General features: G+C 46.6%; 1 protein-coding gene across 1 annotated transcript; it reads left to right on the forward strand.

Annotated features, from left to right (window-relative positions):
* Window positions 1-9,661: 9,661 nt before the first annotated feature.
* On the forward strand, window positions 9,662-41,361 carry SLC19A2 (solute carrier family 19 member 2). The gene is made up of 6 exons (XM_082244478.1): window positions 9,662-9,874; window positions 25,963-26,559; window positions 27,177-27,402; window positions 31,815-32,007; window positions 39,217-39,358; window positions 41,152-41,361. The coding sequence occupies exons 1-6, from the start codon at window positions 9,701-9,703 to the stop codon at window positions 41,269-41,271; spliced, it is 1,452 nt and encodes a 483-aa protein (XP_082100604.1). The 5' UTR covers window positions 9,662-9,700; the 3' UTR covers window positions 41,272-41,361.
* The last annotated feature ends 30,728 nt before the right edge of the window (window positions 41,362-72,089 follow it).

The raw sequence follows: 72,089 nt of genomic DNA on the forward strand, positions 1-72,089 counted from the left end.
GGAAAGACTCTCCTTTTTTGTTCGCCTAGGCCCTGGTACATCTGGTCATGAAGAGATAAAGACTTATTCTCCTGGATTCGCAAAGTGGTGTGGATAGCTCCCAAACGATCCTCCACCTCTTCCAGGGTTAAATTGTTCCTAGAAGCTCTAGTGGATTCACCATCTACCCCTTCTCCCTATGACTCCCTCGGGGAGCCTGAAGGTATACTATCACGCTCTTCACCCTCTTTTTCAGTGCCCCCCCGGTGTTCCTTCGCTAGTGGAGGGTACCGCCGGTGGGGGTGGAGCAATCTCCTGCTGTGCTGGCTGGAGGGGGTCTGGGACTGATGAAACCGTAAATCCCTAAACGATTGAAAGGTGCTGGAAAGCTCCTTGACAGATGCAGTCAGATCAGTACACTGCTCCACCGATTGTTCCCTAACTAAGCCCTCAACACACTCATTACAAAGTGCCTTGGTCCAGGATTCCCCCTTAGTAGCCTTGCATGACGGGCATCTTCTGTTGGAGCTATGTGGCCATTTAGACTTGTCTGAGGCCTTACCCTGTAACACAAAACAAATGGACAAAGACTAAGCACCCATACTGGGGACCCCAGCACACGCAAGCACAGCATGCCCCCCCCCCCCCCAGGAGTGTACCTAGGACCGACCACCACCAGGGTCCTAGAACCACCACCACAGATCACCCCACCCCCTCCAGACCACCAAGGGGGGGGGGGAACTACACCATGGAGCTAGGGAGGAAAGTAAGGGAACACCACCCCAGCGTTCTCTTTACCTTGGAATGGCTGGCTGGTGCTGGCTTTACTTGGAGCAGTCCTTGTGGCTTGTGCCTCTGACATCTCCAGGAGTGGGGGCAAGCCTGCTGTGCCCCCAGCATTCGGCTCTGACCAGCCTATCGTCTGGCCCACTCTTCAAACTCCCCGTGGCCAGAACCGGAAGCTGCGGGACTTTCGGAAGAAGTGCCCGCCTCCACTGGAAGTGACATCACCGGCCACCCGGAAGCTCCACTGCTGGCCATAAATCAAATGCGGGAGGACCGGCCGCACCTCTGCAGCCCCCCCTGAGGAGAAGCTGAGGTGACGCCAGGCAGCCCAATAGGCAATCCGGGCTCTTTACCCAGACCCTTAGCTGCGCATTGGAGAGACCTTAGCCTTCCCTGACAGGAAACACAGCCTCAGCCTCCCCTGGCTGTTTCAACCCTGGTTCCTGGCGATGTCTCCCCATGGGAGGAAACACCAGAACTGAAGGGTACGCCTGACAGGGGGTTTAAATCGACATGGTTGAGGCGGTTTTTCCTGAGAAGGGAGGAGCCAATGTCTCTCAGGGGTAACTGTCCTGAAAGACGAGGGGGGAAAAAACATTTTTATTTTTTTCTTTTATAAAATTTTTCATATAAAATTATCTTTCCTTATAAACTTAGGCCAAAACGTATGCTGCTACATTTCTTTGGTAAAAATAATCCAAATCAATGTATAATATTTAGTCTGTGTATACGTTATAGAGTCTACAAACTATACTTGAAAATTGATCATTTCTAATGTACTGACGTTCTATCACATTTCTTGAGGCCCTAACAGGAAAGAACATAAACCCCCTAAATTGCCCCTTTTTAAAAAGTAGACCATCCAAGGTATTTACATATATAATAATGGATAGATTGAGGGCAGGTATGACGCAAGTGTCCAGTGTGCCCCCTCAACCAATAACCAACAGTACAAACAAACGGCAACTGCACCAACCTATTACTGGCCTTAATATCAAGAAGCACGTGGAAGGGTGAAGCATGTCATACAAAAACAAAGAAATATTCCCAGCTCAACTTACCAGCTAGCCTGCAACAAACCATATTGTCCTGTCTAACAGTTCATGTTAAAAACAGGGTTTTAGTTTGCACACATTTGCAAATACATGCATAAGCTGTAGAGGCGGCAACAAGGCACCCCAGTATTATCTGCAGCCCTAACTCCAGGTATGCCTGGAGGGAGTCCACATCTCCTTAACCACTTCCCGCCAGGCCTATAGCGGATTGACAGCTGAGCGGTGGCTTTACTGTTCTGACTGGATGCCATATGATGACCTTTACAATGGGCCGCTCCTGTGAGCATTCAGGGGTGCGCAGAGCAGCAATTGGTGGTACGCTGTGTACCTAGGACACAGAGCATCACCAATCATGGTAAAGAGCCTATGGCATAGCCTCTATACTATGTGATCAGCTGTGTCCAATCACAGCTGATCACAGTGTAAATAGGAAATGTCGGTTATCGGCATTCCTTTCCTCACACTGACAGCGTGTGGGTAGGGGAGAGCCGAAATGGTGGCATTCCTTAGTGGGGACATCTGCACTGATAATCAGTGCCCTGATTATCATTGAAGCCCCATCAGTGCTGCTTTTCAGTGCCCACCAGTGATGTCCTTCAGTGCCCATCAGTGATGCCTTTCAGTGTCATCTATCAGTGCCCATTAGTGCCACTTCATCAGTGCAGCCTATCAGTGCCCATCAGTGCAGTCTCATCAGCGCACATCAGTGAAGGAGAAAAATTACTTATTTACACAATTTTATAACAGAAACTAAGAAAAACTTTTTTTTTTCCAAATTTTCAGGCTTTTTTTGTTTGCTTAGCAAAAAATTAAAAAAACCCAGTGGTGATTTACCACTTGCCGACCAGTCGCCGTAGTTTTACTATGGCAGGTCAGCTCTGTCCCATGAAACGACATACGTGTACATAGCTTCGCGGGACCACGCGCACATGCCTATTGGCCACAGGGGGAGCCAATCAGCGGGTCCAGGGGCTGCGATTGCCGCCGAGCACCTGCGATCGCTCCCCGTGGAGACAGAGCAGCGGTCTGCCATTCTGTAAACACGGCAGACCGCTATTCTGTCAGTTATGAACACAGGGATCCTGTGTTCCTCTTATTCAGGAACACAGTTCTCTGTGTTCATGCAGCAAGCCCATCCCCCCTTCACTTAGAAAGCGCCCCCTAGGGACACATTTAACCCTTTGATCACCCCTGGTGTTAACCCCTTCCCTGCCAGTGTCATTAGTACAGCAACTGTGCATATCTTTAGCACTGATTATTTTAGTAATGTCACTGGTCCCCCCAAAAGTGTCAAAAATGTCAGTTAAGTGTCCAATCTGTCTGTCGCAATGTCGCAGTCCTGCTAAAAATCGCTGATCACCGGCATTACTAATAAAAACAAAAAAATTCCAAAACTTTTGTGCAAACCAATTATTATATGCTTTTTTGGATTTTTTTTTACCAAAAATATGTAGCAGAATACAAATTGGCCTAAACTGATAAAAAAAATTTTTTTTTATTTTTTTATTGGGAATGTTTTATAGCAGAAAGAAAAAAATATTGTTTTTTTTTTTTTTTTCAAAATTGTCGCTCTTTTTTTGTTTATAGAGGAAAATCTAAAAACCACAGAGGTGATCAAATACCACCAAAAGAAAGCTCTATTTGTGGAAAAAAAGGACATCAATTGTATTTGGGTACAGCATCGCATGACCGCGCAATTTTTTGTTAAAGTAACGCAGTGCTGAATCGCAAAAAATGGCCTGGTCATTAACGGGGGTAAAACCTTTCGGAGCTGAAGTGGTTAGGAACTGGGCTCCCTCCAGGCATGCGGAGAGAGGAAGGGCGAGTGAACGGCGGCTCCTGCTCGCATGCGCAGGAGTAATGTAATCGCGCCTCCGGCCAATCAGATGGCCGGAGGACGCGATCCAGGAAGCAGGATGGCCGAACATGTCCGCCATCCTGTCGGCACTGCGGCGGCTAAGTTTTTAGGTAAGTACTTCATAAAGAGCTGGTATGCGGTGCATACTAGCTCATTATGCCTTTGTCTTTACAAGTTTTTTTTTTTTCACATTTTTTTTCAGCCAGTTTACTTCCTCTTTAAGGCAGCGCTTTAGTGAGGAGAAGTAGCTTTAAGAAATCAAAAAGACATTTTTATTACAGGAAAGTGGTTTAAAACACTTACAAGAATGTCAAGGGTATTAAGAATATCAATAAGGCAATCCTTGTATGAGAGCTGACCAGCAGATGTCATCATACCAGGAAGAAGCAGGGGAGTGGAGGAGCAAGGAAGCGAGGTGTCGGCCCGGCTTCCAGAACGCGCTGGAACGCACGTGGCCGGTAGTGACGTTGGGCGGAAACGCTTTTCAGAGCATGCGAAGCTCCTTCGTCAGACCAGAAGCTGCACATGCCCTCTGCATTTAGAGGTGCCTTTGTTCTCCCTCCAGGCAAACCTGTCCTCAATCTATCCTTTATTATACAGTATGTGTGCTCCAAATATAGAAGCTCTGAAAATGTATAGAGTTAGGACTGCAGATAATACCGGGATGCCTTGTCGCTGCCTCTGCAGCTTACACGTTTTTGCAAATGTGTGCAAAGGAAACTCCTGTTTTTAATGTGAACTGTTAGACAGGACAATTTGGTTTGTTGCAGGCTGACTGGGTATTCTTCTTTGTTTTTGTTTTTTTTTTACGTTTTTTTGTCACTATTTTTTTTTTGGAAAATGAAGAAATCAATAAACTGTGTGTCTTTTTCACATTTTTTTTTTTTTTTAACATACTGTAACCAGTGCAGTACAGTGTCATTATATGTCTGGTGTGGTGGTGATCGGGGATACTATTAATTTTTTTTAAAATTTTATAAAAAAAAAAAAAAATTACATACTTTCATCAGAGTAGTTCAGGGTCACCATAGTAGTGATAGTGGGGGTTATAAGCTATAACTTTAGCTGTCATTAATGGGTTTCCATTCATGACAGCTTAGTTACTGTTGACATACTGTGATTGGCTACAGCTAACCACATGGAGAAGGTAGCCAGGTACCATGTGATATCTGTGAGCCAAACATAGCATTACAACAGTAATCAAGCTGTCATAAATGGAAACCAATCATGACAGTTCGCTTACATAAATATGGTGATTGCTATGATTGGTCAGAGCAATCACATGATACCCTGACTGCTCATAGTGACCGAGTATCGAGCATCGCAGACAAAGTGGACATGGGAACGTGCTGCTGCATGCTCCAGAGGATGTGCAACATACCAGTGCATTGCCCAGCCTGGCTGTGCCACCCACCGTAAATAAACTGTGAGCGGGCAGCAAGTGGTTAACTATTAATTCTCGTAGTTTCTAATAGAAGATTCACATCTATGCAGTTTGCGATTGGTGTGTTCTACAGTGCATTTTGCTGTGCTAGTTTTTTATGCTTTTTTTTTTTCAGCCAATTCATTGTTAGGCAGATTAAAAAAACTCAAAACACGGCAAACTCATTGTAAATCTCACTACATGCTTTTCTGCAGCTTCTCCATTGAAGTCTATGGAAACAAAAAAAGCACAGTTTTGGGTTTAAAAAATTCCTTGCCCCTTTCCAAAAACCCATTTGCTGGAAAAAAAAGCATAGACGTGAACGCCTCCCATGCGAAACCAGGTTAAATGGACCTTAGTGCGTTTCTGCAAAAAGCACCAAAAAACACATAGGTGTGAAACAAGCCTAAGGGTCCTTTCAAACAGGGTTTTGCTCAGCGGGGGATTGATCCGCTGATCCCCACTGAGCAGGCGGATGACAGGTCCGTCTCCGCTTACTTTGCAGAGACAGACCTGTCAGATCCCCGCTCTCCTCTATGGGAGATCGGATGAAAATGGACCGCCTGTCTATTTTCATCTGATTCTTCAGATGGATGGAAAATAGGGTTTCCATCCATCTGGATTTCACGCACAGGATCGGATCAGGTTGGATAGCAGCAGGTGACAGCAGACATGTCACCGCTGACATCTGCTGCTCCAAAGGGGTGCATGGAGCATCTGATCAGGTCCGCCTGAAAAACTGACAGGCGGACCTGATCGGAAAGCCCGTGTGAAAGGGGCCTAAGAAATTAGCTCTATCAGCAATCATTCAATGTTTTGTTAGGGAAAAAAAAATGACGGGTGGCTGCCAAGCCAGGAAATGGAATTCCATTTTAAGGCTGAGCTTACACTTATGTGAATTAGATGTGGGTTTCCCACATCCAACTCGCATGACAGGAGACTGTGACCGCCTCTCAATGGAGCCGGTGTTCTGCCGAGAACTTCAATCACGACACTTCGGGTGATTGTACATCATGAATAATTGGAGGTTTCGACAACTTGTGGTTTTCACAGAAAAGATGGCAGTGTATACACTCCTGTACACTACGGTGATCAGACATCCCCAGTTTCCAGGGACGGTCCCCAGATTGAGGACACTGTCCCTGGACCAAGTCCGTCCCCGGATTCAGGGCAGGATTAATGTAGACAGGGCATCCCATGCTGGCTGAGAAACAGCCTGGGGGATAAGAGGTGGCTGCAGAGATAATCTGTGAGAGAAGGGTGCAGAGGTGAGTAATGGATGTGGGGGCAGAAGTGTGCTCTGTGCAAAGCAAATCTCTGAACCCTACACTCTATGCCTAACATCCTCCTGTGTATTATGTAGTCTTGTGCCCAGCGCTCTGTGTATTATGCAGTCCTGTGCCCAGCGCTCTGTGTATTATACAGTCCTGTGCCCAGCGCTCGGAATATTATGTAGTCCTGTACCCAGTGCTCTGTGTATTATGTAGTTCTGTGCCCAGCACTCTGTGTATTATTTAGTCCTGTGCCCAGCGCTGTGTGTATTATGCAGTCCTGTGCCCAGCGCTGTGTATTATGTAGTTCTGTGCCCAGTGCTCTGTGTATTATGTAGTCCTGTGCCCAGCGCTCTGTGTATTATGTAGTCCTGTGCCCAGCGCTGTGTATTATGTAGTTCTGTGCCCAGCGCTCTGTATATTATGCAGTCCTGTGCCTAGCGCTCTGTGTATTATGTAGTCCTGTGCCCAGCGCTGTGTATTATGTAGTCCTGTGCCCAGCGCTCTGTGTATTATGTAGTTCTGTGCCCAACGCTCTGTGTATTATATAGTCCTGTGCCCAGTGCTGTGTATTATGTAGGTCTGTACCCAGCACAATGAATATTATGTAGTCCTGTGCCCAGCGCTCTGTGTATTATGTAGGTCTGTGCCCAGTGCTCTGTATATTATGTAGGTCTGTACCCAGCGCTCTGTGTATTATGTAGTCCTGTGCCCAGAGCTCTGTGTATTATGTAGGTCTGTGCCCAGTGCTCTGTGTATTATGTAGGTCTGTACCCAGTGCTCTGTGTTATTGTGTAGTCCTGTGCCCAGCGCTCTGTGTATTATGTAGGTCTGTACCCAGCGCTCTGTGTATTGTGTAGGTCTGTACCCAGTGCTCGGAATATTATGTAGTCCTGTACCCAGCGCTCTGTGTTATTATGTAGTCCTGTGCCCAGCGCTCTGTGTATTATGTAGGTCTGTGCCCAGTGCTCTGTGTATTATGTAAGTCTGTACCCAGCGCTCTGTGTATTATGTAGTCCTGTGCCCAGCGCTCTGTGTATTATGTAGGTCTGTACCCAGCGCTCTGTGTATTATGTAGCCCTGTGCCCAGCGCTCTGTGTATTATGTAGGTCTGTACACAGCGCTGTGTGTATTATGTAGGTCTGTGCCCAGTGCTCTGTGTATTATGTAGCCCTGTGCCCAGCGCTCTATGTATTATGTAGGTCTGTACCCAGCGCTCTGTGTATTATGTAGCCCTGTGCCCAGCGCTCTGTGTATTATGTAGGTCTGTACACAGCGCTGTGTGTATTATGTAGGTCTGTGCCCAGCGCTCTGTGTATTATGTAGCCCTGTGCCCAGCGCTCTGTGTATTATGTAGGTCTGTACACAGCGCTGTGTGTATTATGTAGGTCTGTGCCCAGTGCTCTGTGTATTATGTAGGTCTGTACCCAGTGCTCTGTGTATTATGTAGGTCTGTGCCCAGTGCTCTGTGTATTATGTAGGTCTGTGCCCAGTGCTCTATGTATTATGTAGGTCTGTACCCAGCGCTCTGTGTATTATGCAGTCCTGTACCATTTGCCAATCAAAAAAGAAATAAAAAATAGAACTATGTCTCCGGATTACATTTTAAAAATGTGGTCACCATACTGTACACGCTATGAGTGGAGATTTTTTTTTTTTCTACTCTACTCGCTAGTAACCAAAAACATAGCCGCCTCCAAGGTGGCAACAACAACTAGCAGGCGGAATAACAATGTCCACTCATTGAAGCATGTACCGGAGTGTAAAGGCTGCTGGTGTTCTGTGAAAACACTAATTGGCCATACACACTATACAATTATCTTTAGATTTTTTTCCTTTAGATTTTCCAAAACCATATAATATGAGGTCAAATCTAAACACTTTCAATGTGTATGCAATCAGGCAGGCCCTTGCACTACATAGTTGAAGGTAAAGCCCCGTACACACGTACCGATCGTCGGCCGAACGATCGGCCGTCTTTTGTCCAGGGCTGTTGGTGTCTGTTGAAAACTGCAAAAGACAGCACAAGAATTTTGTCCGCCGACTACAGCCGACTGCAGAAGTGATGTCATGTGATGGCTAACTTTCCCTGTGTTTTTTCTTTTCTGAGCATGCCCAATCTTGCAAATCTGCTGTCTGTCGGCCGAATTCTGTACTGACTGGCAAACAATCGGCTGCTCTGGTGTCGGCCAACAAAAATTTTCATGCTTGCAAGACAGATTCTTTTCGGCCGAAAGTGCGCTGTCGGCTGTCGGAGGCATCATACTAACAAGCCGAAAATCGGCCGATCGTTCGGCGGCCGAACATTTTCGGCCGACAATCGGTACGTGTGTACGGGCCTTAAATCTAAAGGAAATCTAACAACAAAAGTTGTATAGTGTGTATCCAGCTTAAAGCTAAGTTCACATGTAGGCGCTTTGGGGCATTTTTCTGCTCTAGGATCAGCTCAAAAAATGGCCAACAAGACAAATCCTGTTCACATCTGAGCGTTTTGACATTTTTAGCAAAATGCCCAACGCTCAAAAAAGTACATGAGCTTCTTTTTGAGCAGATTACAGGCGTTTTTATTTTTTTCCATTGGTCACTTGTCAACCTAAAAACGCATGAAAAAACGCCTGTAAATAGCAACGCCAAGATGTGAACGTAGACTTAGTGGTCGAAATCCCCAATTATTCCTGGTGTACGCTCACCAGAAGTAACGTCAAAGGAGTTGTTGGCAAGTTGGAGTTTTCGGCAGAACATCAGTTCACATACCTACGAAGCGGCCACGGGCCGCACTGTAAAAAGGTACCGTGCATCTTCTGGCCCATTTCAGGTCCAATTTCAAGCAAAAAGTTGGACCTAATCCGCACCTGAAACAAAGAACAGGGACGCAGCAAGTGTGAACTCAGCCTGAAAGTTTATTGACATTCTAAACCATGAAAAGCATGAAACACCTCCTAGGAACCATGTGCTTATGCTGTACTAACACACGAGTGTCTCAGGTGTTGAAAAGCCATGTGACAGAAATCCGGGGTAGCTGTACACATTTCTCACACTAGTCTCCCGCCCAACGTGCGTCACATCACATGAGGCCACACAAAAGCTGCGCTCTCTTCTGACACTCCCTCTTCCGCCCAACTTACGTTACGTCACACGAAGCCGATCAATGGCAGCGTTGTCTTGTAATACTCCCTCTCCCCGCCCACCAGTTGTACGTACCACATGAGGCTTTCATTGTATGGTGACCTTGCCAGGGTCTGCGGTCCTGATAGACTCGTTTTCTGACACCATGTACCAGCCCCGGAGACTCGGCCTATAACAGACTTCTTTCCTTACTGCGCCTGGCATGGAGCTCAGAGAGGTGGTGAGCTGCAGGAAAGGCACACCCCTACCCCGGGGGAGCTGGCTCTTCCCTACCTGTGTCCTCTGTACCTACGGCTTCTTTGCCAACCTCAGACCATCCGAACCTTTCCTCACCCCTTACCTGCTGGGGCCGGACAAGAACCTCACTGAGACGCAGGTGGGTGTATGGTACTCAGTACAGGATATTCCATTATAGAAGATCATTTACAACATCAGACATACACTAGACACTCTGAGGGCCAGTCCACACCACATGCATGGTTCACACCACATGCATGGTCCACACCTGCAGGCCAGTGCGTTCTTTTTTTTTTTTTCTGCGTCAAAAACGCATGAAGAAAGTAGGCAATACGGTTTTCAGTGGCATCGTTCACACCGGTACGTTCCAGTTCCAGAAAAAAAGTAGACCATGCTGCATTTTCTCTGCACTGAACTGTACTAGAATGTGGTAAAATGCATCAAAACCGCATTGGAACACGTCTTTATTTAAGGTTAAGGGCCAGTGCTGTCCAGTGCGGTTTTTTTTTTTTTTTTTTTCTGTGTCAATAACGCATGGGAAAATGAAATAATACGGTTTTTAGTGGCATAGTTCACACCAGTGCGTTCCAGTTCCAGAAAAAAGGTAGAACATGCTGCGTTTTCTCTGCACTCAACTGTACTGGAACGCATCAAAACCGCATTGGAACACATATGTCCTTAAGGTTAAGGGCCAGTTCACACCACGTGCGGCTCAGTGCGTTTTTTTTTTTTCTGCATCAAAAAGGCATGGAAAGTAGGTAATATGGTTTTCAGTGGCATAGTTCACACCAGTGCGTTCCAGTTCCAGGAAAAAGTAGAATGTGCCGTGTTTTTTCTCTACCCTCAACTGTACTGGTACGTGGTAGAACTCATTGGGTCGTAATTCAAAGCGGAGTCCCACCCAAAAGTGGAATTTCCGCTCTTTTGTCCCCCCCCCCCCCCGGTGCCAAATTTAGCACCTTTTCAGGGGGGAACAGGTACCTGTTTTTGACAGGTACCCTTCTCCACTGACCGGGATACGGTGCCGTGCCATCCCTCGGAAGTTCGGCTCCCTCCTCCGCCGCAAGCCAATAGGAATGCGCAGTAGGGACCCAGCTGTGAAGCCACAAGGCTTCACTGCTGGGTTCCCTTACCGGCAATGGTGGAGGCAGCACCCGGCAGCCGATGGAAACCTCGCAGAAAATAGGTTATATGGTTTTCAGTGACAGTTCACACCAATGCTTCCAGTTCCAGAAAAAAGTAGAACATGCTGCATTTTTCCTGCACTGGAATATTGTAAAATGTATCAAAAATGCACTGGAACACACTTGTCCTTAAGGTTAAAAAAGAGGGGGGGGGGGGGGATGCACTGGACTGCATCAAAAACACGCATGAAAAAAAGCATCTGGGTTTTCTTTCTATGGTGTGAACTGGCCCTTAATAAGGACGTGTTCCATTGCATTTGTGGTGCGTTCTGGTGCATTTGTGATCCGTTTTACTGCGCTCTAGTACAGTTCAGTTCAGTGCAGAAAAGTGCAGCATGCTCAACTTTCTTTTCTGAAACTGACCACACTAGTGTGAACTATGCCACCTAAAACTATGTAACTTACTTTCCATGCGTTTTTGATGCAGAAAAAAAAATGCACTGGACCGAATGTGCCTTATTTAAGGTGAAGAAATAAAGAGCGGGAAAAAATACACCAGAACGCATCAAAAACATGCATGAAAAAAAGCATCTGGAACGTATCTGAACTGCGTTTCTGTGGTGTGAACTGGCCCTAAGAAAAAAGAGGGGGGAAAATGCACTGGAACGCATCAAAAACATGCATGCAGGAAAGCATCCAGACTGCGTTTCTATGGTGTGAACTGGCCCTAATTGTTCAATCTCCTTTTATATATACCAAAAATATTCTGTTGGAAACCACAGGGCCCCATACAGACAACCTGACATGAGGGCCCCATACAGCAATGCTTCAAGTTATGAATAAATGCAATGAGTGATCAGTACTGATCACTCATTGTGGTCATTCAGGAAAGGAAGGGGCTAGTAGATATGACATTACCTAACCCTTCCCCACTCTCAATTTTGCCCTTAACTGGGCACTTTTACCCCCTTCCTACCCAGGCAATTTCAGCTTTCAGTGCGGTTGCGCTTTTGAATTAGTTTTTTTTTAACCACTTGCCGACCGCCGCAAGTACATATACTGCGGCGGTCAGCCCCGTGCAGGCAAAGTGACGTACCAGTACGTCACTAGCCTGTGAGCCAATAGGGGGCGAGCGCGCACCCCCGCTCGTTCACGGACACCTCCGTGCGAGTGACCGGCGGACACGATGTCCGCCTGTCACTCGCGATCGTCAGTTACATAGGGAGAAAGGCAGGAGGCTAATGTAAACAAAGCCACCTGTCATTCTTCCCTGTGTAGAGATCATATGGTCCTGCTATGTAGGACCATAGATCTCTGCTGTTACATGTAAAGCCACATCCCTGCACAGTTAGAAACACGCCCCTAGGGACACACTTAACCCCTCCTTCTCCAATAAAGTTAACCCCTTCCCTGCCAGTGTCATTTTTACAGTAACAGTGCATATGTATAGCACTGATTACTGTAGTAATGTCACTGGTACCCCCAAAAGTGTCAAAAATGTCAGTCAAGGGTCCGATCTGTCCGCCGCAATGTCGCAGTCCCGCAAAAAAAATCGCAGATCGCTGGCATTACTCCTTAAAAAAAAAAAAAAAAAATGACAATCTTTCCCTTAGTTAGTAAACGCAATAACTTTTGCGCAAACCAATCAAAATACGCTTATTGCGATATTTTTTTTTTTTTTTACCAAACATGTAGCAGAAAACAAATTGCCCAAAAATGTAAAATTTTGATTTTTGAATTTTTTTTTTTTTGGGAATTTCATATAAAAAAATGTGACAAATATTGTTATTTTTGCAAAATTGTCGCTCTTTTTTTGTTTATAGCGCATGATAAAAAAATCGCAGAGGTGATCAAATGATGTAACCAAGAAAGTGTTGCGCCAGTCACATGCACAAAAAAATCAAATTCGTGCTCATAAATATCACAATGTCCATATAAATCAAACAAATGGTGAATCCACTCCCGTGTGTGCAAATGAATCTTGTGCAAAACTTAATTGGGTGCTTCTGTGAAAAAGTGCAATCCCACCACCAGGTGAATTGGTCTCTCACCTCCACTATAGACCCAATGCTGGGTCAGTACCAGCGTTGTATATACACAGGGACCTTCAGATCACATAGGCTAAGGATAGCCTGACACCTCCAGAGGGATTATCACAGATGGACATAAAGGGGAATAAAGAAAGAGATCTAGTACTCTCTGTATAGTTTTAGCAAACCGCTTTATTGAGTATAAGAATGGGTACTCACAAAGGTGGCGCTTCCAGAGTGCATATTAATAAGCCAGAACAGTATCCAGGAAGAGACCGCTTCCAGCACGCAGGCTCTGCCCCCTATACGCGCGACGTCGGCGCCCAACCACAGGCGTTGACTTCTTCTTCTTCAGTAGGGGTGATCAAATACCACCAAAAGAAAGCTCTGTTTGTGGGAAAAAAAGAAGTCAAATTCGTTTAGGTACAGCGTCGCACGACCGCGCAATTGTCCGTTAAAGTCACGCAGTGCCGAATCGCAAAATAGGGCCTGGTCAGGAAGGGTGTAAAATCTTCCAGGGCTTGTGGTTAAACAAAAATGTCATTAACCATTTGCCGCGCGCCCTCAAATGACGGCAGAACTGGGGCGACATATGACGGCACCCATTTAGGCTCCTGGGACACGGCGTGACCTCGATCTCTGCAAAGAGCCGCTGCTGTTTACCCATGTTATCGGCTGTGTCCAATCACAGCCGATAACATGTAAACAAAAAAATATTTCCTTTAGATTTACCTTCAACTATGTAGTGCAAGGGCCTTCCTGATTGCATACAAATTGAAAGTGTTTAGGTTTGACCTCCTATTATAGGGTTTTGGTAAATCTAAAAGAAAACATCTAAAGAATATTGTATAGTGTGAATCCAGCTTTACACACAGAGCTGTCAGACTGCAGATTCCTCTGCTCCCCACCTCCCTCATGCACTGAGCTCTCTCTGAGTTTATTGGGGAGAACTGTCAGAGACGCGTCTCTGTTTACACTGTGATTGGACACAGACGTCACATATTCTGGAGGACCAATCACATCCCCTATATCCCAGTCCTGTCTTGGCTGTGTCCTGTGATGCTCTGCGTCCTTGTGGTCGCACGAGGGCACTTGTAAGGGTTACATCACCCACCCACCCCACCATTTATATACAGTGGGCGGGTGGGAAGAGGTTAAAGGATCCTATTGTGTGCTTGCAGCTGCCAGCAGGAGGAAGAGGAGGGAAGCCAGCAGCGCTGTGGGGGTGGAGGGGCACACACAGGGGCCTGGGCCGCAGGGGAAAAGTATGGTGCACAGGGAGGGTGATCAGTGTGGTGGGGTGCAATTACTGGAAATGGATCCCTTGTATGGCTTTCTTGCAGCAACTGAAAGCCAACGGGAGGGAGAGGAGATGAAGCCAGCTTTCAGCTTCTGCATAGAGAGCAATACAGGAGATTGGTTCCAGTAATTGCCCCCCTGCCATACCGATCACTTTCCTCTCTACCCACATTCGATTTGCCCTGCTGCCTGGGCCCCCCTGCTTGCCCTGGCCCCGTACAGGAGGACTGATGGTACCCTCTTATCTACGGCCCTGCCAACAAGTATGTAGTGCAGTGGCCTGCTGCTGTCAGTCAATGAGCCAATGAGGAGAGGCTCCGTGTCTGAATGGACACACAGAGCCTTGGCTTGGGTGTGCCCATAGCAAACGGCTTGCTGTGGAGGCAGGAGGGAGGGGCCAGGAGCGCCGGCAGGGGACCTGAGAAGAAGAGGATCGGGCTGCTCTGTGCAAAACCGCTGCACAGAGCAGGTAAGTAGAACATGTTTGTTTCTTTTGTTTTTTTTTTTAAAGAGACTTTAGTACCACTTTAAGGATGAGTTACGGTTCAGGCTGAACTCAGTTTTGCCCCAACATCGGGAAACTGTCACAAGCTGCTGGCCCACAAAGCCACACGTGGCTAAGGAGTTGGGATGCTGATGACATCTTAAACCTAATATGGCCAAATCTGAACAGTGTCATTTACCAGATATGCCCATTTGGTGATATGTCAATGATGTCACCAGCATCCCTGCCCCTTTTACATTCTCCTTATTTCTGATAAAGCAGAATCCATGTACATGAAATACATATAGAGAGAACTACAGGTCCAACCCCTGTTTAGCAAATCTAATTGCTTGATATTCATATGATTCTTATGCACTAAGAAATCCGATGTGCATAAACAGCTCAAACGTGTTGGATGGGGCTCCATTCACACCTGGGCATATCTTTTTTGGGCGTTTTTTTGCAGGTGTTTGGAGGCAGGCATTGACATCTAACAAAAACGCTTGTAATCTGCCAAAAAAAAGCTCATGTACTTTTTTGAGCTTCAGGCGACAAAACGCTCATATGTCAACAGGGGCCATTGAAATCAATGGAATTTTGCTTGTTGGGCGTTTTGAGACTTCGGAGATGAGCGTTTTACGAGCTGAAAAGCGCTCAGGTGTGATCTGGACCTAATATTGTAAATAAAAACCATGTATTCGCCTAGGTTTATAATATAGCGGGTCTCGAAGCATTTATTCGCTAACCCACAGTCAAAATGGCACCCCCTCGCATCAGAAAATGCAGCTTCTTTTCCAGTGCATAAAACTGCATTGTGCTGCAATTCCATGTGGCTGCGTCTTTTAAAGAAGCATCAGGGACTTTTTCCACATGTTTCCCGCAGGTACAACAGCTCATTAAAATGCATGCGGGGCTTAGATGTGAATGTCCAGCCACAGACCTAATTAATGCTACATGAGAAAGCAGTCTGCAACCCTGTGTGGGCTCTGAGACCATCCAAAATGAAGCTTACCCAGGGTCCGATGAAGTGGTGGGGGGAGTGCTGCCTAAATGAGTGTAAGTGGGTTAGGGAGTCACTTTCAAAGTTGCCATATTCTCCTTTTAGGATTAAACCTCATTCCTCACTATAGGCAGCAGTTGCAATTGTTTTCCCAAAAATCAGTTTGTTGCTGCCCATGCTTTTGTGAGTCATCTCAAAGACATGCCCAATGTAAACTCACACACTTTTATCATTTTATTGACTTATGGGTGTAACATTTTGGCTTTCTTTTCTCTAAATGCCTAAACTGATAAAGAGATGAAGCATACAATAGTTATTCCAGTTGAAGCATTTGTATTCAGCATGGGGATTATTAAATTTTAAAGGATAAGTCCAGGCAAACCCTAACACTAAACCTGCCCTGTGCCACATTCTAAACCTAATCTATCTAACCCTGTAAAGCAAAATCGCTGTACTTACCAATTCTGCACCCGATCTGCTCCGGTCTCCAGCGATGGAAGCTGCGTGCAGGAGCGACCCGACAACGGCTGAAAAGAATGGGGAAGTGATGTCACCCATAGACTTACTATAGGGCTTCCGTTGTCGAGTGCCTCTCCTGCACCCGCCTCCATGCTGAAGCCGCCGCTGACAGCTCAGTGAGGGGTCAAGCCGAATCTGCTGCAGAATAGGCAAGTACAGTGATTTTCACTTTACAGGGTTGGATAGATTAGGTTTAAAAGAAGTCATGCGATTCTTTTTGCGCAATTTTTACCACAATTTGTCGGGCGACGATTGTGGCAAAATCGATTTGCTGTTCTGCCCAGGATCTGGAATGCCAAGATATGAACGGAGCCTTCGCGTTAGGTTTTGACTGGACTTATCCTTGAACAGACTTCATAAAGATACTGTATCATTTAGTTAGCTGATATGACATTTTGTCTGGACGTTTTTTTATTCTATGCAACACTTTATAGGAGTCTAACCAGTCATGGCTGTCTCTTATGTGCCATCTAAGGCCTCATGCACAAATGGGGGGGGGGGTCTAGCAATTTTCTTTTTTTATGCCTCTACACATAGAATACATTTATTCAGGTGTCTACAACAAATTAATCTAGCCAATAGAATCAGTTTACACTGATACACATCTAAATGCAACATGCACATAAAAACGCAGCATTAAAGACATATTTTTCTGGCAGCATATACAGAGCATTTTTTCATGTGGCCTAAATGTACTTTATGGATTTAGATAAGTATATAAGCATTCTTATTGCAGTCAGGCTTTCTGTTAAGGAGTTTGTGACCTTATGTTCACTTTGAGTTTTTTTACCATCATGAATTCTGTTCAAAAGCCATTTGTAACCACTTGCTGACCCATTCACAGTAAATATACTGCAAGCGGGCAGCAGGTGCAGACTGCATGCATCCCCTGCCAATCAGTGCTTTGACCACAGCATGAGTCTATTAGCAAGTTACAGCCAATCATTTTGGCTGTATACCTACTGATCAGTTGTGTGTGGCCAATCACAGAACAGAGTCCAGTAATCTGGCTGTTCTGTGCCACTGAAAAGCAGGGAGAAAAAACTCCTTTCAAGCCAGTGTCATTAGTATAGGGTACAGTATTCCCACCGATCGCTGTATTAGTCACTAGCAACATCAGTGTCAGTTGGTGTCCCTGCCAGCCAGTGTCTGTTAGCGCCAGATTGCCTGCCACACTATCACAGACCCACTATAAGTCGCTAATCACCACCATTACCAGTATTGCCTCATAGCTGCAAACATTACAGTGTGTGTATATATAGACTTATTGTGTTGTGTTTTTGGTATAAAAAAAAAAAAAAAGACATAGCGGAATACATTTTGGCCTAAATTTTATGAAGAAATTCAATTTTCTCTTACGTCCTCCGACAGTCGCCGCCTCTTCATATTCGTCACAATGGGGTATTAGACTTTGCTCCGAAGGAGTAGCTAGGCAACAGAAATGTTAACATTAAAGCTTTTAACACATCCCACCCTCAAGGGGTGGTCCCCTCAGTCAATACCCTCCTACTTCCTGCAACCATATCTCAGTTTCAATGTCTAGCTTGTCAGGAGTAGCTGGTTCTCTCTGTGCTGGGGCTTTGTGCCCCAGCCTCTTTCTTCTTTTTTGATTTTTGTTTGAGTTTTTTCTCTACCTTTACTTAGCTGTTCTTTTTGTCAGCATTTGTTAGTTCTTCTGACGAAGAGGATCATGCGGGCTGGGTCTCGGGCTGATCCCCCTGGTCGCAGGTCGTGGGTCAGTGGCTTCCCAGCCTGCCATCGAGCGTTCAGCCAGGTAACGCTCCTGGCACAGTGAACGACCCATCCCTGTTCGGTGCAGGGATGATTGGTGAGGTGGCTACCTCACTGGACGCTGTGCGGTTTCTTAACCCCCATTTTGTGCGTCTTGTATTCGACTCTCCCTGCCTCATGTGCAGCGGCTTGTTCGCCTGTGCGGGTCCCCCACACCATTGAGAGGTAAGTGTATCTATGTGGGGACCTGTCTGTCTGGGGGGGTGTCAGTCTGGGACTGTGTAACCTGCCTCTGTTCACACTGTTTGTCTCCCTATCACTCTGCTGCATGCTGCGGGCTGCAAGGGGGGGGGGAGCTGTGTGACACTGTCTGTGTCAGCCTTGTTCAGTGTGAGAAGCTGTGTGCTGTGGGGCATGTTTTGTGGCATGTTTGGGCACAATACAGCGATCGCTGCGGCGATCTGCCATGTTTTTTTATATGGAGGGTGTTATGTGCATTACTGTACTGTAGGAGCGGCGGTTTCGGCGCCAAACGGCGCCATTTTGCCTGCACTCGCTCCGGCCGCATGTTCTACATGCATGGCGGCCATTTTCTTGTAGCCTCCCATAGGCTTTAATAGAGCGCCCTGGTCTCATCACTTCCTCTTCTCCTGGGTACACCGATCGAGGCAGCGGCGAGGGTCTCCTCAGGTTTTATCCTTCTGCTCTTGCTATATCCATTGCCTGTGTCAGTTTATTGTCCCTGTGGGGGTCTCATTGTGCTTGTGTGGTGCGGTGGGCTGCGCTCGCCGCGCTTGTTAAAGGGGCAGTTAACCCTTTATTCTCCGGCATATCATATTGGGGCAATGGATTCTCAGGAGGGCAAATTTCCTGCCACCTTGGTGGAAAGCCAGGGGACCGCTGTTTCCCCCCCAGGGGGGGATTTGGCCACTATTGTGGCCGGCCTTGCTGCTCAAGTGCAGATGCTGGTGGCTGCTCAATCTACTAAAAGACCCAGAGTTTCTATTTCCTCTGATTCTGAGGGTGAAGGTGATGGGGCTGTTATGGCGGGGGTCTCCTTATCGGGGTCCCTCTCCTCCCTGGATTTAGTGGGGTCCGAGGTGGAGGCTGAGGTTGAGGGGGTTGATAATTCTCCCCCTGGTTTGCCTGAAGAGCTTGCAATCATGGATGAATTGATTGCTTCCATAAAACAAACGCTGCGTTTGCAGGATGAAGTGTGTCCCCCCGCTGCCTTGGCGGCTTATGGGACGCAGAGAAAACGCAGGACGCCGCAGGTTTTTCCCTGCAATGATGGTTTTCAGCGCGCTGTTAAGGAACAATGGCGCAATTTACGCAAACCTTTTGCTGTGCCAAGTAGGTTCAAGCTGCGTTATCCTTTTTCGCCTTCCACTGATGAACGGTGGTGTGTACCACCCCCGGTGGATCACACAATTGCGATTTTGAACAAATCCACTGCGATTCCTGCAGAGGATTCCCCGGTGTTCCGTGATGCCACGGATAGAAGACTGGAGTCTCTTGCCCGTCATACTTATTCTGTTACGGGTTCTATGCTTAAAGCTCTGTTTGCCTCTCTCATGGCGGCCCAGGCTGTCGCAAGTTGGACGCAGATGCTTAGGCGTGTCCTAGTGGCCGATTCGGCCTCGCCGGCGACCCTGGATATGGTGGATCAAATCCACCAGGGTGTCATGTATCTGTGTGATGCGGACTTGGACTTAGTCCCGTTGGCTACACGTGTACACAGCGTGGCGGTGTTGTCTCGCCGCCTGGTTTGGTTGAAGTGTTGGTCGGTGGACCAATCTTCACGTAAGACCTTAGCCAATCTGCCTTATGATGGGTCTCGCCTTTTTGGGGAGTCCTTGGATGTGTTGATTAAGGGGATCACCGGAGGTAAGAGCACTCTCTTTCCCATTTCCCCAAGGCTAAGGGGGCTTCTGGGAAGAAGCATGCTAATTTTCGGCCCCCTTAGGGGTCCTTTCGTGCCTTTCGGTCGCACTACAAGGGCAAACCGTTCAAGGGACAAGGCTCTCAAAAGAAGCCCTGGTCTGGTAAACAGAAGCCCGGTCAGTCCGGACCCGCTGCCCATAACAGTGCGGCCTGAAGGGGCGCCCTCACCCAGTTTTGGGGTGGGGGGACGCTTGCTCGGTTTTCTTCGACCCTGGTTGGCCCGCGTGTGGGACCGGTGGGTTCAGGAGATCGTTCGATCTGGTTACAAGATCGAGTTTCTCTCTCGGCCGGAGAGCAGATTTTTTCCCTCAAATCTTCAACTGTCTCCAGAGCGTTTACGGGACATGCACCTGGCGGTGCGAGACCTGAGGGCTCAGGGAGTGGTGGTTCCGGTGTCTCATCGGGACAGATTTCGGGGGTTTTATTCCAATCTGTTCACCGTGCCCAGGAAGGAGGGCAAGGTTCGTCCAATTCTGGACTTGAAGACTCTAAACCGCTCTGTGCGGGTTCGCAAGTTCCGCATGGAATCCCTGCGGTCGGTGGTGGCTGCCCTGGTTCCAGGGGAATTCATGGCCTCCATCGATTTGAAGGATGCGTATCTTCACATCCCCATTTTCGAGGGTCACCAAAGGTTCCTTCGATTTGCCATTGCGGAGGATCACTACCAGTTCGTGGCGTTGCCTTTTGGCCTCGCCTCGGCTCCGCGGGTCTTCACCAAGGTGCTTGCACCGGTTCTGGCGTTATTGAGGACCCAGGGCGTTTCTGTCCTGGGGTATCTGGACGACATTCTGGTTCGGTCTGCGACCAGCCAGGGTCTGGAGAAGGACCTGGCTGTCACGATGCAAACTCTGCAGGAGTTTGGTTGGACGATAAATTTTCCAAAGTCGACACTGAGTCCGTCGGTTCGTCTTCCCTACCTGGGAATGATCCTGGACTCGGTTCAGGCGAAGGTCTTCCTGCCGGAAGACAAACTCAGAACTCTTCAGGAGGAAGTCAGGTCCCTCAGGGACTTTCCGCACTCGTCTCTGTGGGCGTGCATGAGATGTCTGGGATTGATGGTCTCGGCCTTCAAGGCGATTCCCTTCGCCCAGTTTCACACGCGGGGTCTCCAAGCGGAGATCCTGTCCAGGTGGGACGGGCGACCTCAATCTCTGGATCTTCAAATCTCGTTGGGCCATCGCACCAGAAGGGACCTTCTGTGGTGGCTCCAGTCCCCGATGGTGTCGGGGGGCAAGTCTTTTCGTCCTATCTCGTGGACGGTGATCACCACGGATGCCAGCCTGTCGGGCTGGGGTGGTGTTCTGGGCGTTCTGTCCGCCCAGGGAACTTGGTCGGAGGGGGAGTCCTCCCTTCCGATCAACACTCTGGAATTGTGTGCGATAAATCTGTCTTCATCTTTGGACGGACCGGCTGCAGGGCTGCCCGGTTCGGGTGCAGACGGACAATGCCACGGCGGTGGCCTACATCAACCACCAAGGGGGCACCAGGAGTGCCCGAGCGGCTCGAGAAGTGGCCGACATTCTGTCCTGGGCCGAGACTCATGTCCCGGCGATAACGGCGGTTCACATTCCGGGGGTGGAGAACTGGCAGGCGGACTATCTGAGTCGCCAGACCCTGGATCAGGGGGAATGGTCTCTCCACCCGGCTGTCTTCCAGATATTGTGCGCGAAGTGGGGTCTTCCAGATGTGGACCTGTTCGCGTCTCGTCTCAACAACAAGGTGAGAAGGTTCGTGGCAAGGACGCGTGACCCTCGGGCAGACGCGTTGGATGCGTTAGTGGCCCCGTGGCATCAGTACAAGCTGATGTACGCGTTTCCACCGATTCAGTTGCTGTCCAGGTTCCTTCGCAGGTTACACTCGGAACGCAGCGCGGTGATTCTTGTGGCGCTGGATTGGTCACGCCGGTCCTGGTACGCAGACCTCGTGAATCTGGCGGTCGACGCCCCGTGGCGTCTGCCTCTTCGAGACGATCTCCTGTCTCAAGGGCCGATATACCATCCTGCTTTACAGTCGCTGGCTTTGACGGCCTGGCTGTTGAGACCGAGGTCCTGAAGGAGAGGGGTCTCTCCCCTGAGGTCGTTCATACCTTGATCAACGCGAGGAAGTCTTCCTCGGGGAAGGTTTACTACCGTACTTGGAAGGCCTATTTTGCCTGGTGTGAGTCCAGGGGGTTTTCACCCCGCACGTACTCGGTTTCCCGAGTGTTGTCCTTCCTTCAAACAGGTGTCGATCAGCGTTTGGCGCTGGCTACGATAAAGGGTCAGGTCTCTGCGCTGGCCGTTCTTTTTCAACGTCCCGTGGCTTCCAACTCCTTGGTTGGCACTTTTGTTCAGGGAGTGCGGCATCTGGTTCCTCCTAGGAGGGATCCTCTGCCCCCTTGGGACTTGAATCTCGTTCTATCTGTGTTACAACGTGCTCCTTTTGAACAGATCAGGGAGATCTCGTTGTCTATGTTGTCCAAAAAGGTCGCCTTTTTGGTTGCGATCACTTCGGCTCGCAGAGTGTCGGAGCTGGCGGCTTTGTCCTGCAAGTCTCCGTATCTGGTTATTCACTTGGATAAGGTGGTCTTGCGACCTAATCCTTCTTTTCTTCCGAAGCGAGTTTCGGAATTCCATCTGAATGAGGATATTGTCTTGCCTTCGCTGTGCGCGAAGCCTAAACATCCGAAAGAGGTGAGACTACATTCTTTGGATGTTGTTCGGGTGATAAGGGTTTACCTTAAATCGACTGAGTCTTTTCGAAAGACGGATTCCTTGTTTGTTCTTCCAGAGGGTCCTCGGAAGGGCATGGCGGCGTCGGCCTCTACCATCGCCAAATGGATCAGGCAGACCATTGAACAGGCCTATGCTTTGCAGGGGAAGGTTCCCCCTGTGCCTGTGAAGGCGCACTCTACTAGATCTCGGAGTACGTCTTGGGCCTGTCGTCATGGGGCTTCTGTAGCCCAGGTGTGTAAGGCGGCGACCTGGTCGACCGTGCACACTTTCACAAAATTCTACAAGGTGGATGTTCAGGCATCGGCGGATGCTTCCTTTGGCCGCAAGGTTCTTAGTGCGGCAGTTCCCTAGGGTCCCTTGTTGGGACCTCTGGCTGTTGGGATAAGTTTTTTATCCCCTGGTTCTTTGTTTTTTCCTGGGTTGTTGCTCCTGTTGAGCAAGTTTTTTTTCCTGTTGCCCAGCTGGTTTCCTTCCTTTGGTGAGGTTCCTTTCCTTGATGCGGAGACTGCGTTGCCTTACGGCGCGGATGCGTTTCCCACCCCTCATGTTTGCACTGCTTTGGGACGTCCCCATTGTGACGAATATGAAGAGGTGGCGACTGTCGGAGGACGTAAGAGAAAACGGAATTTTTGTAAAACCTTACCTGTAAAATTCCTTTCTGAGTCCTCCGACAGTCGCCGCCCCCGCCCCTCTTTTTGGGGTTTGGTTCTATACTCTACTGCTATTCCACTGAAACTGAGATATGGTTGCAGGAAGTAGGAGGGTATTGACTGAGGGGACCACCCCTTGAGGGAGGGATGTGTTAAAAGCTTTAATGTTAACACATTCTGTTGCCTAGCTACTCCTTCGGAGCAAAGTCTAATACCCCATTGTGACGAATATGAAGAGGCGGCGACTGTCGGAGGACTCAGAGAAAGGAATTTTACAGGTAAGATTTTACAAAAATTCCGTTTTTTTTTTTTTTTTTCTCAAACTTCTCAGTCTTTCATTTTATATAATATAATAAAACCCCAGTGGACCCCAAAAACCCCCAAAAGAAAGTTCTATTTGAGTTTGTATCATATGTTTCATTTAGGTACAGTGTTGCATGACCGAGCAATTGCCAGTTAAATGGCGCAGTGCTGAATAGCATAAAATGCCTTGGTCCTGAAAGGGGTAAAACTTTCAGGAGGTCAAGTCGTTGAAGAGTTGCAGGCAGCTTGATTTTTGTACAGAATCACTTTGCCCATTCACGTTGCCATCCATTGTGCCTCCAATTCCCTCTGCCACTGTAGCTCGCAAGCCCCAAACCAGCAAAGATCCACTTCCATGCTTCAGTTTGGACAGTGTGCTTCTTTTTAAAGGTTTTGTTGACTTACCCTGTATAGATCAATATCTATAGCTTTTATAGTTGTGACCATACAGTAGTTTACATTTGGTATTGTTATTTCAAATAATGTTATGTTCCAGAAGTTTTGAAACTTCTGGCTCTAGTTTGGTGGCATCTACAGGAGTATGTGTCCAAACTACAGAGTTTATGCTGGCAAGGTTTGCTGATTTACAGTCTTGACAGAGGTCAAGGTGGACTTTGATCCATCACAATGTAGGACCGAAGAAACGCCAACTTTTTGTGTTTTGTATTTCTGGCTAACAAGGTACATCCTCTCGGCTGTTTTCAAAAATATGTAAAGATTCTGTAATAGATCGCCAATGACATTAAATGCTGGTAACAGTTAAATAAGATGGGTGTAAATACGTTGAGGGCTGGTAAGACCTAACTGGCCATCAAGCTTTCAGATACAGGAAACCTGTTATTAGGGAAATGCAGGTGCTGCCATTACACACCCTAGTGGAAAAATGCTAGTTGCCTGGCTTTCACACTGAAACACTAACTCAAGAAATGCTTCCATATCGGGTGTCCTGACTTAATTTGTTGCTTGCTTATTCTGTCAGTTATTCAGCACTAGATCCAGAAACAGCTAGGCAACTAGTATCTACAGAAGAAAGTCACCAGCGATTGGTTTAACGTTTTCTGACATGTTGAATGTTTTTTCCTCCTGGTACACACTGGTGTGATGCGGGAAACCCTGCAATTCAGTGCCGGTTCCTGCATTGCACACTGTTTCACACAGAGATCTGTGAACGGCTGGGGGTGTCAATGTAAAGGTAATGACACCCGCAGATCGTACTGCGAACTGTCAAACGGTGCAGGAGTGGGATTGCATAGGTGTGAACACCCATGCAATCCGATTCCAGTGCGGACCAAAAAAGTTCCTGCGCCATTTTGGTGCGAATGCAATGCGATTTCAGCCATACAATTTGTATGGCTGAAATTGCATCGCACAGACATTACGTGTGTTCTGCACACCAATGCGGTGCGAATCGCATGTGAGGTCTGTCATCGCACAAGTGTGAACCCAACCTTCGGGTCAGTATGGAAGCAGCTTGCTAAACATGTTTGAAACATTTGTCACCTTGGGTGCCATATTCACATATTACAAGATAGCTGTGAGCCAATATAAGGCCTCATTTACATTAAAAAAAATAGGCACTGACCGTGACAAGAGTATTTCTGTAGCTGGGCTGAAAGGTGGTTGCTGTCTTCTGATATTTACATGTATCCTCATATCCAGGGGGTACCTGTAGAGTCCAGGGATATGTGTCCGACCCTGGACACACACAGATTAACCATATACAGACATCTGTCCCTAACTGCAGATAAGAGCTGGTTATGTAGATAAATGCCATCAGCAGTGGCTCCATTTGAGACTGTCATGGCTTTGCCACAGCTGTCCACAACTACCTGTCAGCTTCACCAATACTCTCCTGCTGCTGTTCATCTGAGTGAATGAAGCTTAAGGCCCCTTTCACACGCACGGTCCGTTCAGTTCATCAGTTCAGTCGCGTCAAAATGTATCCCGTTTTTCCGTCCGATCCGTTTTTTTGACGGATGAAAAATAGGGCATTCATCCGTTTAAAAAAACGGACATTGATGGAAGCAGATGAAAACGGATGTTAACTGATGATCATCCGTTGTCGTCCGCTTTTACATAGAGATACATTGATGTCCATTTTTCATCCGTCAAGGGATGGATGAAAAACGGACAGCATGTGTGAAAGGGGCCTAAGAATATAGTGATTAGTAGTGATATCCAATCAGTTTGTAAATAAATATATTGTATATCATATAGGCATCCAAATTATGCTACATAAAAAAAAAATGAACTGAGCATTGAAATGCTTAGGGGGGTCACAACCTACTTTTCAAGGTCATTCATTTCTCCTACAGGAATTTGTTAAAGCCATTCTTGTTTTATAATCTTTACTTGCACTTTTATTTTATTTTTTTATCTAGATTAGTCTTTGTATTTAATGAGCAATTTTTTATTTTTTTCTTTCCTAGGTTTATAATGAAATTTACCCCGTCTGGACGTATTCCTACCTGGTCCTGCTGTTTCCTGTATTTATTGCTACAGACTATCTGCGTTATAAGCCAGTGATCATCGTGCAGGGTTTAAGTCTGATAATCACGTGGTTTATGCTTTTGTATGCTCAGGGTACATTGGCAGTCCAATTCCTTGAATTTTTTTATGGCATATCCACAGCAACAGAGATAGCCTATTACTCCTATATTTACAGCGTGGTCGACCATGAAATGTACCAAAAAGTAACCAGCTATTGCCGTACTGCCACACTAACTGGTTTCACTGTTGGCTCTATTATAGGCCAAGTTCTGGTATCTGGGACCAACTGGTCCTTATTCAGTTTGAATGTCATATCTCTAATCAGTGTCTCAGTTGCTTTTGCCACGTCATGCTTTTTACCTATGCCAATGCAAAGTCTGTTCTTCCACCACAACTTAAATGGCCATGACACAAAGAGTGCAGATCTGGAAAAAAGAAACTGTTCAAAGAATGGCGGATTGACACACACATCTGCATTAGAAGAGGTTGAAGCTCAGATTCCTCTGAACACTGAGGCGCATGAAACTGACAAACCGGTAACATTTTGATGTTTCTAAATTAACATGTCAAATAGAATTAATGTTTTTTTTCTGCATTTTCCTTTTAGTGTATCTCAGTGGTCTCCACTATTTTTTTTCCAATACGTTTCTGCACCTGCTGCTGAAGCGAAGTGTACTTGCCTTTTAATAATCTTGGAGAAACTTAAGCCGAAAAAAATATTTATTACAGAATGCAGTTGTATATTCCTTTTTAAATTCTCCGGTCATCCCTTGCACAGCAGCACTCAGTCAGGGTAAGGAGAGCCAGCACTCTGAGCTTATCAGATTTAGCTACTTGCATATGTGTTGAGTGCTTACAGCAGTAGATGGCAGAGCTCATTTCCTTATCAGTGTGTATCTGGTTCTTTATTATTCAGTCTACAGGCTGAGATGTGACGTCAAATGCGAACGATACCTTAACCTGCGATGCAACAATGCCATACACACCGTAATAAGGAAATTAATATTGATCATTTCCAATGGGATTATCAAGCATGAGACATGTCATACCATGTTACTGATGAATTTCCAGTGATTTGTGTAGTTTTAAAACAGAGTCCTACTGTCTGCTTACTATTTTGCCTCATAAAATGTATTTGTTCCTTTTTCTGCAGTATACAAAGAGTGTATCCTTAAAAAAGGTGCTAAGAACACTGTGGAAAGACTTTTTGCACTGCTACTCATCGCGCACACTCCTCTGCTGGTCAGTCTGGTGGGCCTTGTCAACATGCGGATACTTTCAAGTGATAAATTATTCTCAAGGATTGTGGGAGGAAGTTGCCCCTTCTTACCGTTCAGGTATCTACAACGGCGGTGTAGAAGCAGTTTCTACTCTCTTGGGTAAGTTTGTATGGACAATTGTCAGTTCTCTAATGACTCATCATGGTACCTATTCCTACCTATATAAAAAATAGTCAACATAGATTGCTTTTAAACTGTCCCACTAAGAACAGAAAATCTATAGCAAGTTTCTCAGGTCTAAAGTAAGCATAAGCTGCCTTTTGCTGCAGCACAAGCCAATCAGCGGGTCCTGGCCAATAATATGTGGCCGGAACCCGCTGATCGGATAAACGAATGACAGAAGAGAGCCCAGTGTTGGTAAACGGCATAGGGGACTCTACATACAGTAGTAATGTGCCCTTTTTTATTCTCCCAGGGAGCAAAAACAGGCACATTGCTTAGTAAAAAAAATGGCACACTGTGCACAACACTTTTTAGGCACACATTTAACCCTTTTGATCATTCTAGATGTTGAAGGATAAGGTCACCTTTAGTAACATGTTACATCTGTATTCAGAGTCTAACCTATTACAAACAGACCATATTTGGCTGTAGCAGTAGGCAGTTTGTTCACTGATGGGCTGGAGAGCGTTACAAAAATGAATGTCTGCAGGCATCAGTGAGGTATGGTGGAGGTTCCTTGCAAGTTTAGGTCTGCCTTTCTGCAAATAGAATTAGGGATGTGGTCAGGATCAATTTCTGTGGTATGTTAAATATTTTTATATTTGATATTCTTCATTTTCTGGCTAGATACTTGGGTAGCTTAGAAAGTCTTATCCAAGCTAGACAATCAGCTTATTCCTGTTCTTCACCGACAACGCTATCTCCCTTTTTCTTAATATGAAAAGACAGAGAGGGATGAGAGGGTCCCACAGCAAACTGGGGTCTCTACAATCTCTCACAAGGCAATGGGACTTTGGAGGCTAAGAGTGGGTTTTGATCCTGATGAAAATAAATACACCAATAGTATAAAAAATGTAACATTTATTTATAAAGACATAAAATTCGTATCAAAAAAGCGTATATTCAAATGGCAAATAATGCATGTACATAAGACAATACAGGTAAACCACTGGATCCCAAAAAGCCTCTTAGAGCAAAGGCAATTGATGTGAAACATCTAATGAGTCATGATATGATCATGATACCAATATAATGGTATGGGATACATCAGTGGAAACTATGGAATCGCGACGCGTTTCGCTCATGTCGCTTCCTCAGACGATTCCTTTAACCTTGTCCATTGAAAAGACATGCTTAATATGCCAAATCTTTATGCCAGAGAAAGATATCTGATCCAGGTAGAGGCGTGTCACATGTAGCTCCCACAGGTTTGGCCCTTATTGGCTGCCCAGCACAAATTAATACTCAATATTTCGAATGTTCCATAAGGAATCAAAACGGTGCGTCCCCCGCTTTAACCACTTAAGCCCTGGAAGATTTTACCCCCTTCCTGACCAGGGGGTTTTTTGCAATTTATTTTACTGCGTGACTTTAATGGACAATTGCGCGGTCGTGCGACGCTGTACCTAAACGAATTTCACGTCCTTTTTTTCCTACAAACAGAGCTTTCTTTTGGTGGTATTTGATCACCTGTACGATTTATTTTTTTTTTTATTTATTTTTTTTTTGCGCGGTACTGCGACACTGCGGCGGACAGATCGGACCCTTGACTGACATTTTTGACACTTTTGGGGGTACCAGTGACATTACTACAGTAATCAGTGCTATACATATGCACTGTTACTGCAAAAATGACACTGGCAGGGAAGGGGTTAACTATATTGGACAGGGAGCTGTTAAGTGTGTCCTAGGGGCGTGCTTCTAACTGTGGTGGGACAGGTCTCCTAGTGTAAAAACACAGATCAACGGTTCTACATAGTAGAACCGTCTGATCTGCATTTTTACACAGGGAGAATGACAGGCGGCTTGTTTACATAAGCCGCTCTGCCTTTCTCCCGTTCTACCGACGATCGTAGTGTGACCGGCGGACATCGGGTCCGCCGGTCACACTCCCGCACTCCTCCGTGAACGAGGCGGGCGCGCGCTCACCCGCTATTGGCTCTAAAGCGGGTGACAGGCGAGTGACGTAGATCTACGTCACTCTGCCTGGCCGGGGCTGACTGCCGCAGTAAATATACTGTGGGCAGTCGGCAACCGGTTAAAAAGGAGTGCTTATCAGAAGCCAAAGTTGAGTTGCCAGAGAAATGAACCCGGTCACTGCCGATATGATCAACAGCCTCTCCATGTGGTGTGCACGCTTTTTTCTTAATATGCTGAGCTGCATTTCATTTCCTGAAAAGGTTGTAGGTCTTTTTTAGTCACGTGACCAGCGCAATATATGAAAGAAATAAGGTACAAAGGAACATTTTTGAGAAGTTTAGAAGGCTACAGTTCGATTCTCTATTGCTCATTACATGTGATTAATGAGTTTTAGGCACCAGTTCCATTAGTGCGACTTGTCATATAAGACTTTGGACACAGTCGCATGACAAGTCAGTCACAGCCCATTGATTTAGAGTTTTAGGCTCCAGTTCCCATCGTTGCCACTTTGAAAAGGTACCTGCACTACTTTTAATTCAACTTTTGATGCGACTTTGATCCAGAGAGTGTAAAGTTGGATCAAAGCTGCACTCAGCCGCACTCTAAATTGCACAACTTAAAGAGTCGCACTAGAGGAAACATAGCCACTAGAGTGTGATTTTGTTGTGCAAATTTGATGCGACTTTACACACTCTGGATCAAAGTTGCATCATAGTAGTGCAGGTACCTTTTCCAAGGTCTAATAGATGGGAACAGGTGCCATTGAAATCAATGTGCTGTGACTTGTCATGCGACTTTGTGTGTCCAAAGTCACATAACAAGTCACATTAGTGGAAATGGAGCTTTAGTCTACGTTTCCACTATTGCGATCCCAAAGTCCTGCGATTTAGAGTGCGACTTTGATCCAACTTTATACTTTCTATATCGGTTTCATCAAAGTAGTGCAGGTACCATTTTTAAAGTTGCATAGATGGGAACGGGTGCCATTGAAATCAATGGGCTGTGACTTGTCATGCGACTTTGGACACAAGTTGCATGACAAATCACACTAGTAGACTTAGTGTGGTTGCCTGTACTATGATCATCGTAGACTTTGAGCTGGGTCCCCAGAGCTTTTCCAGCTACACTGATTCTTTCCCCCGTGTCCAGCTTCCTTCTCCTATGGTAGCAGGAATACTGGGCGGGAACCTATGATCAGCTACTCCCATTCTGTATCAGCCCCCTGGCTACACAGGAACAGTTATCCTCCCTGGAAGTGATGTCACTAGCTTTCAGTAACCACACCCACTTCTCTTGGACTCAGCAGGAAGAGGAATTTAAGTCATGTGACAGCACTGAAAGCTCCAGAATTCAGGTAGAAAAACTGGAATTTTTTCATTTTGGCACATAAGGCTGAACTCCACTCACATTGTTGATTGCAGGGGAGAATTTAAGGTATTAGGCTGGACTTGCGCTTTAACCACTTGCCGACCGCCGCACGCATGTTTACTGCGGCAGTCAGCCCCGTACAGGCCTACATGCCTCTAGGGATCGCGCGTCCCCGCCCGTTCCCTGACATGTCCCCGCCCGTTCCCTGACATGTCCCCGCCCGTTCCCTGACATGTCCCCGCCCGAGTGACCGGCGGACCGCGATCTCCCGGTTCCGAGTGAGAAAGGCAGGCGGCTAATGTAAACAAAGCCGCCTGTCATTCTCCCTGATGTAACAGCAGAGATCATACCATCCTGCTATGTAGGATCGTAAATCTCTGTGGTTAAATCACTAGCCACGCCCCTTTACAGTTAACCCCTTGATCACTAATAGTTAACCCCTTCCCTGCCAGTTCATATGTATAGCACCTATTACTATAGTAATGTCACTGGTACCCCCAAAAGTGTCAAAAATGTCAGTCAAGGGTCCGATCTGTCTGTCGCAGTCCTGCAAAAAAAATCGCAGATCGCGGCCATTACTCGTTTAAAAAAAAAAAAAAAAAGACAAATCTTTCCCTTAGTAAGCGCAATAACTTTTGCGCAAACCAATCAAAATACGCTTATTGCGATTTTTTTTTTTTTTTTTTTTTTGTTTTTTTTTTTTGGAATTTCATATAAAAAAATGTGAAAAATATAATTTTTTCAAAATTGTCGCACTTTTTTGTTTATAGCGCAAAAAGTAAAAATCGCACAGGTGATCAAATGCCACCAAAAGAAAGCTCTGTTTGTGGGAAAAAAAGGACGTCAATTTAATTTGGATACAGCGTAGCACGACCGCTCAATTGTCCATTAAAGTCACGCAGTGCCGAATGGCAAAATAGGGCCTGGTCTTTTAGCAGCCAAATCCTCCGGGGCTTAAGTGGTTAAAACTGCAGGAAATCAGCTCAGGTTTTTCTGCAATTTCTGTAAGGTTAGACTGAAGAGACAATCTTTTTATCACTAATGGTCCTTTGTTTTTACAGGTGCCATAACAGTCTTTGTTGTTGGGTACATTAAAATTTCCTGGTCTACCTGGGGAGAGTTACTCCTGGCTTTCTGTTCTCTGGTTAATGCACTCACCGTGTATATCATGGTAATTATTGGAAACATTTGGGTTTGTTATGCCATGTATGTTCTCTTTAGAAGTATCTACATGATCCTCATCACAATAGCAACGTAAGTGATTCCAAAAAAAACGTTGAATCTTTAACTTATTGCTTTTATGGCTTACCCCTCTGTAGGCATACTAATAGTATAGCATAGCTTCCAATAAAAATGTAATAACCTGAACTGATTATCATATGTTGCATTGTTAAAATGTATCTTAACCCAAGCTGATGGGTATTTTAATGTGTACAGTGCAGGGGACAAAACTAGTCGCCCGGGCCCCCTACTCAGAACCAGGACTAGGAGACGGCAGCCTGGAGCAGAGAGGAAAGAGCCAGCAGGAGGTGCGCTGTGTTGTGCTCTCCCCTCCTGTCAGAACAGCGTTCATATATTCAGCACATGAGACAGGATCGCTGTTATTGTAGATCGCGTTGCACTGTACAGGTTGGGCTAGAAGGAGGGATTTTGTGGGAATTTGTCCTAAGATGAGGATTGAAGAAAGATTTGTGCTAGGAGGGGAGATTGGGGGAGGGTGGGGGGATTTTGGGAGGGGAGATTGTGGTTGGGGGGGGGCAGATTTTGTGCAAGGAGGGGTTGGGGATATTTGGGCCTAGGATTTGTGCTAGCAGGGGGATTTGGCGGAGAAGATTTTGTACTAGGATAGAAAGTTGGAAAATGAGGAATGTGTGTTAGGCAGGTGATTTTTCTTTTGGGGAGTGCTAGGAGGAGGGATTTGGGTAGGATTTGATCCAGGGGAAGGCAAAGATTTGTTCTGGGAGGGGGGATTGGAACTGGGAGTTGGGAGGAATATGTGCATTATCGTTTGGGGAGAATTTTCTCTTGAAGGAATTTTGTTTTTTTTTATGTATGACAGAATGTTTGTGTCCACTAATGATTTCCATGTATTTTTAGTGAAATTATAGTTTCTCTTACGTCCTCCGACAGTCGCCGCCTCTTCATATTCGTCACATATGGGGTATTAGACTTTGCTCCGAAGGAGTTGCTAGGCAACAGAATATGTTAACATTAAAGCTTTTAACATATCCCACCCTCAAGGGGTGGTCCCCTCAGTCAATACCCTCCTACTTCCTGAAACCATATCTCCGTTTTAATGTCTAGCTTGTCAGGAGTGGCTGGCTTTTTCTGTGCTGGGGCTTTCTGCCCCAGACTTTCTTCTTTTTGAAATTTTGTTTGAGTTTTCTCTCTACCTTTACTTAGCTGTTATTTTTGTCAGCTTTAGTTAGTTCTTCTGATGAAGAGGATCATGCGGGCTGGGTCTCGGGCTGATCCCCCTGGTCGCAGGTCGTGGGTCAGTGGCTTCCCAGCCTGCCATCGAGCGTTCAGCCAGGTAACGCTCCTGGCACAGTGAACGACCCATCCCTGTTCGGTGCAGGGATGATTGGTGAGGTGGCTACCTCACTGGACGCTGTGCGGTTTCTTAACCCACATTTGGTGCGTCTTGAATTGCGACTCTCCCTGCCTCATGTGCAGCGGCTTGTTCGCCTGTGCGGGTCCCCCACGCCATTGAGAGGTAAGTGTATCTATGTTGGGACCGGTCTGTCTGGGGGGGGTGTCAGTCTGGGACTGTGTAACCTGCCTCTATTCACGCTGCTTGTCTCCCTATCTCTCGGCTGCATGCTGTGGGCTGCAAGGGGGGGGGGGGAGCTGTGTGACACTGTGTGTCAGTCTGGTCAGTGTGAGAAGCTGTGTGCTGTGGGGCATGTTTTTTTGGCATGTTTGGGCATATACAGCGATCGCTGCGGCGATCTGACATGTATTCCTATACAAGGATGTCACGTGTGCTTTGCTGCACTGTGGAGCGGCGGTTTCGGCGCCAAACGGCGCCATTTTGCCTACACTCGCTCCGGCCGCATGTTTTTACATGCATGGCGGCCATTTTCTTGTAGCCTCCATAGGCTTTCATGGAGCGCCCTGGCAGCACCACTTCTCTTTCCAGGAACACCGATCGAGGCAGCAGCAGCGGCGAGGGTCTCCTCAGGTTTTATCCTTCTGTTCTTGCTATCCATTGCCTATGTTCAGTTTGCATATTCCCTGTGGGGGTCTCATTGTGCTTGAGTGTGGTGCGGTGGGCTGCGCTTGCCGCGCTTGCTTAAAGGGGCAGTTAACCCTTTATTGTCTGGCATTACAGGGGCAATGGATTCTCAGGAGGGCAAATTTCCTACCGCCTTGGTGGAAAGCCAGGGGACCGCTGTTTCCCCCCCCAGGGGGGGATTTAGCCACTATTGTGGCTGGCCTTGCTGCTCAGGTGCAGATGCTGGTGGCTGCTCAATCTACTAAAAGACCCAGAATTGCTCTTTCCTCTGATTCTGAGGGTGAAGGTGATGGGGTTATTATGGCGGGGGCCTCCTTGTCGGGGTCCCGCTCCTCCCTAGATCTAGTGGGGTCCGAGGTGGAGGCTGAAGTTGAGGGGGTTGATAACTCTCCCCCTGGCTCGCCTGAAGAGCTTGCAATCATGGATGAATTGATTGCTTCCATTAAACAAACACTGCGTTTGCAGGATGAAGTGTGTCCCCCCCCGCTGCCTTGGCGGCCTATGGGACGCAGAGAAAACGCAGGACGCCGCAGGTTTTCCCCTGCAATGATGATTTTCAGCGCGCTGTTAAGGATCAATGGCGCAATCTGCGCAAACCTTTTGCTGTACCAAGTAGGTTCAAGCTGCGTTATCCTTTCTCGCCTTCCACTGATGAAAGGTGGTGTGTGCCTCCCCCAGTGGATCACGCAATTGCGGTTTTAAACAAGGCCACTGCGATTCCTGCAGAGGATTCCCCTGTGTTCCGTGATGCCACGGATAGGAGACTGGAGTCTCTTGCCCGTCATACTTATTCTGTTACGGGTTCTATGCTTAAAGCTCTGTTTGCTTCTCTCATGGCGGCCCAGGCGATCGCAAGTTGGACGCAGATGCTTAGGCGCGTCCTAGTGGCCGACTCGGCCTCGCCGGCGACCCTGGATATGGTGGATCAAATCCACCAGGGTGTCATGTATCTGTGTGATGCGGACCTGGACCTGATTCCATTGGCTGCACGTGTGCACAGCGTGGCTAAGGGGGCTTCTGGGAAGAAGCATGCTAATTTTCGGCCCCCTCAGGGGCCCTTTCGTGCCTTTCGGCCGCACTACAAGGGCAAGCCGTTCAAAGGTCAAGGCTCTCAGAAGAAGCCCTGGTCTGGGAAACAGAAGTCCGGCCAATCCGGATCTGCAGCCCATAACAGTTCGGCCTGAAGGGGCGCCCTCACCCAGTTTTGGGGTGGGGGGACGCTTGCTCGGTTTTCTTCAACCCTGGTTGGCCCGTGTGCGGGACAGATGGGTTCAGGAGATCGTTCGATCTGGTTACAAGATCGAGTTTCTCTCTCGGCCGGAGAGCAGATTTTTTCCCTCAAATCTTCAACTGTCTCCAGAGCGTTTGCGGGACCTGCACCTGGCGGTGCGGGACCTGAGGGCTCAGGGAGTGGTGGTTCCGGTGCCTCATCGGGACAGATTTCGGGGGTTTTATTCCAATCTGTTCACCGTGCCCAGAAAGGAGGGCAAGGTTCGTCCAATTCTGGACTTGAAGGCTCTGAACCGCTCTGTGCGGGTTTGCAAGTTCCGCATGGAATCCCTGCGGTCGGTGGTGGCTGCCCTGGTTCCGGGGGAATTCATGGCCTCCATCGATTTGAAGGATGCGTATCTTCACATCCCCATTTTCGAGGGTCACCAAAGGTTCCTTCGATTTGCCATTGCGGAGGATCACTACCAGTTCGTGGCGTTGCCTTTTGGCCTCGCCTCGGCTCCGCGGGTCTTCACCAAGGTGCTTGCACCGGTTCTGGCGTTATTGAGGACCCAGGGCGTTTCTGTCCTGGGGTATCTGGACGACATTCTGGTTCGGTCTGCGACCAGCCAGGGTCTGGAGAAGGACCTGGCTGTCACGATGCAAACTCTGCAGGAGTTTGGTTGGACGATAAATTTTCCAAAGTCGACACTGAGTCCGTCGGTTCGTCTTCCCTACCTGGGAATGATTCTGGACTCGGTGCAGGCGAAGGTCTTCCTGCCGGAAGACAAACTCAGAACTCTTCAGGAGGAAGTCAGGTCCCTCAGGGACGTTCCGCACTCGTCTCTGCGGACGTGCATGAGATGTCTGGGATTGATGGTCTCGGCCTTCGAGGCGATTCCCTTCGCCCAGTTTCACACGCGGGGTCTCCAAGCGGAGATCCTGTCCAGGTGGGACGGGCGTCCTCAATCTCTGGATCTTCAAATCTCGTTGAGTCATCGCACCAGAAGAAACCTTCTGTGGTGGCTCCAGTCCCCGATGGTGTCCGGGGGCAAGTCGTTTCGTCCTGTCTCGTGGACGGTGATCACCACGGATGCCAGCCTGTCGGGCTGGGGTGGTGTTCTGGGCGTTCTATCCGCCCAGGGAACTTGGTCGGAGGGGGAGTCTTCCCTTCCGATCAACATTCTGGAATTGCGTGCGATAAATCTGTCTTCATCGCTGGACGGACCGGCTGCAGGGCTGCCCGGTTCGGGTGCAGACGGACAATGCCACGGCGGTGGCCTACATCAACCACCAAGGGGGCACCAGGAGTGCCCGAGCGGCTCGAAGTGGCCGACATTCTGTCTTGGGTCGAGACTCATGTCCCGGCGATAACGGCGGTTCACATTCCGGGAGTGGAGAATTGGCAGGCGGACTATCTGAGTCGCCAGACCCTGGATCAGGGGGAATGGTCTCTCCACCCGGCTGTCTTCCGGATGTTGTGCGCGAAGTGGTGTCTTCCAGATGTGGACCTGTTCGCGTCTCGTCTCAACAACGTGAAAAGGTTCGTGGCAAGGACGCGCGACCCTCGGGCAGACGCGTCAGACGCGTTAGTGGCCCCGTGGCATCAGTACAGGCTGATGTACGCGTTTCCACCGATTCAGTTGCTGTCCAGGTTCCTTCGCAGGTTACACTCGGAACGCAGCACGGTGATTCTTGTGGCACCGGACTGGCCTCGCCGGTCCTGGTACGCAGACCTCGTGAATCTGGCGGTCGACGCTCCGTGGCGTCTGCCTCTTCGAGACGATCTACTGTCTCAAGGACCGATATACCATCCTGCTTTACAGTCGCTGGCTTTGACGGCCTGGCTGTTGAGACCGAGGTCCTGAAGGAGAGGGGTCTCTCTCCTGAGGTCGTTCATACTTTGATCAACGCGAGGAAGTCTTCCTCGGGGAAGGTTTATTACCATACTTGGAAGGCCTATTTTGCCTGGTGTGAGTCCAGGGGGTTTTCACCCCGCACGTACTCGGTTTCCCGTGTGCTGTCTTTTCTTCAAACGGGTGTTGATCAGCGTTTGGCGCTGGCTACGATAAAGGGTCAGGTGTCTGCACTGGCCGTTCTGTTTCTACGTCCCGTGGCTTCCAACTCCTTGGTTGGCACTTTTGTTCAGGGTGTGCGGCATCTGGTTCCTCCTAGGAGGGATCCTTTGCCCCCTTGGGACTTGAATCTCGTTCTGTCTGTGTTGCAACGTGCTCCTTTTGAACAGATCAGGGAGATCTCGTTGTCTATGTTGTCCAAAAAGGTCGCCTTTTTGGTGGCGATCACTTCGGCTCGCAGAGTGTCGGAGATGGCAGCTTTGTCCTGCAAGTCTCCGTACCTGGTTGTTCATTTGGATAAGGTGGTCTTGCGACCTGATCCTTCTTTTCTTCCGAAACGAGTTTCGGAATTCCATCTTAATGAGGATATTGTCTTACCTTCGCTGTGCGCGAAGCCTAAACATCCAAAGGAGGTGAGATTGCATTCTCTGGATGTTGTTCGGGCGATAAGGGTTTACCTTAATTCGACTGAGTCTTTTCGAAAGACGGACTCCTTTGTTTGTTCTTCCAGAGGGTCCTCGGAAGGGCATGGCGGCTTCGGCCTCTACCATCGCAAAATGGATCAGGCAGACCATTGAACAGGCCTATGCTTTGCAGGGGAAGGTTCCCCCTGTGCCTGTGAAGGCGCACTCTACTAGATCTTTGAGTACGTCTTGGGCCTGTCGTCATGGGGCTTCTGTAGCCCAGGTGTGTAAGGCGGCGACCTGGTCGACCGTACACACGTTTACAAGATTCTACAAAGTAGATGTTCGGGCATCGGCGGATGCTTCCTTTGGCCGCAAGGTTCTTAGTGCGGCGGTTCCCTAGGGTCCCTTGTTGGGGACCTCTGGCTGTTGGGATAAGTTTTGTATCCCCTGGTTTTTTGTCTTTTCCTGGGTTGTTGCTCCTGTTGAGCACTTGTTTTTTTCTGTTGCCCAGCTGGTTTCCTTCCTTTGGTAAGGTTCCTTTCTTTGATGCGGAGACTGCGTTTCCCACCCCTCATGTTTGCACTGCTTTGGGACGTCCCCATATGTGACGAATATGAAGAGGCGGCGACTGTCGGAGGACGTAAGAGAAAACGTAATTTTTGTAAAATCTTACCTGTAAAATTCCTTTCTCTGAGTCCTCCGACAGTCGCCGCCCCCGCCCCTCTTTTGGGGTTTGGTTGTATACTCTACTGCTATTCCACTAAAACTGAGATATGGTTGCAGGAAGTAGGAGGGTATTGACTGAGGGGACCACCCCTTGAGGGTGGGATATGTTAAAAGCTTTAATGTTAACATATTCTGTTGCCTAGCTACTCCTTCGGAGCAAAGTCTAATACCCCATATGTGACGAATATGAAGAGGCGGCGACTGTCGGAGGACTCAGAGAAAGGAATTTTACAGGTAAGATTTTACAAAAATTCCGTTTTTAATATTTCCGTGGGTAGGGGGGGGGGGGCGCGCTCGCATCAGGTTTTAACCTTTTTTTTTAAAAGTTGTTTTTTTTTTTTTTTCAATCTACCTAGCTAGAAGTTTATGGATCAGTGTCCCATGGTGTATACCTCGGGCGGAGACCCCATTGCTTAGGGTTGGCCTTTAATGTTTGCTTCATAGTTGCAGGGTGCTATACAGTTCCAGGGCCCCTTGGGGCAGTATGCCCACCATAATGGGCAAAGCCTGGTCCTTAATAGGCCCAGCATATTGGGTTCCCCCGTATATAAATTCTGACTCCTGGCTTTAAACAGATCATAGCACAATATGCGGAGGGTTTTCGTTTTTGTGTTTTGGGCTAAAGATGCATGTGTTTAAATGAATAAGTTAAAATGTGGAGACACTTATGGTAAACTGGCCTTTTTGACTGTGCAGATGTTCCATTTCAATACTAAATGCATCTGTTCGATGCAAAGGCATAGTTAACACAAAATGTCACTGTCTACTTTTTTCATTAAGAATTGCAAAATTGTTTTTCTGTTTTTAGCTTTCAGATTGCAGCTAATCTAAACATGGAATGCTATGCCCTTGTGTTTGGAGTTAACACTTTTGTTGCCTTAGTTCTGCAAACACTGATGACTGTCATAGTTGTGGACTCCAGTGGCCTTGGTTTAGGTATACTTACACAAGTAAGTCCTTTCATCTTGTGACTCAGCATTTTCTTCTGGCCAGATTATAAAAGCAATAACTAGCCTGTGTGAGTGGTGTGTGTTTTTTGAGGCTGATGTGTTAGGAGGTACTGTAACACTGTAAGCAGCTCTAAAAGATGTATGTTTAATCCTTCTTTAAACTGGCAACAATGCGCTTTCCACCTGAAATCTTCTGGATGTATTTATCCAGATGCTCACCAAAGACGTTCCCCCATGGAAAGGAAAAGCTGTCAGTTTCTCACAAGGCAATTCTGCTGACCAATTCTCAGGCCACAGTACTCTTCACATATGAACACCGAAGAGCAACTTGGGAAATCTGTTGGATAGAATCCTTAAGGGCATCTACCGTAAAACATTAGGCGTGAGGGAACTCCAGCAAGTCTTCAGAAGATTCCCCCTGAATAGGCAGACTTCAAGTCACCCTTTTTAAAATTATCCCATTAACGATTGACAAACCACTATAGCTTGTTGAACAGCAGAGCCAGCGACGGCAAAGGAAGCTTTAATGATTCCAACTTTTTTTTTCTGCTGCGACCTTAAAAACCTAGGCATTATCAACCGTACAGGTTAAATTCTTGAAGAAATGGCAGCATCTACCGAAGGCATACACCACTTCCTTTTGAATTTCTCCTTCATAGGATAAAGCAAAGAAAATCTCTTTTGGAGGCCTGAATAACTTGTCGGGATGATCCCAATCCTCATACACCCGCTGTCCAGCAGGGGGTATAAAGGAAAAGCCTGGGAATTCTGCTGAGGGCACAAAGAAAAGGAGGCTTCTGACACTTCCAGAGGAGGTACATTTGCTGAAGATGCTGAAAATAGTTCCACAGAGACTGAATCCTCAGCCTGACCCTCTTTCAAACCATCAACAGCTACTTCTGTACATCTTCTGCCCATTCTAGCTCTAAACCAGGAGTTCCCGTAAGGACCTGTGAGCCTAAAACTCTGGATCCCTGCTGGGCCCTGGGTACACGAGAGGGGGTGATCTATCCCGTTTCCCCCCCCCCCCCCCTGTGAAACCAAAGCAATCATCCCAGCTAATTTACCTTCAAGGCTAGTCAAGGCAGATGCCAAGTCATCCTTAGTAACATAGGTAGACACAGAGGTATTAAAGGTAGCAACGATACCTGACAAGTGTAATGGCTTGGATTGGCCAGTTGCTTCAGGTCTCTCAGGGGAAGATAGCACAGCAGGAGCAAGGCTAGGATTTCTGAATCCTGAAGTGAGTGGAAACAAGTGTTCCCTTCCCTGCTGCACCCCCTCCACTTCTTTTTCTGGAAGACATCGCTTTAATATAAGGAAGACCCAGAAAGAGAGGTTCTTTGCACAATCAGGCAGACAGATCCTGTGATCCAGCATACGCAGTCATCACAGAACACTACCCTTCTCCAGTAATTGCAGCCGTGTCAAAGACCCCATAGACACACATGCCCTCTTAACCTGCTCTGTGTCCCAGCAAGATTTGGCCAGCAGCTCTAGCAAACCGTTCAGGCCAGTAGCTCCACATGTTTTAACTGAGCCTGATCTATGGGAGGAACTTCCTGTCTATTGGTTGCCAGTGTCCAATCACCTAAAGGTAGCGTATAACCCAGATAGTCATTATTACCGGCTCTGTGTCCCGTGATGTACGATAAAATAATGTGTAGACTCCTTCTAAATGCCTGCTACTAGGCTTTCTGGTAACTTTGGTTAAGGTAGCTGTATCCAGCTGACAGATCTTTTGCAATAGAAATGTTTTAACAACTTTTTTTGTCCATTTTTTTTTTTTGCAGTTTAACATCTATGCTGGGTATTTTGCCATCATCGCCTTTATATTTTTTGTCAGTGGACTTTTTAATGTAGTAAAAAACTGTTGGCACAAGCAAGACCCACCGGAGTCCTTGGGGACTTGAGATTTCCTCTAAAGGCTAATGCTTCGCTTAGAAAGCTCGTTGATACTGAAGCATAGATCAAAGTGAAATGACCTGGCCATCACCAAGCTTAAAGACATCGGATATCCAAACATACGGTGTAGCAGATGGACATTGCCACTGATGACATGATGTAATCCTGTTAACTCGATGCTGCAGCGTCTTGAGATGCCTATTGACGCAAGAGGGCTTTTTGCTTTTGATGGATCCAGGCACTCAACGCATATTTAGATTTTCCTTTAGCGTGTACCTGAAGTGGAATTATTGTACAACCAGTGTGAGTGAGAGATCTTTTTCCTATCTCCTACAGCACCATATTTCACCTCTTTCATTTGAAGCATGCAATCTTCTTTTTTTTTAATTTTTTTTTAAATTTGGCAATATTTTTAGCCTTCAGCTAATTTGTGTTTTGATCAGTGCTTGTATATTGATGGTGACCCATGCTGCTGTTTTTGAATGGTAAGCCACTGTAGGAAGCACTTTTATAGTTTGCTTCTCCTGACTGCATAATTTATGATCTTCATTTCCATATTGTCCGGAGGAAGAAACTATATCCCAAAATTGTTTCATTGAAAGGCAGCGCTTACCATTACCCTGTGGTAAAAAGGTTACAGTTCTCCTCCTTTACGACCTATCAGGCTGATTTACTAAAGGAGTTGAGAATCTTCACTCCATAAGCGAAGTGAAGATTTGCTTCACTTCTAGTCATGTGAAAAGCAAATTCCTGTTTATTTCATCTGCACATTGAGTACTCAAAGTGAACACTGCTACAATGAGTAGTACAATTAAATATTCTCAACTTATAGTAAATCGGGCTCAATGAATGAACTATTAGACTTTCACCCAAGTTCATTTTCAAGTGAAGTGGTCAAGATAGTAAATTTCCATTCAGATATTAAAGTCAGTTGATTTAAAGCAGATCAAAACTGGTGCTTACAAAAAAAATATATTGTGGTAAGCTTTTGTGGACGAAATTAACCTCTGGTGTTTTACTAAAACTGGACGGTGTAAAATCTGGTACAGCTCTGAAAAGAAACCAATAAGCTTCCAGGTTTTTCTTTTTGTTAAAGCCTAATTGAACAAGCTGAGTTTAGAAGTTGATTGGCTTCCATGCACCACTGCACCAGACTTTGCGCACTGCAGTTTTAGTAAATCAACCCCTGTGTGTCTTTTCTGTCATAAATGTTTCTCCTTGCCTGTCAGCGTTTTTTAAATGTACTCTGAGCCAGACATGCGCAGAGAATTGTGCATGTCTTTCATAAATGTATGGCAGGACAAAATAACTCCTATGTACATAAGTGGACATTGCATTATCCCAGCCTCGACATTTAAGATGGCCAAAGACTCTAAATCGGTAAGAGGACTTGACTAATCTAAAAGCGCCAGAGATGGGGGCCATGATCACAAGAGAAGGGCATTTGCAAGGTAAGAGTGCCATAATGTGTAAATCTGCTAATTATATTTGCACATTATGAAAAAAGCTCCCGGGGGCCCCAAATTATGTAAATTGGTCAGTTCTTCTTTAACCACTTGCCGACCGCCCTACGCAGATCTACTGTGGCAGGGCGGCTCGGCTGCGCATAATCATGTACATGATTACGTGCACGCGGTCTCGGCGGTGATTAGACACAGCGGGAGGCAGACCGCGGGGGAGCGGGCTCGATCACCACCGGCCTCCCGCGATCTTTAGAGAAACTGACAGGAGAGCCGCCTGCCTATGTAAACCAGGCTTCTCTTCTGTCAGACAGGCACATAGAGATCACTTGTTTCAGCCTAGCTGAAACACCGATCTGTGTGCCTTTCAGAGCCCCCCACAGTTAGTAAGCACATTTTAGGCTTACATCACCAGTATTAACCCCTTCTCTACCATTGTCATTTATACAGTAACAGTGAATATTATTTAGCACTGATTACTGTAATGTCACTGGTCCCCAAAAAGTGGCAATGTCAGTTAGGTGTCCAAACTGCCGCAATGTCGCAGTCCCACTAAAAATAGCTGATCGCCTCCATTACTTATAAATAAATTAAATAAAAAAAGTCCAAAAATCTTTCCTATAGTTTGTAAACGCAATAACTATTGCGCAAACCAATTAAAATACGCTTTTTGGGATTTTTTTTTTTATACCAAAAATATGTAGCAGAATACAAATTGGCCTAAACTGATAAAAAAAAAAAAAAAAATTTGATTTTTTAAAATTTTTTTTTTTTTTTTTTTTTTTTATTGGGAATGTTTTATAGCAGAAAGTAAAACAATAGTGTGGTGTTTTTTTTTTTTTTTTTTTCAAAATTGTCGCTTTTTTTGTTTATAGCACAAAATCTATAACCCGTAGAGGTGATCAAATACCACCAAAAGAAAGCTCTATTTGTGTGTGTGTGGGGGGGGTGGAGAGGACATCAATTGTATTTGGGTACAGCGTCGCATGACCGCACAATTGTTAAAGTAACGCAGTGCCCAATCGCAAAAAATGGCTTGGTCATTAAGGGGGTAAAACCTTCCGGAGCTGAAGTGGTTAAAGAATTACATTCCTTTCAAAAAAAAAACGCAGCTATAATATAAATGCTGTGTCTGCAAGACAATTGCAAGTCCAAGAGTCCAGCACTGTCTTCACCCGAGCTGGTTCTTCACCGATTTGAAACCTTAGCCCCACCTTTCCAGCTGTGGGAGCCATCTGTGACATCCTGTTTCACAGCTGGATCCCCACTATGCATATGTGAGATCACACAGCGCTTTCAGACTGGTCCTGCAGCCTCCTGGGACATGTGACGTGTCTCAGGAAGTTGCAGGCAGAGAGGGGTGAGTCCAATGTCTGATTTCTCACCTGAAAAATGTGGAATTGGGAGCCAATACCTGTCAGAAAAAGGTACCTGCTCCCAGGAGAGAAAAAAGCACCAAAAAAATGTTCCAGTAGGGAAGGAGGAGAATATGTGGCACTTTCACTTTTTAAGTTAAGTTGTGCTTTAACCACTTAAGCCCCAGAGGATTTGGCTGCTAAAGGACCAGGGGTTTTTTTGCGATTTTTTACTGCGTGACTTTAACGGACAATTGCGCGGTCGTGCGACGCTGTACCTAAACGAATTTGACGTCCTTTTTTTCCCACAAACAGAGCTTTCTTTTGGTGGTATTTGATCACCTGTGCGATTTTTTGATCACGCGCTATAAACAAAAAAAGAGCGTAAATTTTGCAAAAATAACAATATTTTTCACATTTTTTTATATGAAATTCCCCAAAAAAAAAAGTAAAAATCAAAATTTTTTAACATTTTTCGGCCAATTTGTTTTATGCTACCTATGTTTGGTAAAAAAAATCGCAAAAAGCGTATTTTGATTGGTTTGCGCAAAAGTTATCGCGTTTACTAACAAAGAGAAAGATTTTTGTCATTTTTGGTGTTTTTCTTTTTTAACGCGTAATGGTGGCGATCTGCGATTTTTTTTCGGTACTGCGACATTGCGGCGGACAGATCGGACCCTTGACTGACATTTTTGACACTTTTGGGGTTACCAGTGACATTACTGCAGTAATCAGTGCTATACATATGCACTGTTACTGCAAAAATGACACTGGCAGGGAAGGGGTTAACTTTATTGGACAGGGAGGGGTTAAGTGTGTCCTAGGGGCGTGCTTTCTACTGTGTAGGGACATTCCTATTGGTGTAAAAGCAAAGATCAACCGTTCTACATAGTAGAACGGTCAGATCTTTACTTTTACACAGGGAGAACTGACAGGCAGCTTGTTTACACAAGCTGCTCTGTCTTTCTCCCTTCACAGGAGCGATCGCAGTGTGACTGGCGGACATCGAGTCCGCCGGTCACACGCACTGACTTGCCTGTGAACGAGCCGCGGCGGGCGCGCGCCCGCCCGCGATAGGCTCGCAAGTCAGTGACAGGCGAGTGACGTACCGATACGTCACTCTGCCTGGCCGGGGCTGACCGCCGTAGTATATAGTCGTGCGGCGGTCGGCAACCGGTTAAGGTAAACTACATTGCTGCTTACTGTAGGAAAATCATACACTGGGTGTCAATATCTGTATAGAGGGAATAACTGAAGCCTTTATGGATAGTACAGTATATACTTGAGTTGTCTTTGCCTTACTTTGTATATTTTGTAAAAATGGCCTTATACCACTATGTATAGCCTCATTAATAGATGTACTTTGCCTGATAATCCGTGACGTCTGTAGACAAAGTATAGTATAGTTAATGTGTATTATGTCTGCATTTCTAAAGATATATAAAGCACATGGCTTTGTAATGATGCAGACATCCGGTAACTGTAATCAGTAATGGAAATGGTAAAGCTGGTTCTTTACCCCCGTTTTCAAAGGTTGTCATCAATGGCTTTTTTTTTTTTTTCATAATAATGACCCTATGTTGAGGGCCTTGCTGCTGAATTTTTATTTTTTTTTTTTGCAGGAAGACATTTTTGTTTATCAAAGATGATATTTAGTTCACTTGTAAAAGTTTTTGCTAAATATCCAGTTCATAACGAATATTTGAATAGCTATTGGAAAGTAAGGTCAAAGTCTTCTGCAACATAAGCTGACCATACACTATACAATCTGAATGTCTCCTTTAGATCTATCATCAATGATGTAGTACAATAGACTACCTGATTTGATGATGAGTAAATGGATTGTTTAGCTGTGTATTCACGTTGCATCGTTTTTTGTAAAGCTAAAGATTGTGCAATTAGATTGTAGTGTGTATAGCCAGCTATTGATCTATGGCTAACTGACACAACAGTATTTTTTGCCTTGCTGCAGCTTAGAGGAAAGGTTATTTTTATGTTACAAGTCTATAAACGATTAGTGTGGAGTACTCCAATTCAACTTCGTGTACAAATTGGTAGGATTTATTGTGCCATGGAAGTGGGTTGAGTGTTTAGCTTCCAGGAGTGTTGCACACAGAGTTTTTGGAAATTGACTGGAAAAAAAAAACGACCTATTGATTTTAATGCTGAACGGGTCAGTAGGGGTCCTATAGTACATTCTCCTTTCTGGTAAACTTAAGTAAGAAAAGTGCAGCATAAATTAAAGCCTTTCTGATACCTTCGTTTTCTGCAGCTCTTTTCCCCAAATTTATTCCAGCTACGGCTGAAAGATAATATATTCTGCTTTATTTAATAGTATTATATAAAAAAAACGTAAAATCTAAATTCTAAGGATCAGTTGTTTTCTGTGTCCTGTTCAGACCATACAGGTGCCTTGCATAAAAATGCACCATGTATGCATTTTTACTGAATGCAATGCGTCTGTTAGTAGAACAAATGTTAGAATTTTAAAGCTAGATGTGGCCTGCACAGAAAAAAAAAAAATTTAAAAGAAGCACAATGCGCTTAAAAATGCATGTCAATATGAATGCATTTTCTATGTGTTGTGTGAACGGGCCCTTAGACCATGAAAGTAAAGAACTTTATAAGCTATAGGATAACATGTTCCTGTTTCCTAACGGTCTCTTTAGAAATGATCTGTTACATCATAAAAACTTCATCAGAGGAAAAGCTGCAAAGAAACCACAAATTACAAAATTGTAAGACGGCAAACAAAATACTACAAAGGGTACAAAATCCTATTTCAAGGTCTCTGATGTCTGAACTGTAAAACTCAGACAAAATTTAAATAAGATCGATTTTATTGACTTTTTCTGTCAAAGTTTGCCTAATGTGTTATACTCTGAAGATTGTTTAAAATATATGCACAATATATGTAATATTTACAAATATTGTATGTATTTCTACACAAAGTTTGTTTCTGGATATTTGTGTAAAATGTTTTCTAATTTAATAAAATTAACTTATTTTTGCAAAAAAGTAAATTTTGGCGTGTGATTTTTTTTTTTTTTTTTTTTTTTTTTTTTTTTTTTTTAAACCTACATACATATATCTATCTGTGATTGAAGGGTGTCCACTTTTTACGGGCGAACTGAGAATCCATTAAGCATTTCAGTTGTTTAAAGTCAGAGTGCACCGAGGAACAGTGTTAAATGAGTACGAATTGCAATATGCAGGTCCAGATCTAGACAAAAAGGAACACTTGGCAGATACAAAGGGGGGAACCACTCTCCACATCTCCTGCCAACTGGGTTCCTGGAGAGATAAAAAGGGCTTTGGATAATTGCCTAGAAACTGTCCCTTTCACCCCCATTCCTCCAATGCTGGTCTTAGAAATATGGGAGTTTGCTGACCTCCTAGAATATGGCCTGACTGCCTATCTCTGACTTCAGTAAAGAGCTACAGGCTTGACCTGGAACAAGCATGCCGCAAATTGGGTCAGTATGAATTCAGAGCTCCTATGTGCATACTTTTTTAGGCAACTAAAGACATAAGATCAGCATGAAAGCTAGTAAACTTTTTTGTTTGAATAGGCCCTCAGACGGGCTACAGAATGAAACTGCAGTTCAGGCAGCAATACTTGCCTTCAGGACCCATTTACACCTTTGCATTGCTCGAACATGTGCATTGCTGCAGCACACAATGTGTTGTCCTTAATTTTGAATAGCACCCCAGCTCACCAAGGCAACACACTTGCACTGTACCGCATTAGGGAGCATTTGCGTCCCATTATTCTTAAACGGCCTGCAATAATGTAACTCACATTAACAACTTTAGCTCCACTCACATTGCTGCTACTGCTGGCTCGTTATCGTCCAGCGACGTAGACCTACGTCGCTGGACTCCGCCCCTTGTGGGCGCCGCGCGCCGCCGGAGGCTCGCTCCCGCTGTGTTCAGTCACAGCGGGAGTCGGGCCAGGGGAGGAGCAGCGGTGATCGCCGCCGCTCTTCCCCGATCGGGGAATCTAGTTAGGAGATCCGCCCGCTCTGTTTACACAAGGCGGGCGGATCTCCTAAGTGACAGATCGGAGTGTTCAGCATAGCTGAACATCCGATCTGTCCCTGACTCAGTCACCTTCGTCTCCCCCCCCCCCCCCACACGTTAGTAAAATTCCAATAAAATTAACCCCTTCCCTGCCAGTGTCATTTTTACATTAACAGTGCATATTTATAGCACTGATTACTGTAGTAATGTCACTGGTACCCCCAAAAATGTCAATTAGGGGTCCGATCTGTCTGCCGCAATGTCGCAGTCCCGCAAAAAAAATCGCAGATCGCCGCCATTACGCGTTAAAAAACCCCCACCAAAAATTACAGAAATCTTTCCCTTAGTAAACGCAATAACTTTTGCGCAAACCAATCAAAATACGCTTATTGTGATTTTTTTTTTTTTTTTTTACCAAACATAGGTAGCAGAAAACAAATTGGCCAAAAATGTAAAATTTTTGATTTTTACATTTTTTTTTTTTGGGGGGGGGGGGGAATGTCATATAAAAAAAAAATGTTAATATTGTTGTTTTTTCAAAATAAACGCTATTTTTTTGTTTATAGCGCAAAAAGTAAAAATCGCACAGGTGATCAAATACCACCAAAAGAAAGCTCTGTTTGTTTTGGTACGGCATCGCACGACCGCGCAATTGTCAGTTAAAGAATGGGCACCATGACCCCATCTCCTAAGGGGGCATTACCGCAGCACCTTTCCATTTATAATATTTTGAATCCGACATCACCTATTCACCACTCTTTAAATCGGCCCTTCTAAGCCAGGGTGCCACCAGAGGTCCTCAGGTGTGCCACAGGATCATGGGAGAGAAGAGCTGTCATATAAGCCAAATTTCCTGATCCCCCTCCTGAAACTGTACATCGACACGGAGTCAGCTCGGTCAGCCTCCAAAAGTGAAAGAAGAGTGTGCTGTGCTCTCTGCTTCCCCCTACAGTGCAGTACCCAGCCGAATGAGGAAAGGTACTGTGCTAAAACATTTTAAAAGGGCTTTATACACGTGTGTGTGTGTGTGTGTGTGTGTGTGTGTGTGTGTGTGTGTGTATATGTGTGTATATATAATGTGTACACGTTTGTCTTTGTATGTGTGCATAAATGTCTGTATGCGTGTATGTTACTTTCAATTCTGACTCACTATTCCTGTACCATCAGAACTGCTTTTGTAGGGCTTGTTTGCGATGGCTGCAAGGACTGCTGCTCCTCTGTAAAGTAATCCATGCTCAGATCGCTTTTCAGGGCCATTTGACAGGCGGTAAGAAGGCAATATTTTATCTTTTGTTTGACGCGTGGGGGGGGGGGGGGGCGGTTCTGGGCCTACCTGTGGCTGGAGTCCTCGGCTCAGGGAGTCTGGTCCCTGGAGGAATCTTGATTGCCAATCAATGTCCTGGAGCTGAGAGCGATCCAGGTTTGCCTGACGCACTGGACCGACCGTCTGAAGGGTTGTCCTGTGTGTATTCAATCGAACAATGCCACGGCGGTGGCGTAGCGTACGTCAATCACCAAGGGGGCACCAAGAGGGTCCTTGCGGCCCTGGAAGTGGTGGACATTCTACGTTGGGCGGAGCGCCATGTTCCAGCTCTCTCCGCAGTCCACATTCCAGGAGCGGAAAATTGGCAGGCGGATTACCTCAGCCGCCAGGCCTTGTACGCAGGGGAGTGGTCCCTGCATCCGGAGGTGTTTCAACAGTTGTGCCTTTGCTGGGGCACTCAGGATGTGGATCTGTTGGCATCTCGAATCAACAGGAAGGGACAGAGGTTTGTGGAACGCTCCCGGGACCCTCTGGCAGATGCGCTGGTGGCCCCCTGGGGTCAGTACTGCCTGATATATGCCTTTCCTCCTCTCAAGTTGACTTCAAGGTGACTTCTTCACAGGATAGAGGCGGAAGGGATTCCGGTCATTCTTGTGGCTCTGGACTGGCCTTGTCGCGCCTGGTACCCTGACCTGGTCAGGCTTGTCGCAGACGCCCCGTGGAGACTTCCCCTCAGGGTGGATCTGCTCTCTCAGGGGCCAATCTTCTATCCTGCTTTACAGTCACTGGCTTTGAAGGCTTGGCTGTTGAAAGCCAGGTGCTGAAGGACAGAGGTTTACCTGCTTCAGTGATTCCCACTTTGCTTAAAGCGAGGAAGGCGACTTCCAGGAAGATTTATCATCGTACGTGGAAGTCCTACATTGCGTGGTGTGAGTCCCTTGGGACCCACCCTCGCTCCTATTCAGTGGCTCTGATCTTGGCTTTCCTTCAATGGGGAGTTCATCAAAAGTTGGCCTTGAGTACTATCAAGGGTCAGGTCTCGGCTTTGGCTATTTTCTTCCAGAGGCCATTGGCCGCCCATTCCCTGGTGCCTAGTTTCATCCAGGGGGTGCGACACTGGTACCTCCGGTGCGACCTCCATTACAGCCATAGGGTTCTTAATTTGGTGCTGTCGGTTCTCCAGAGGCCTCCCTTTGAGAATATTTAGGTGGTCCCCCTGCTTACCTTGTCTCAGAAGGTGGCCTTCTTGGTGGCTATCACTTCTGCACGCAGGGTGTCGGAACTGGCTGCGCTGTCCTCTCTATCTGGTGGTTCACAGGGACAAGGTGGTACTTCGGCCGGATCTGTCCTTCCTGCCGAAGGTGGTTTCCAGTTTTCACTTAAATGAGGACACCGTGTTAACTTCCTTATGTCTTAAGCCAAAACATCCTAAGGAATTTGCCCTTCATACCCTGGATGTTGTTCGGGTGCTCAAGGTGTATTTGGTATCTACTGAGTCTTTTCGCAAGTCTGACTCTTTGTGCTCACAGATGGCCCAAAGAAGGGACTGCCTGCGTCTGCTGTGACTATTTCCAGATGGATCAGACAGTGCTGCAGGCTTATTCCATTAGGGGTCAGGTTCCGCCCTTCCCTGTCAAGGCACACTCTACTCGGGCGCTTAGTGCTTCTTGGGCTTTTTGCCATCAGGTGTCTGTGCTTCAGGTGTGCAAGGCTCACCGACTTGGTCGTCTGTTCACACCTTTACCAAATTTTATAAGGTGGATGTGATATCATCTGCGGATGCCTCTTTTGGCGGCAAGGATTTGCAGTGTGCGGTTTAGGGCGCCTCTTGGCCTTCCTTGAGGGTGTTTTTTCTGTTTTTCAGGTGGACCTCATCTGATTGTTCTGAGGTGTCCTGTGTTGCCTGGTTGGCCTTGGGACTGTTTTCTCTTTGTTCTGGTTCCCACTCCTCATTTTGGTACTGCTTTGGGACATCCTACTGATATGCATCAGAGGACTGCGTCCGTCAATGAACAATAGAGAACTGGATTTTTGACTTACCGTAAAATCCTTTTCTCTTAGGTTAATTGACGGACACAGTACCCGCCCCTCTAATTTTTTGAGTGGGTTGGCGTGCTTTTCTCTGACACTGCTTTGATACAAAAGGACATCCTATGCAGGAAGAGAGAGGGTATACCCCCAGGGAGTGCCCATAGGCGTAGCCAGAAATTTTTTCTGCCTAGTGTCCTACTCCTTTAAGGGGCGGTATTACCCTACTGATATGCATCAGAGGACTGCGTCCGTCAATGAACCTAAGAGAAAAGGATTTTACGGTAAGTCAAAAATCCAGTTTTACCTCCTCACCCCCTGTTTTAAGCCCGTAAAGCATCAATACACTGCAACCGTGCAATGCACACAGTTGCAGGGTGGTTGCAGTGCAGCCCCATTCACCCTGGGTATACCTCCAACTGCAGCCACAGCATGTGTACACCCCCAGCTGCTGCCTCTGCAGCTAAAAGGGAGAGAAGTTGGGGGTGGTAAAAACAGCTCAACCATGTGGTTTTACCACCCTCCAACCTGACATGTGATCAAGCCCTTTTTTCACATCTGTGTGGCTGTGTGCAGGGCAGCCTATTCAGGTCAATGGGCTTCCCTACCCGCAGAGATGCAGGGAAAGAAGTCGTTTGCATCGCACCAAAAACACCCTACGTTTGACAATCTGTGGGGTACCATTAAGAATTGACACCCCTAAAGAGCAGAGCATTTGCCTGTGTGTCAGGAACGAGCACGATTCTGAGCATGTTCTGCGAGATACAGGAACGTGAACCAAGCCTTGGATATGGGTGCCTCAAGACTGAAAATACTTTTCAAGGGCGCCATGACTGAAAAATGGTTGAGAAACACTGCTTTAAATCAACAGCAGACCACACTAGTCATAAGAAGCAGTAAACAGGAATATGCAGTGCATCACGTGACCAGCCTTAAGATATCTGAAAAACATGGGTGTAAAATAAAAATGTTCTCTTCCGTTCTTTGACACACAGCCCCATATTCTTCACCATAGTTATGCTGCCCTCTACAGGAGGAGGACTAGGCAGACAACACAAAAGCTTGGATACGCCCTGTAGGCCATCCTCAGCTGGCCTAACCCCCTCCCATTCTGCTTAGAGATGCTCCGTTTTTGTTTGCCTAGTTCAGGAGTAGGACCTGGTCTCCCTGCCAGGCCCTAGGTCCTACTCCTGAAGGTGGAGATCTTCTAGCATCTGCTGGGTCGTAGCTCCACCCTTGGTTGGCCTTGACATAGCCCCACTGGGCAGGGGGCTGGCTGGCGAGTTAAACTTCTTACATGGTTGCATACGATCAGGTCTCGGCCTGAATCACAGCGTTCCTTCTGACAGCTACCCCACTTCGGTGGCAAGGAGTATTCTGTCTTGGTAGTGTTACCCGCACGCTTCCCTGGATTGGTAAGTAAGGGTCCCATCCTCTCCTTAACTGGTTTCGGTGTGGGACACGGATACTCCCTGGGGTGGTTGGTCCCTCTGGGGTTCTTCCATGGGTACCCTTGGCCTTGGTCCCTGAGGGCGTACTGTCACTCTCGGTGGGCCTTATATGGTTTGGGTGGCCTTTTTGGGTCCCCTTGGGACAGCTAGTGGGCCAGGGGGGGCAAGTGGCTTGGTATCCACGGGTCGGAGTACCACGCGGTCGGGCAGGCCAAAAATTTAGGCTGCGGCCTACTGGCTGGACCTTCTCTGGGGCAGCCCCAGTTGTGACAGCTAAAGCCGCCATTGTACCCTGGGACATCAGTCACCCCTCCTCTCCCTGGCTGGTCGTGGGTCCCCCGCGGATCACGCTCACGCAGCCTTGTGGCTGAAAATTTAGGCCATGGCCTGCTGGGCTTGCGTACCCAAAAATGTAGGCTGCCCCCTTTCTGGTAGGGTGGCTTATGGGGGGGGGGGGAGAACAGGGTCCCAGGCAGGTTTAGCTGCCAGGGTGCTGTGGGGCATCCGCCTTCCCCACTGGCTCTGTGAGGGTAGCCTGTCTGCGAGTTTTCCCACATTAGCGGCAGGCAGCCCCCCTTAGGTTGGTCTGTTTGCGGCCTCCTTTTCGGTCCTTCTTGAGGGGGCCCCACTGCGGGTTTCGCTCGTCGACCCCCTTTTTGCAGGCCTCAGTCTGCGCCCACTGTGGGGTGCTTGAGTCACCGACCCCCACCCCCCCCCCCCCCCGTGCTGGGTAAGGATAGCGGTTGGCTTATCGATTGCGCCCCTCGCCCCAGGGAGTCCACGTTTCCCTGAACCGTCAGTGAGGATGATTCCTCCATGGCTGCTGCCACACAAGAGGCGCTGGTAGATGCATTGATTGCATCAGTGCAGGAGTCCTTTATGTTGGAGGCTGCTGCCAAAGCTGCTGTGGCCATATCGGTTCCGTTTGTCACCCATAAATCGTCCCATGTGGTTATGGTTTTCTCTTATCCCGCTTATTTTGACAATAAGTGCTGGGTGCATCTAATACGACCCTTGATGGTCCCAAGACACTTAGCTGCCCAGTATCCCTTGAGGAGTTGATTCTGAGCAGTGGATGCTCCCACCGGCGGTGGGTGCCCCTATTTTCCAGGTTGACCAAGGCAACCATGTTTCCGGTGGTAGACTCCCTGGCTTTTAGGACTCCGGCTGACAGGCGGGCAGAATCTCTAAGGCCCATTACATGTTTACTATGGCTGGTGCCTTATCGGGATATGTTTTGGCCTCCGTTCAGGTGTCTCAGACACGGACAGGGTGGGCAACACTTTTGCGTCTGACCGTGGGGGGGCGACCAGTTTCCCCCCCACCTATGGCAAACTGGCCAACCAGGGTCTGCAGTTTTTCTGCGATGCATCTTTGGATCCGGTTCCTGTGAGTCTCTAAGCTATCTGTCTTGGCAGTGGTGCTTAGACGTATTTTGTGGCTGAAGTGTTGGTCTGCGGATCACACCTCCACGAAGGATCTGACTGAATTGGCTTGTCAGGACGAACGCCTGTTCAGGGCTACCCTGGATGATTTCAGCCCACGAGAAGTTTTTTTGTCCCTCGGACTTCAGAAAAAGGTTCCAAGCCCTTTAAGGCCTCTTTGAGTGGTTTCTAGTGGCCTTGGTCTGGCAATCAGAGAGCAAGCTTCTCCAGACCTGCTGACAAGACCCGTTCGGCATGATGGTTTGCCCCCATCCATGTCTGGGGTGGGGGGATGTCTTTGCTGGTTCCGGGGCCATGAACCTCCCTAAGTCCATGACCAGTGGGTCCATGAGGTGATTGTATCCAGTTCCAAGATGGAATTCAGTTTCTTGTCCTCTGGAAAGGTTATTTCATTCCAATGTGCACCTGCCCCCGACTTGGCTGCAAGCTCCGGTGTGGGCACGGCAGGGCTTGCTGTCCCAGGCCATGATCGTCCTGGTTCCAGTGAAGGAAAGTTTTTTTTTTTTTTTTTTTTTTTTTTTTTTTTTTTTTTGGGAGTTTTAATTCATACCCTTTTATGTTTGCCAGGAAGAAGGGCAAGTTCGTCCTATCTAAGCCCTGAACTGTTTTTGTGCGGGTGCAAAAATTCATGATGTCCATTTGGACGGTGGTGGCATCCCTGCATTAAGGGGGTTCCCTGGCTTCTTTAGATGTCAAGGATGCCTTCCTGCACGTTCATTTTTGCACCCGGCATCAGCGATTCCTCAGTGCGCCTTCTCAGAGCGAAGCAACCAGTTTGTGGCGTTACCCTTTGCTCTAGCCTCTGCTCCTCGGTTCCTCACGAAAGTGTTGGCCCCGGTCTTTTTGCTGCTGCATCAGTGGGGGATTGCTGTGCTAGGATATCTGGACGACCTCTTATGAGCAGAGTCTCCGTTGGCTCAGATGGCCAATGGGAAAATTACTTTCCAGACTTTGCGGGAGTTTGGGTGGCTTCCGGCCAGGAGATTGGATTATTTCGGGCTGACTCTAGCAAGAGTGTTCTTTTCTCTGGGAAAGTTGCAGTCTGTGATTCAACTGTTGTTAGCCCACAAGTAGCGTCCCTTTGGGCGTTTATGCGAGTGTTGGGGCCTAATGGTGTCCACCTGCGAGACTGTTATATCTGCACAGTTCTACACGAGACTCCTTCAAAGGAGGTTCTGGTCAAATGGGACAAGTGTCTCAAGTCGCTGGACAATGTGATTTTTCTGAGTTGGGCGAAAGAGTTCTCTGGTCTGGTGACTGTGCTCCTCAACCTTACTACAGGACAAGTCCTTTCTCTTTGTACTTGACAGTGGTCACGACAGATGCCAGCCTGTCCAGGTGAGGAGGGGGTCCTGGGGCTGAACTTGACTTGGGGCTGTTGGATGCTGGAAGAGTCCAGACTGCTTGTCGATGTCTTGGAATTTCGAGCAATCGGGCTTTGCCTGGTTCGTTGTGCGGAGCGGCTCCTGGGGCTCTGTGAATCACCAGAGCAGCAGAAGAAGTGTTAGCAGCCCTGGAGGTATCTGGGATTCTCGGGTGGGCAAGATCGTTCTTGCCCTCTCCGGAGTGGAAAATTGGCAGGTGCATTACTATATTCGTCAGCCGTTGGACCAGGGGCAATGTTCCCTTCATCCCAGACATGTTTCATCAGATATCTCTGCGGTGGGTCACCTCCAAGGTGATGCTCTGTTGGTGTCCTGGCTCCACAGAAAAGGTGTGGAGGTTTGTGGCCAGGTCGCGATATCCTCTGGCAGATGCTCTGGTTATGCCAGTTGAGGATGGCCCACAGGGCGTAGCCAAGCAGTTGTTTTCTGCATAGTCCTACTCCTGTAGAGGGCAGCATAACCTTTTGGTGAAGAATATGGAGTTGTGTCTGTCAATGAACTCAGAGAAAAGGATTTTACGGTGTACAAAAATCCTATTTTCTTGGGCTTCTAGGTAATTTTTTTTATGTGTCTCCCCTCTAGTCTTGTTGGCAATTCCCCCCCGATCAGGTAGGGGGTTTGGCCCCATCTGTGTCCATTCGCATGCTAGTTCTTCAGGAGGCTCAGTCCCCAGTTCTATTTTGTTGGCCCTTTTAGCTTATTGCTGGTTACTCACCCCTCAGTTGGGACTGCTTCTGGAGGTCCCATCCGCATAGGATTCCTGTGTCCCTTAATGAAAAAAAAAAGAAAATAGGATTTTTTGTATTCTTGTAAAATCCCTTACTTGCAGTCCATTGTGGGACATAGGTCCCTTCCCTCTGTTTTAAGTATGATCTTGGTCATGCTTGCTACACCCTGGGGTAGGGCTTCTATTGCAACCATCCTAGAAAACAGAGATGGCTCCTATTTTCGGGGAAACATGGTAGATGCAAACTTTATTTCACACATTTTAATACAGGGGTGGGCAACCAAGAGGTGGAGCTCTAACTGAACAATATAGACCATTCAATAAAATATTTGTGTATAAAGTGACTTAGTGTTATAAAAGTGCAAACGTCCTTCCAATGTGCAATAACTATGTGCGATATACAATATATTCCAAAGTGCATAAAGTATATATACAGTGGGCACGGAAAGTATTCAGACCCCCTTAAATTTTTCACTCTTTGTTATATTGCAGTCATTTGCTAAAATCATTTAAGTTCATTCTTCTTCCTCATGAATGTACACATAGCACCCCATACTGACAGAAAAACACAGAATTGTTGACATTGTTGCAGATTTATTAAAAAAGAAAAACTGAAATATCACATGGTCCTAAGTATTCAGACCCTTTGCTCAGTATTTAGTAGAAGCCCCCTTTTGATCTAATACAGCCAGGAGTCTTTTTGGGAAAGATGCGACAAGTCTTTCACACCTGGATTTGGGGATCCTCTGCCATTCCTCCTTGCAGATCCTCTCCAGTTCTGTCAGGTTGGATGGTAAACGTTGGTGGACAGCCATTTTTAGGTCTCTCCAGAGATGCTCAATTGGGTTTAAGTCAGGGCTCTGGCTGGGCCATTCAAGAACAGTCACGGAGTTGTTGTGAAGCCACTCCTTCGTTATTTTAGCTGTGTGCTTAGGGTCATTGTCTTGTTGGAAGGTAAACCTTCGGCCCAGTCTGAGGTCCAGAGCACTCTGGAGAAGGTTTTTGTCCAGGATATCCCTGTACTTGGCCGCATTCATCTTTCCCTCGATTGCAACCACTCGTCCTGTCCCTGCAGCTGAAAAACCCCCCCACAGCATGATGCTGCCACCACCATGCTTCACTGTTGGGACTGTATTGGACAGGTGATGAGCAGTGCCTGGTTTTCTCCACACGTACCGCTTAGAATTAAGGCCAAAAAGTTCTATTTTGGTCTCATCAGACCAGAGAATCTTATTTCTCACCATCTTGGAGTCCTTCAGGTGTTTTTTTTAGCAAACTCCATGTGGGCTTTCATGTGTCTTACACTGAGGAGAGGCTTCCGTCGGGCCACTCTGCCATAAAGCCCCGACTGGTGGAGGGCTGCAGTGATGGTTGACTTTCTACAACTTTCTCCCATCTCCTGACTGCATCTCTGGAGCTCAGCCACAGTGATCTTTGGGTTCTTCTTTACCTCTCTCACCAAGGCTCTTCTCCCCCGATAGCTCAGTTTGGCCGGACGGCCAGCTCTAGGAAGGGTTCTGGTCATCCCAAATGTCTTCCATTTGAGGATTATGGAGGCCACTGTGCTCTTAGGATCCTTAAGTGCAGCAGAAATCTTTTTGTAACCTTGGCCAGATCTGTGCCTTGCCACAATTCTGTCTCTGAGCTCTTCAGGCAGTTCCTTTTGACCTCATGATTCTCATTTGCTCTGACATGCATTGTGATCTGGAAGGTCTCATATAGACAGGTGTGTGGCTTTCCTAATCAAGTCCAATCAGTATAATCAAACACAGCTGGACTCAAAGGTGTAGAACCATCTCAAGGATGATCAGAAGAAATGGAAAGCACCTGAGTTAAATATGAGTGTCACAGCAAAGGGTCTGAATACTTAGGACCATGTGATATTTCAGTTTTTCTTTTTTAATAAATCTGCAACAATGTCAACAATTCTGTGTTTTTCTGTCAGTATGGGGTGCTATGTGTACATTCATGAGGAAGAAGAATGAACTTAAATGCTTTTAGCAAATGGCTGCAATATAACAGAGTGAAAAATTTAAGGGGGTCTGAATACTTTCCGTACCCACTGTATGTGCGGTCAAAATTAGTATTTGGATATATCAAAATGAAAACAATGTAAAATTATGCATTCAAATGCATTATTAGTGCGGTAAAATAATGTGACTTCATAAAAAATGTGTGGATAAAAATGGAATATATGTATATCGCACATATTAATTGCACGTTTGCACTTTTATAAAACTCTAACTCACTTTATACACAAAAATTTTACTTGAATGGTCTATATTTATTTAAATTGTATACAAGGGGTAATAGCGCCTCCAAAACAGCACACTACTACTTGATTTAAGCACACACATAAATTGATGGCGACATTACCAGATCTAAACTTTAGAATGTAAGGGTAGGCGCTGTATTTCAAAACACATCTACCTGAACAATATCAGAGAGGTCTAAGATCACTAGAGTACGCTGTCTTCTCCTTACACCTGATTTAAACCTCTTAATTGCCATACAGCAATAATGGGTTAAAGTCAGGTGGTGAGGAGGCAACATATCTCCTCCTCTGCACCTGTCACACACTCTTTCAGGGGAGCAGCACGGTTGCTGCACGGCTCGTTCACACAAAAGTTGGGGGGGGGGGGTGAAATCTTGATGTTGAGTTGTGGTTTAACCACCCCCAATTCCTACCTCCTTTAGCAAAGGTGGATATGTGCCGCAGTGGGAATTGAACCCCCTGTTGCTTTTGGGGGGTGCTACTGCCTGCCAATCGGGACCTATTTAAGTAAATTGGTCCTCTCTGCAAGTGCCCCGCAACTGCATGGTTCTGCAACACTATGTTGCTTGTTTTAACCCCTTGTTTAACCACTTGCAGAGTGGCTTCATTCACTTGAATAGGTCATGCTTGGCAGTTGCTACACCCACCAAACATGACAGGGTGCAGTGGCGGCTGGTGCTCAAAATTTTTTGGGGGGCGCAAAAAGAAAAATGTAATAGGTATTGCTTCGCGGTAAAAAAATTGCATGACTTTGAGGTCATGGTACAGGCATGGCACAGGTGATGGCACAGGTCGGCTTCAATCACTTGCCTTCTGACGGCGGCGGGATTCCGGGAACCGAGACGAGCAGCGCCGTGGACGTCCTCCTCTTCAGTCTTCCGGTCCGGACGGCGGGAAGGAGATCGGGCGGTGACGGTGCATGACTGACGCACGCACCGGCACCGCCCCCATTGCGAGTCAGCGATGTCCTGGATGATGATTGGTCCAGGCTGGAGACTGGACCAATCACAGCCAGGATATCACGAAGGTGGGGGTGGCTCAGCGCTTTTTCCTGCGCCCAGGTCACGCCCCCAGAAGGCAGCCAATCGGCGCCTCTTCTGGGTCGTAAAACCCCCCCCCCCCCCCCCCCATAGCCACCAGGCCCAGCGCATAGGCCTGCGAACACGATTTTTTTTTTTTTTCAAAACTTTATTTGTTCTTTTTGTCTTTTTTTTTCTTTTTTTTTTTTAGCACGGGCTGCCACTGACAGGGTGTATAACTCTGGCTGCGAAATGTGTACACCCCTGGCCACTACAGCTAAAAGGGGGGGGGGTCATAAAAACACATCCTAACTATGGGGTTTACCACCCCACAAGATTTAAATGTTTACTGTTCTGAGCTCACTATAAAGCTGCTTTCACACTGCTGTGCTGCAGTTTACTTGCACCCCGGGTGCAGCACAATGCATCTGCGACTTTCCTGGGTTAGCTGCGCTTTGCCATAGACTTCTATTATATCCTGCAGGTGTGGTGCACTTTCTGAAAGCGCACCACAACTGCATTCAGGAAAGTGTTCAACACCTGCAGGATAGAATAGAAGTCTATGGTTAAGTGCAGGAAAGCTGCAGGTACACTGCCCTGCATTGGCAGTGAGGGTAAACAGCAGCACATCAGTATGAAAGCAGCCTTAGGCTTCATGCACACTATAAGCAAAACAAAAACGCCAGAAAAATCCCAGATGAAAATAGCCTTTTTGTACCAGCAGTTAGGAGCTTTCAGCTTTTTCCCTGAGTTTTTTTTTTGTTTCTTCCCTCTGCTTCTAGAAGCGGAAGCTTCAAAAATGCTTCTAGACTAAAAGTGTTCATGAACACATAGGATAACACTATTTGCTTTTAGGAGAAGAAAGAAAAGGTCAAAAACTGCTACTAGGAGTGTTTTTTTTTTTTTTGTTTTTGTTTTTTGTTTTTTTTGTTTTTGTTTTTTTTTTTTTAAGATAGTGTGCATTGAGCCTCATCCTATTATGCTTAGTGTAGAACTTCACACCGACCTGAAGATCTCTTCTTTCCTGCTGCTGGCACCACTCTGGAGACTGCAAGCCAGGATCAGAGGTGGATTGAAGTTGTTATCACTCCACATGGGACAGGAGCCAGCTCTTGCTCCCTACTACAGCTACAACTTTGCAAGTAGTTCCTCTGTATTGCAATCTGTTTAATGCTCTAGGAGGGCAGGTCAGCAAACCCAGACCGCAATCTACCTGTCACCTGGCCCTGATCTCTGGGTTACTGACCCCCGCTTTAACTGATATAGTGAAGGTTAAAATAAATTTGATTCCTGGTAAAGGAGCTCTTTTAGGGGTAATAGGAAGTCAGCAGTTTAGATTATCTTTCTGTAATCATATAGGCTGATTTCACATGGGACAGAGTCTGCCTGTTCAGTGGGGAATCTGTCTCCTTGTCAGTGTCTGATCCACTTATGCAGAGCAGACACCTCCCACTGTCCTCTATGGGCAGTCAGACCGCCTGTCCATTTATACCCAATGGCCATTAAATCCGACAGATGGATGGGGAAACACATGTCCGTTGACACCTGTTGCTCCATAGAAGGCAATGGATGGTCTGATCAAGTCCGCCTAAAAATCTGACAGGCGCACCCTATCGGTCTGCCCGAATGAAAGGCCCCTCTGGCACACCTGGATGAATGAAAGTTACTGCAAGCACTTTTATAAGGACATGGCCACAGATACCTTTAACTTGGCTGTGAATTAGCACCAAGGCTATTTAGTGGTAAGTCAACTTAGAATGAATAGTGGTTTGAGCATGCAAAAATTAATACACAGAAGGTAGGTTCAAATACAGTCCACTAGATAGTATTTTCATTATGCCAAGGTAACTTATAATAGAGTTCTGAACCACTAGCCAGCTGCATATAAGCATTAACTGCAACTTGAATAAAAATATTATAACTAGTCTAGAGTGCACTCCAAGAGAATGGCTAGGATATGCACACACGAGAATAGTCCCAGTCAAGCAAACAGGCACCAATAAGGCCGTGGGCCGGGACAAGGGGTGGGCAGGAGGGGTGGCTGTCCTGGGCACTGTGGTATCATGTGAGGTGGGGGGGAGGGCACCACAAGGAGGTTAGGGGGAAGGGGATTTGTATTGGGAGGGTGCTAGGAGTGGTGATTTGAGGGGATTTATGTTAGGAGGGGAGATGAGGGAAGATGATTTGTGCTAGAAGGGGAACTTTTGGGGGGTTGGGCTAGAAAAGGTAATATGGTGTGGGGGGGGGGGGAATTTGTGCTAGGATGGGGGATTAGGGAGAATTTGAGTCGCCTTTGGAGATTTTTAATTACCGCAGTTTAGTGCCGTTACACGAGCGTGCACAATTTTAAAACCTCACGTTGGCTATCTATTTACTTGGCGTAACCTCATCTTTTTTTATTTTACCAAACATAGGTTATTATGTTGTGTTTTTTTTTTTTTTTTGCATTAAAAACTTATGAAAGTGTATCCTTCCAAAAAGCTGCATTTCAATAACCACTGCACAAATATCGTGTGACATAAAAAATTGCAACAAAACTGCAAAAAAAAAAAAAAAAAAAAATATATATATATATATATATATATATATGTGTAATAATGTTTAGGGGTTCTAAGTAATTTTTAAGCAAAATGCATTTTATATATATATATATATATATATATATATATACACACACACACACAGTGTCTCACAAAGTGAGCACACCCCTCACATTTTTGTAAATATTTTTTTATATCGTTTCATGTGACAACACTGAAGAAATGACACTTTGCTGCAATGTAAAGTAGTGAGTGTACAGCTTGTATAACAGTGTAAATTTGCTGTCCCCTCAAAATAACTCAACACACAGCCATTAATGTCTAAACTGCTGGCAACAAAAGTGAGTACACCCCTAAGTTAAAATGTCCAGATTGGGCCCAAAGTGTCTATTTTGTGTGACCACCATTAGTTTCCAGCACTGCCTTAACCCTCTTGGGCATGGAGTTCATCAGAGCTGCACAGGTTGCCACTGGAGTCCTTTTCCACTCTTCCATGATGACATCATGGAGCTGAGGATGTTAGACACCTTGCGCTTCTCCACCTTCCATTTGAGGATGCCCCACAGATGCTCAATAGGGTTTAGGTCTGGAGATATGCTTGGCCAGTCCATCTCCTTTACCCTCAGCTTCTTTAGCAAGGTAGTGGTAATCTTGTAGGTGTGTTTGGGGTCGTTATCATGTTGGAATACTGCCCTGCGGCCCAGTCTCCGAAGGGAGGGGATCAGGCTCTGTTTCCTCAATGAACTGTAGCTCCCCAGTGCCGGCAGCACTCATACAGCCCCAGACCATGACACTCCCACCGCCATGCTTGACTGTAGGCAAGACACACTTGTCTTTTTTACTCCTCACCTGGTTGCTGCCCCACATGCTTGACACCATCTGAACCAAATAAGTTTATCTCGGTCTCATCAGACCAAAGTACATGGTTCCAGTAATCCGTATCCTTAGGCTGCTTGTCTTCAGCAAACTGTGTGTGGGGTTTCTTGTGCATCATCTTTAGAAGAGGCTTCCTTCTCAGACGACAGCCATGCAGACCAATTTGATGTAGTGTGCAGCGCACTGACAGGCTGACCCCCCACCCTTTCAACCTCTGCAGCAACGCTGGCAGCACTCATGTCTATTTCCCAAAGACAATCTCTGGATATGACGCTGAGCACGTGCACTCAACTTCTTCGGTTGACCATGGCGAGGTCTGTTCTGAGTGGAACCTGTCCTGTTAAACCACTGTATTGTCTTGGCCCCTGTGCTGCAGCTCAGTTTCAGGGTCTTGGCAATCTTCTTATAGTCTAAGCCATCTTTATGAAGAGCAACAATTCTTTTTGTTCAGATCCTCCAGAGAGTTCTTTGCCATGAGGTGCCATGTTGAACTTCCAGTGACCAGTATGAGAGAGTGAGAGCGAAAACACCAAATTTACCACACCTGCTCCCTATTTACACCTGAGACCTTGTAACACTAATAAGTTACATGACACAGGGGAGGGAAAATGGCTAACTGGGCCCAATTCGGACATTTTCACTTAGGGGTGCACTTACTTTTGTTGCCAGCGGTTTAGACATTAATGACTGTGTGTTGAGTTATTTTGAGGGGACAGCAAATTTACACTGTTATACAAGCTGTACACTCACTACTTTACATTGTAGAAAAGTGTAATTTCTTCAGTGTTGTCACATGAAAAGATATAATAAAATATTTACAAAAATGTGAGGGGTGAATTCACTTTTGTGAGATACTGTATATATATTTAAACACACACATGCATGTGTGTTTGAGCTTTGGGGTACACACCCTAATGCATTAGGCTGCACACACCTATGCTTCTACTCCAAAAATTTTATATGAAATGCTTGCACGGCATGTATCTAAATGTTTGCCAAGAGTGCTAATTTTCCATAATAGCAATGTCATATAATTTCAGAGAGTAACCTTTCATCAGAAGCAGGTAAGGGCGTTCTCTAAAAATTGCCATGTACAAAAATTATTTGGATGCCAATGTTTATCCACAGCAAAACTGGAGTTCCAGTTTATAGGCCTTCACAGAATCACCACCCATTGTTTTATTGAAAATATTACGATTTGAGTAAGAATCCAAAGCTTAATCAGTCCAAGGTCCTCTACAAATAGAACACAGTGTTCACAATACAGGGCATGATGATCAGAACTGATATACAGGTCCTTCTCAAAAAATTAGCATATTGTGATAAAGTTCATTATTTTTTGTAATGTACTGATAAACATTAGACTTTCATATATTTTAGATTCATTACACACAACTGAAGTAGTGCAAGCCTTTTATTGTTTTGATATTGATGATTTTGGCATACAGCTCATGAAAAACCAAAATTCCTATCTCAAAAAATTAGCATATTTCATCCGACCAATAAAAAAAAAAGTGTTTTTAATACAAAAAAAAGTCAACCTTCAAATAATTATGTTCAGTTATGCACTCAATACTTGGTCGGGATTCCTTTTGCAGAAATGACTGCTTCAATGTGGCATGGCATGGAGGCAATCAGCCTGTGGCACTGCTGAGGTGTTATGGAGGCCCAGGATGCTTCGATAGCGGCCTTGAGCTCATCCAGAGTGTTGGGTCTTGCGTCTCTCAACTTTCTCTTCACAATATCCCACAGATTCTCTATGGGGTTCAGGTCAGGAGAGTTGGCAGGCCAATTAAGCACAGTAATACCATGGTCAGTAAACCATTTACCAGTGGTTTTGGCACTGGGAGCAGGTGCCAGGTCGTGCTGAAAAACAAAATCTTCATCTCCATAAAAGCTTTTCAGCAGATGGAAGCATGAAGTGCTCCAAAATCTCCTGATAGCTAGCTGCATTGACCCAGCCCTTGATAAAACACAGTGGACCAACACCAGCAGCTGACATGGCAGCCCAGACCATCACTGACTGTGGGTACTTGACACTGGACTTTAGGCATTTTGGCATTTCCCTCTCCCCAGTCTACCTCCAGACTCTGGCACCTTGATTTCCGAATGACATGCAAAATTTGCTTTCATCGGAAAAAAAGTACTTTGGACCACTGAGCAACAGTCCAGTGCTGCTTCTCTGTAGCCCAGGTCAGGCGCTTCTGTCGCTGTTTCTGGTTCAAAAGTGGTTTGACCTGGGGAATGCGGCACCTGTAGCCCATTTCCTGCACACGCCTGTACACGGTGGCTCTAGATGTTTCTACTCCAGACTCAGTCCACTGCTTCCGCAGGTCCCCCGAGGTCTGGAATCGGTCCTTCTCCACAATCTTCCTCAGGGTCCGGTCACCTCTTCTTGTTGTTCAGTGTTTTCTGCCACACTTTTTCCTTCCCATAGACTTCCCACTGAGGTGCCTTGATACAGCACTCTGGGAACAGCCTATTCGTTCAGAAATTTTTCTGTGTCTTACCCTCTTGCTTGAGGGTGTCAATGATGGCCTTCTGGACAGCAGTCAGGTCGGCAGTCTTACCCATGATTGCGGTTTTGAGTAATGAACCAGGCTGGGAGTTTTTAAAAGCCTCAGGAATCTTTTGCAGGTGTTTAGAGTTAATTAGTTGATTCAGATGATTAGGTTACTAGCTCGTTTAGAGAACCTTTTCATGATATGCTAATTTTTTGAGATAGGAATTTTGGTTTTTCATGAGCTGTATGCCAAAATCATCAATATTAAAACAAAAAAAAGGCTTGCACTACTTCAGTTGTGTGTAATGAATCTAAAATATATGAAAGTCTAATGTTTATCAGTACATTACAGAAAATAATGAACTTTATCACAATATGCTAATTTTTTGAGAAGGACCTGTATGGTAGAAGCAAAACTGGAGTTCAAGGAACGTCTCTTCTTCTTTTCAAGTGTGGAATGCAATTAGCTAAAGTACATAAAACTTGGCATAAATTGATTGCTGTAAATTTGAAGCCGAAGCTGTTTTTTTTTTGTTTGTTTTTCTTTTGTTTTGGATAGAATGGGGAATTGTTAACACCCGTGTCAAGTTTTTTTTTTTTTGTTTGTGTCTGTTTCCTATTGGGGAGATTTCCCTTCATTTACTGTAACAAAGACTTAAGGGGAAGTGAAAGAAAATATTTCCAAAGTGGGGAGTAATTCCCTCTTAGATATTTCTCACCAGAAAAGGTGTTCACACTTTCCCTTCATCTCCTAAAATCTTGTGCTTCCAATCACTTTCTGTCCTGGTGGCAATACTTACCAGATCACATAGAGGGCCGCTATCCTATTGCAGGGACACAGACAGCAATAAATGCTCTAACCAGTGGTTCCAATCTTTCCCACTCACAACAACAAATTCATGTGGTAACGTGACGTAACGCGTAGGGCAAACAAGGCAACGCATTACCGGAAATGACGTTACGGGACACAGAGGAGAGTCCCGCGGCATAAACACAGGCAGCTAATAGTGATTCAAAACTGTAAGTTGCTATATGTTCCTTTACAAATAAAAGTTTGAAATACTGCACTATGATGGCCCCATTATTTTGAGATACGAGGGAGAGGAAGTATAAGGACCCGAGGTACCCCGGAAAGGAGGAAAAGTACTAACATCCCCCGCCTTTGGTTAAGCTGAGCTGTGAGAGGAGTGGATAGGAGGTCTGGCTTTTAATACCAAAAAGCCCATTTGCCACAGCATTAGGGTGAGCGTTTAGCACACCTAGAAGTGGCTGGCACTGAAGAGCACCATATTGCACAAGGTGGAAAGGTAGAAGGAAGCTAATTTTAATCCACAGGAGAGGAAGATTGGATTATTGTCACATTTATTTGGACACTTGAGCATATAAATATTCTTTATATATTATTTTACCTATTCATTTTTTTATATATTCCTGATCGATTCAGTTTTGATAAAATGTATGGAAGTGAAATCATGACACTTTAAAAATTTTTGCACGGCGCACTTTTAAAAATCCCATTATCACTAAATATTATTTGCACAATCCCACATTAATTTATTATAAGCACTTTATTATTGATTTAATAAGATTATTATTGCACCTTATATTTATTATTAATGAATTTATATTGTTACAACTTCATCAAGGCACATATATGATTTTGCACATTGTTTATGGTTGGATGTGTGTCATGTAAAAATGCACCATTTTTACGCAGCAAAATGCCCAAAAACGTGTCAATCCACTGCAGTGCGTCACAACACACTGTTGTGCATTGGGTTGAATAAAGTGTTATTTTATGGCATATAATTAAAGTTAAAAAAATAAACTGTGATGCATTGTAGCAACAACAATGCGTGTGCGTTATACAGACCATAAAATGTGCCTACTGGTGTGAATTGCTCCTAAAACCCCTGACCAGCTTAATAAATGAATGCACATTAAACAAATTAGACAAAATGGATTCAGCTTACCTTAGCTTCAGAAATACCTTGTTATCGGTTATTAGCAATGCAAATTTCCTGTGGCAGACTGGCTATCCAAATAGACTTGTAAATTACCCTTTTTCAAAGCATCCAGTAGATGGCAGGATTAGACCACTACATGCTGCTATGTGACAGTAGAGGCCATCCCTGGAATTGATAAAGCACTCACATTTCATATTGTTTAGTCAGAAGTTCATTGGTGCTGGTGTGCAGCAGAAAGTCCTTCTTTCAGACACCTAAATACACAGTCAATGTTCATTGCTGTCACACAAACCAGGAGGGAAATGTAAGGAAAAATGGGAACACCGCATGGCATTGCCTAAGACTCATTTTTTGAATTGCTCCCACCAGCTAGACCACAGGTGTCAAACACAAGGCCCATGAGCCAAATCCGGCTGCCAGGCTATTTCATGTGGCCCTCGCACCCAGGGCTCTTTTTCAGCTGGAATGTGGTGGCACTCCGGCCTGCCACCTCTGGCTCTTGCAGATCCCTGCCTACCCTGTGGTGGGGCACAGAAGTGCCGACCAATGATCCCCCGGCAAGTAGAGAGACGTGGAGCCACCTACACTACTGGGAGGTACTAGAGCCAGGCCGATAAGATGTGAGGAAGCTTTTTGAGGGGTGGGCATTCTGTACTCCACACACTCCTGAACTCTGCATACCCGGTACTTCTTATTTCTGTATTCTGTACGCAGCGCACCCATAAAATCTGCACTTTGTATGTCATACACTCCTTAATCCTGCAGTCTGTACACGGCGCACCCCTGAACTCTGCATGCCCGGTACTTCTTATTTCTGTATTCTGTACGTAGCGCACCCATAAAATCTGCACTTTGTTTGTCATACACTCCTTAATCCTGCAGTCTGTACACGGCGCACCCCTGAACTCTGCATGCCCGGTACTTCTTATCTCTGTATTCTGTACATAGCGCACCCATAAAATCTGCACTTTGTATGTCATACACTCCTTAATCCTGCAGTCTGTACACGGCGCACCCCTGAACTCTGCATGCTCGGTACTTCTTATCTCTGTATTCTGTACGTAGCGCACCCATAAAATCTGCACTTTGTATGTCATACACTCCTCAACCCTTCAGTCTGTATACTGCGCACCCCTGAACTCTGCAATCTGTATGTAGCGCATTTGTGAACTCTTCACTCTGTACACTGCGCAGTCCTAGTTATTCAAGTAGATACAGTCTTACAGATACAACCAGCCCTTTGAGGACAACACTAATGCTGATGTGGCCCACAATTTAATTGAGTTTGACACCCCTGATCTAGACAGTTGGTGTTGCGCTAGTTTAAACACTCCCTTTTGCATGCTAACATATCAAATATTTTTCTCTTACGTCCTCTGACAGTCGCCGCCCACTCATTCAGTCTTCACCAATGGGTATTGACCTCTTATCCATAGGAGCAAGCTAGGCATAAGACTTGTTAAAAACAAAGTAATTTCTCTGTCGCTCATTGACAGACGCAGTCCTCTTCGATTAATATCAAATTGGGTTATACTGCCCTTTACAGGAGTAGGACACTAGGCAAAAGAAAACGTTCTGGCCACACCTTAGGGGCAGTCCCAGAGGGTATATCCTCACTCTCTCTCTGGGATGTCAGTTTTTTTCTGTCTAGTCAGGAGTAAGGACCTAAGTTTCTTGCTGGGATCTTTGGTCCTGGCAAGATTTTTTCTCCAGTTGTTCCTGTGAGATCTTCAAGCAAATGATGCCGGATCTGGGCGACGGGCTGGATGTTGAGGTCCAGTGGTCACCCCAGCCGGCCTACAAGTGCGTGCAGACTCCAGCTCCGCGCTGGATCGGCCGCGACACATTCAAACATTTATGCTGGAGCTGGGCGACGGGCTGGATGTTGAGATCCAGTGGTCACCCCAGCCGGCTTACAAACGCGTGCAGGCCCTAGCTCCACGCTGGGTCGGCCTGCGACATAGTCCCGCTGGACGGGGACTAAGCCTGCGAGTTAAATGTCTCGCCAGGACGCCTACGACCAGTCGGAAACTGAGTCATGGCGTCCGTATTGGTCGACAGCCCCCCCACCTAGGTGGAGAGGGGTTCTGTTAGAGTGGGTGCCCGTTGGTTCCGGTATGGTGAGTAGAATGTTCCCCCTCCCCCACTGTCGGGTTTCGGGATGGATACGGGCCCCTCTGTGGATGGTCGGACCCTCTTGATTTTAGGGTTCCCCCTCTATCCTATGACATGTTTCACAGATCTCCCTCTTGAGTGTGATTTGGTGAATAAGAGATACACTCCAGGAGGCTTGGTTTGGGAGCTGACTATCTAATAGTTACTGTAAAGAACTGGCGCTGTAAGAGGCATGACTGGGGTCAAGGATGGAGACAGGGGCTGGCGTTACTAGTAGTCATGTAAAAGGGTGATATAATACAAACACCTACCCAATGCATAGTGATGCAGCTACAGGGACTACCGCTATCCTCTCGCAGGCCGCACTATTCAGGCCGCCGCCATCCTTCCACAGGCCGCCGCCATCCTCCCGCAGGCTGCATGAGATCCACAGGCCACCGCCCTCCTGCCGCAGGCCGCACGGATCCCGCAGGCGGCCGCCATCCTCCCGCAGGCTGCATGAGATCCGCAGGCCGCCCGGATCCCGCAGGCCCACAGGCCGCATTATTTAGCCGCCATGTTTTCCACAGGCCGTCCACAGGTCACGCAGGCCGCCATTTTGGCGCAGCCTGGTGTCTCCTGCATGGGGGTGGCCATGTTTGATATGCCCAGCTACCTCAAGGAGTAGCAGTGGGAGCGCCGGAAGGCATGTAAAGGGGCGGAGCCGCCTCCTTTACCCGGGAAAACTATTCACAAGACTTCCTGGTCTGCAAAGGACAGCGCTGAGAGCAGTTTGGTAGAAGCTTCTCTGCATCAGGTGGTGAGCCCTTGGGGTCTCTCTCTCTCTGTGGGGGTCCAAAGCAGGTACGCTGAGGGGCGCTATTGCGCTGGGGGATTACACATAAAAAAAAAAAAAAGAGAACATTTTTTTCTTTTGAAAATTTTTGTTTGCTGGCAAGTGTTCCTAGATTAGTCATGGACCCTGCCACACATGTATCCCCACCTGATCCCCTCGAGGTGGCCGCAGGACCCTCCAGTTCCCCACTTACTATTGATGCATTGTCAGCGGTTTTGGAGTCTTTTGTATCCCGGGTGGAGGTGGCCTGTCAGGGACGGGGCGCAAGGAAGCGACCCCCGCCTACCCCTATTTCATCTGACACTTCAGATACAGATTCTGAGCCTGTCACTGCAGCTGCAGGTCCCTCGTCTGAGGCTTGTGTCTCGGGTACGGTCTCCTCAGACAGTGAGGAGGACGTTTCTGCCTCCGCCATAGCACAAGACAAATGTTTTGGTAATATAATTAAAGAGGAATGGGGTCGACCAAAACGAACCCCTGGTATTTCCAAACGCATTACTAGGCGTTATCCGTTTGAAGAATCCCTCCTTAAAAAATGGACAGTACCACCATTGGTGGATTCACCGATTTCCAGACTAAATAAAGCTACTGTTATCCCATTAGAGGACGCTCCGTCCTTTAGGGATCCGGTGGATCGTAAGGTGGAAGCCGTGTCCCGCTCCATCTTTTCCCTGATTGGGTCAGCTTTTAGGCCAGTGATTGCAATTGGTTTGGTTTCACAAACATTGACAGAATGGACCAAGTTGTTACGCTGGGACTTAGAGGGGAGAAGCATCCCCCCGGCAGTATCAGACCTGCTGGTGCAGATGATACAAGGGCTACAGTTTGTCTGTGACGCCGCTCTGGACGCCACTCCATTGTTGGGGCCTGCATCGATTTCAGCAGTGGTCCTCAGGCGTGTGCTGTGGTTAAAGTGCTGGTCGGCGAATCAAGGTTCCAAAAAAGCTTTCGGCTAATCTCCCCTTTCAGGGGAATCGCCTATTTGGCCACCTTGGATGAGATTATCAAGGATCTCACTGGAGGCAAGAGCACTTTTTTGCCACAGAATACTAAGGGTAAGGGACTTCGTCAGAGACGGGGGCCTTCCTTTTCCGCTCATAAAAAGTTTTTTCGCTCCGCTGGGGCGGGCGATAAGGCAAAGCCCTCCAAAGCCCCTCCAGGAGGATTCAAGGGGCGCTGGTCGGGTAAACAAAACTCCGGCTCCCCCAGAGCTGAAGATAAGACTACTAAAGCCTGAAGGTGCACCCCCCACCCATATCTGGGGTGGGGGGACGTCTTCACCGGTTTCCGGATCCATGGCTTTCCAGAATCCCGGACAAATGGGTTCGCGAAGTCATACGGTCGGGATACAAGATCGAATTTCGATCACTTCCACCGGTGCGATTCTTCCCTGCCAATATTCGACTATCCCCGGAGCGCTTAAGAGCTTTGCGGGGGCAGTAACGGATTTGATGCAACAAGGAGTGGTGATCCACGTTCCTTGGACAGAACGTTTTCAGGGGTTCTATTCGAACCTATTCACAATACCCAGAAAAGAGGGCAAGGTGCGTCCAATTCT

Source organism: Pelophylax lessonae (genome assembly GCF_965119305.1).
Source record: "Pelophylax lessonae genome assembly, chromosome: 2".
NCBI lineage: Eukaryota > Metazoa > Chordata > Amphibia > Anura > Ranidae > Pelophylax > Pelophylax lessonae.

Bases quoted from the DNA above. Each gene is read 5' to 3' on its own strand.
- SLC19A2 (XM_082244478.1), top strand. From the start codon at position 9,701: ATGGAGCTCAGAGAGGTGGTGAGCTGCAGGAAAGGCACACCCCTACCC. The intron at 9,875-25,962 runs GTGGGTGTATGG...TTTCTTTCCTAG, and splicing joins AGAACCTCACTGAGACGCAG to GTTTATAATGAAATTTACCC. The intron at 32,008-39,216 runs GTAAGTGATTCC...TTCTGTTTTTAG, and splicing joins ATCCTCATCACAATAGCAAC to CTTTCAGATTGCAGCTAATC.